Source organism: Rana temporaria, chromosome 2 (genome assembly GCF_905171775.1).
Source record: "Rana temporaria chromosome 2, aRanTem1.1, whole genome shotgun sequence".
Taxonomy (NCBI): Eukaryota; Metazoa; Chordata; class Amphibia; order Anura; family Ranidae; genus Rana; species Rana temporaria.
In genome coordinates this window covers 57,023,017-57,095,105 of record NC_053490.1, presented here as the reverse complement: position 1 = coordinate 57,095,105, position 72,089 = coordinate 57,023,017, and the positions used below count along the sequence as shown (strand labels likewise).

Sequence of the window (72,089 nt, the reverse complement as noted above, 5' to 3'; positions counted from 1 at the left end):
TCAGCTTTAATGTATACATTAGACATTGGGAGACAATGAGTGAGACACTTCTTCAGCATACAGTATATAAGTATTATGTGTATTTCTCACAGCCAACCCGTTACTCAGTGTTTTGCTTACTCAACAAATATTATGCCCCTATCACTCCTTCCTTACACATTTGATAATAATGAGATAATCTGCCCACTCTGAGCTATATATAGAAGTAATCACTACAAGTCTCTAATATTCGGATGAATCATTCTGAGCTGCGAGCAGACAATGCGTTTATATGAAATAAATACAGACATCAATACCCGCTGAATATATGACGATTGTTGTTGAAAGCCCCGGGAAAGGAGCGTGGGATTGAAAAATACATACATAGTTCTGTTACCTGTCTATACAACGGTTGTTATCATACACAGACATACATTAATCATTAATAATAAGGGGAATCCAGGAGACACATAACTCATCTTATTATTGGAGATGTAAATACTAAGTGAATAACATTAATGGCATGTTGACATGCCTGGGCATCTGATTCTACCAGGGGCAGCGCATTACCACCCTATAACAGCAGCCAGAAACTGCATTGGGACAATGTGCTCAACACTGAACTGTATTAGAATTAAAGGGCTTGTAAAGGTACATTTTTTCCCTAAATAGCTTCCTTTACCTTAGTGCAGTCCTCCTTCACTTACCTCATCCTTCCATTTTGCTTTTAAATGTCCTTATTTCTTCAGAGAAATCCTCACTTCCTGTTCTTCTGTCTGTAACTACACACAGTAATGCGAGGCTTTCTCCCTGGTGTGGAGTGTCGTGCTCGCCCCCTTCCTTGGACTACAGGAGAGTCAGGACGCCCAACAACACACAGCTCCTTTCTCTATCTGCAACGTAGAGAGTGTCCTGACTCTCCTGTAATCCAAGGGAGGGAGCGAGCACGACACTCCACACCAGGGAGAAAGCCTTGCATTACGGTGTTGAGTTACAGACAGAACAGGAAGCTATTTAGGAAAAAAAATGTGTACCTTTACAACCCCATTCAATTCTAATACAGTACAGTGTTGAGCAAATTGTCCCAATGCAGTTTCTGGCTGCTGTTATAGGGTGGTAATGCTCTGCCCCTGGTAGAATCAGATGCCCAGGCATGTCAACATGCCATTAATGTTTGTATTAACGGTGTACGGCTCATTCATGTTTGCTCAGTTCACACCCCTATACTATTGAGTAATCTTTGTACTGTTCATGCAGTGATTGTACGCCACACAACTCAGAGGAGAACAAGCTTTAAGACCCCTTTCACACTGAGCCGCCGATAGCATCAGCGGTAAAATGGCCCTATTTTTACCGCCGACGCTATGGGCAGATTTGCGGCGCATTTAGGCCGATATCGGGCGCATTTAACCCCCGCTAGCGGCCGAGAAAGGGTTAAAACTGAAGCAGCGCATTGCGGGCTTTATAGCCGTGCTGTCCCACTGATTTCAATGGGCAGCGGTGGAGGACAGGTATACACACCGCTCCTTCACCGCTCCAAAGATGCGGCTAGCAGGACTTTTTTTACCGTCCTGCTAGCGCACCGCTCCATTGTGAAAGGCCTCGGGCTTTCAAACTGGAGACAATGGAGCAGCTTTTTAAGGGTGGATTGCAGGCGCTATTTTTAACGATATAGCGCCTGCAATACGCCCTCAGTGTGAAAGGGGTCTTTAGTAGAACTATAGGCAAAACTTGTATTTTTCAGTTTGGTTAGCGTAAGGGAGGGTTATAACCCCTGTCAATTTTTTTCCCCCCCATCTGTGTCCCATTGCGGAGATTTCCCTTCACTTCCTGTCCCATAGCCACACAGGAAGTTAGAGGAAATTCCTGCAAATTAAGGGAATTCCTTGGGCACCCCTAGGTCGCTAGAACTAGTGTCTCCTTTGGAAGATTTCCCCTCTATTATTTTTCTGGAGAAAACCCACTTTGATTTTCAATGATAATGGTATTATCCCGATATTGATATTGTCCCGAGGCACGGCTGCAGATTGGGAAATGTCTTACTGCCTGTGATTAGCGCAGCGCAATGCCGACTTCCTGCCCGGCTCTGCATGTGGGCTGTGCGAACATGCCGGAGCTCCTCCTTACGGCTCGATTCACACCTATGCATGTTGCTTTTGAGTGTTTTTGCAGTGCTTTTTGCGGTGCTTGCTGCATTTTTCGACACGTTTTTACCGTGATTTCGTCGCGATTTTACCGCGATTTGCGTTTTGCGTTTTTTTTTTATACATTTTTATTTTTTTAGCCAGCAATTTTTATTTTTTTACATTTCCTTTAACAACCAGCTATAAACAGGTTAAAAAAAAAAAAAAACGCAAGTACCGCAAATCGTGGCAAAATCGCGGTACTTGCGTTTTGGATACGGGTCCATTGAATTCTATTACATGCAAAACGCTGCTTTTTGCAGGAAAAAAAGTCCCCACCCTTTCCAAAAACGCAGAGGCACACACAAAAAAGCATTGATGTGAACATGTTCCATAGGAAACCATGTTAAAAAATGTCCCTGCATTTATGCGCATTGGTGTGAATGGAGCCTTATTGCCTGCTCAGATTTATTTACACACACAAACCCCCCGTGCTGCTGCTCGTGCACGAGATCGCGTGTGGCCGGCAGGCAAAACATTTTTTTTTTTTTTAGATTTGCAGAGGGATTAGAACACCTGAAATTACCCAATGGGTTGTCCCCAGAAAAGTAATAGAGGCGCAATCTTCCAATGGGGACTCTAGTTCTGGTGACCTGGGAGTTCCCAAGGAATTCCCTTACTTTGCAGGGATTTCCTATTTAGCTATGGGACAGGAAGTGAAGGGAAATCTCTACAATTGGACACAGATTGCGAAAAAAAATCTGACATGTGATATAAACCTCCCCTGCTCTATTCAAAATAAAAAAGTTTTGCCTATAGTTCTACTTTAACCACTTAAGGACCGACTAACGCCGATAAACGTCGGCAGAGCGGCACGGCTGGGCATAAGCACGTACAGGTACGTCGCCTTTAATAGCCCGGCTGTGGTTCCTGAGCTCCGTGACCGTGAGATCCGTGGACCCAATCGCCGCCGGTGTCCCGCGATCGGGTCACAGAGCTGAAGAACGGGGAGAGGTGTGCGTAAACAAGCCTCTCCCCGTTCTTCCTAGTGAGAGTGTCACTGATCGTCTTTTCCCTATCATAGGGAACGACGATCAGTGACGTCACACGCCAAGCCACGCCCCCACACAGTAAGAATCACTCCCTTAGGGCACACTTAACCCCTTCAGCGCCCCTACAGGTTAACCCCTTCACTGCCAATGTCATTTTCACAGTAAACAGTGCATTTTTATAGCACTGATCGCTGTAAAATGACAATGGTCCCAAAATGGTGTCAAACGTGTCCGATGTGTCTTCCATAATGTCGCAGTCACGATAAAAATCGCTGATCGCCGCCATTACTAGTAAAAAAAAAAATATTAATAAAAATGCCATAAAACGATCCCCTATTTTGTAGACGCTATGACTTTTGCGCAAACCAATCAATAACCGTTTATTGAGATTTTTTTTTACCAAAGATATGTAGAAGAATACGTATCGGCCTAAACTGAGGGATAACATTTTTTTTTTATAAAATTTTTGGGGGTTATTTATTATAGCAAAAAGTAAAAAAATTTAAATTTTTTCAAAATTGTCGCTCTATTTTTGTTTATAGCGCAAAAAATAAAAACCGCAGAGGTGATCAAATACCATAAAAAGAAAGCTCTATTTGTGGGAAAAAAGGGACATCAATTTTGTTTGGGAGCCACATCGCACGACCGCGCAATTGTCAGTTAAAGTGAGTTAACCACTTGCTTACTGGGCACATAAACCCCCTTCGTTCCCAGGCGAAATCTCAGCGTCCGGCACTGCGTCGCTTTAACTGACAATTGCGCGGTCGTGCGACGTGGCTCCCAAACAAAATTGGCGTCCTTTTTTCCCCACAAATAGAGCTTTCTTTTGGTGGTATTTGATCACCTCTGCGGTTTTTATTTTTTGCGCTATAAACAAAAAAAGAGCAACAATTTAAAAAAAATATATATTTTTTTTACTTGTTGCTATAATAAATATCCCAATTTTTTTTTAAAAAACTATTTTTTTTCTCAGTTAAGGCCGATACGTATTTTTCGACGTATTTTTGTAAAAAAAAAAAAAAAATCGCAATAAGCGACTGGTTTGCGCAAAAGTTATAGCGCCTACAAAATGGGGAACAGAATTATGATTTTTTTTATTATTTTTTTGTTTTACTAGTAATGGCGGCGATCTGCGATTTTTATTGGGACTGGGATATTGCGGCGGACGCATCGGACACTTTTGACACAAATTTGGCGCCATTCACATTTATACGGCGATCGGTGCTATAAAAATGCACGAATTACTGTATAAATGTGACTGGCAGTGAAGGGGTTAACACTAGGGGGTGAGGAAGGGGTTAAATGTGTAGCCTGGGTGTGTTCTAACTGTGTGGGGGGAGGGGGGGTGACTGGGGGAGGGGACCGATGCTGTGTCTCTATGTACAAGAGACACAGATCGGTCTCCTCTCCTCTGACAGCACGTGGAGCTCTGTGTTTACACGCAGAGCTCCACGTCCCTGCTGTCACCTGCCGTGTCACCGACGATCGCGTGTACCCGGCGGACATCGCGGCCGCCAGGTACACGCATCGGGTCTTCGGCGATGCGTCGGGACAGTTTTTACCCGCCGCGCGCCACCCAGTGGCGCGCGCGGGTAATGCACATAAAGGCCGTTTTTAAACGGCCACTTGGCACTTGAGAGCCGCGCTGCGGACGTATTTCGTCTATAGCACGGATCTCAAGTGGTTAAAGTCGAGTTAAGCTCACAATCCTTGTGACACCATGGATAGGGTGACCAGACATCCCCAGTTTCAGAGGACAGTCCCCGGATTGAAGACACTGTCCCCGGACCAAGTCTGTCCCGGATTGGATTTGAACAGGGGCTAGGGCAAGTTCAAAGACATTCAGTGCAGAATTAAAAAAAAATCTGAATTACACACCTCCACTCCACCACTCCTACTAGCTTAGGGGGGGTGTATTTTTTCCCATTATCTGTGCCCCTTTCTGATGATCATGTGCTGGTCGGAGCGGAGGGAATATTTCTTCAGTTTCGGGCGCATGCCCATTCAGCTCCACTTCTGTTCTTCTGCCTTGGCTCAAGTCCCGGCCAGCTGCCTGCCTGCCTATCTCCTTTCCTTGCCTGGCGGAGTGATGTTCCTCTGCACCCCACCCAGTAGGAGCCGGGGCCCGGAGAGTGAGACTTGACAGGCTGTGGGACGGGCAGAGAAACGCTGATTGTCGCCATTACTAGTAAAAAAAAAATATGTCCACGGATTTCATTTAAAAAATCTGGTCACCTTAACCATAGAGGAACTTTGCCTGGAGGTGCCTGAGAAGCTGAAGGATAGTTGGGACCTTGAGGTATGGTGTCTTGCTTAGGAGTTTACTGGACCCCATTTACTTTACTACTCTACAGCCAGAAGTTAAAAGTGTAAGTTCAGCTTTATCAAAAAAGCACATTATGCTATCTCATATGGGCATAGCAGTATAGTGTGCTAAACCTAAATACCAGTAGCTAGATTCATATAGAGCGCCGCAACTTTAAGGCGGCGTGGCGTATCGTATTTACGCTACGCCGCCTTAAGTCAGAGAGGCAAGTACTGTATTCACAAAGTACTTGCCTCCTAACTTACGGCGGCGTAGCGTAAATAGGGCCGGCGTAAGCGCACCTAATTCAAATTAGGATGAGGGGGCGTGTTTTATGTCAATGTAGTGTGACCTGACGTAATTGACGTTTTTTTACGAACGGCGCATGCGCCGTCCGTGTACATATCCCAGTGTGCATTGCACCAAAGTACGCCGCAAGGACGTATTGGTTTCGACGTGAACGTAAATTACGTCCAGCCCCATTCACGGACGACTTACGCAAACGACGTAAAATTTTCAAATTTTGACGCGGGAACGACGGCCATACTTAACATTGACTACGCCTCCTAGGGGCAGCTTTATCTTTACGCGGCGTATCTCTTACGGAAACGGCGTATCTTTACTGCGATGGGCAAGCGTACGTTCGTGAATTGGCGTATCTAGTCATTTACATATTCTACGCCGAACTCAACGGAAGCGCCACCTAGTGGCCAGCCTGAAAATTACACTTTAAGATACGACGGCGTAGGAGACTTACGCCGCTCGTATCTTAGCCTAATTTAAGCGTATCTGGTTTCCAGAATACGCTTAAATTAACGCAGGCGTAGATTCAGAGTTACGACGGCGTATCTACTGATACGCCGGCGTAACTCACTCTGAATCTGCCTACAGGACTGTTTCTGTTTAAACAATGACATCCACAACCTCCTTTAGAAGTAGCTTCTATAAATCCTCTGCAGCCAGAGATGGCTCTCTCCCAAGTTATTGTAGGGACATAGTAGTCGTTGGGAACAGCGCCCCCTAGTGCTGTGGGAGGGAGCACTGACCTGTTCTTTTGGGATGCGAGTGCACATCGTGTACATCTCCTGGTACACACTACACATGTGTGCAGGGCTGGTGCAAGGATTTTTGACACCCTAAGCAAAACGTTTCTCTAACAGAATCCCAGATAGCAGCAAAAACTTGAGAGAGGTTCTATTTCAAAGTTAAAAAAGTTTTGGTTGGATTTACACTTTGAGAAGAATGTTACTGGTGGTATACCTCAGCTCTGGACCTCACTTATGTTTCCGTTTTTATTAATGTTTGCCAGCAGGTCTTAGCAAGGACAGTAATGTACAGAGAGAAAGAACATTTGCACAAACCTGTAGTAAACACTTTTAAACATGAAAAGAAAAGTGTTCAGCAGAATCAGCACAATTTCCGCTATAATCTCACATTCTTTACAACAGTCACGTAGAAACTATTTAAATGGTTCACTTTATACCAGATCAGCAAATTACAAAAGTCAGATAAGATTATCTGTCTGGTATGATCGAAGGCTAATGAAATGCCAAATATTTTAATTGGATTGCCCTAATTTAATGTCAGTGGATGCGTTTGTGTTCAGCTAAAAATAATATATATTTTCTGTACCAGGAATATTCCTTTCATGGAAATGACATAGCAGCTATAAATACTGGGACATCACAGTCTATGGGCTCTGGGGTCAATGTTTGCCCCTATTAGGGGCTCATTTACACATGCGGGCCCTCTGAAGAGCAAGCCATGGTGTTGACAGGCGGTGGAGATTTTAATCCTTGTGGTGCAGCCCCATTTGGTTGAACTCGATGGGGGAGGGATCATTTTTGCAATACTGCGATGCAGCATGTGTATACTCCTGTCCATTGCCTTTGCAGCTTAACCACTTCAGCCCCGGAGGATTTGGCTGCCAAATGACCAGACCACTTTTTGCGATTCGGCACTGCGTTGATTTAACTGACAATTGCGCGGTCGTGGGACGTGGCTCCCAAACAAAATTGACGTCCTTTTTTCCCCACAAATAGAGATTTCTTTTGGTGGTATTTGATAACCTCTGCGATTTTTATTTTTTGCGCTATAAACAAAAAAGAGCGCCAATTTAAAAAAAATATATATATATTTTTTACTTTTTGCAGGGGAAAAAATTCCTTCCTCATCCCCCCGAAAGGCAATCAGATATTCCCTAGATCAACTTTACCTGTAAATGTCAGTACCCAGTTATATTATGTACATTTAGGAAAGAATCCAGGACTTTTTTTTAAAGCAATCAGCTGAGCTTGCCAGAACCACCTCTGGAGGGTGTCTATGTAAAGGTGTATACGTAAAGAGCGCCCCCTTGTCCTCAGTGATGACCGTAAAGTGAATAACTCAACACCAAGTTCACTATATGGACCTCATATATTTGTACATGTTGATCATATCCCCCCTTATTTTCCTCTTCTCAACAGAGAATAAATTCAGTTCCTCTAATCTTTCCTCATAGCTGAGCTCCTCCATGCCTCTTATCAGTTTGGTTGCCCTTCTCTGCACTTTCTCCAGTTCCCCGATATCCTTTTTGAGAACTGGGGCCCAAAACTGAACTGCATATTCCAGATGACGTCTTACTAATGATTTGTACAGGGGCAAAATAAAATGACTAACACATGTCAAAATTGGGCGTATGCCCTGTACACACGATCAGTTCGTCTGATGAAAACGGACCGATGGACCGCTTTCATCGGACGAACCGATCGTGTGTGGGCGCCATCGTTTTTTTTTTCCCATCGGTGAAAAAAAATAGAACCTGTTTTAAAATTTTCGTATGGTTAAAAAACCGATAGAAAAAAAACGATCGTCTGTGGGTAAGTCCATCGGTTAAAAATCAACGCATGCTCAGACTGAATTAGGAGACGGGAACACTCATTCTGGTAAAACTAGCATTCGTAATGGAGATAGCACATTCGACATTTAGCAAATGATTGCATCGTTTAATGCAGTGCATTGTTTTCTTTGTTCTAATGCTAGAATAAAGAAGTTGTCTTGCTGATGGTATTTATACAGAGTTCTCACATACTGACTTATTTAAATTTTTGTAGAAAATGGTAAAAAGAAACTGCGCTAGGATAACTACAAATTAATGATGGCCTGAAGCTCTGCAGAGGTAAGCAGCAACTAACCTGAAAACATAACAGTGGAAAAAAGTGAGAAAAATATATATAGTTGCGCTAATATCAAAGGAAAACTTTACGGAGAAGGTGACAATAAATGTGAAGGTTACATGAATGAACATGAATCATGAACTAAATTAAAATGCCTGTCTGCATAAACAGTACACAAATTCTCAAACGTGAAATTGACAAATCATGAAATAGGCCATGGTATAGACCTGTGTGCAAAAACCAAATACAGATCATAGATTGTTATGAATAAAACATGAACTATGAGCCCTGCAATGGGCTATAACACAGTGAATTAAAAAGGAAAAAAGAAAGTCCATGTGGTTGCAATTTTAAGAAAAACACCCAGTGATGATCAAAATGACAGCTGCTCTTTCTTCTCAAGATCCACAACTTTAAGTGAATTCCACCACCAGTGTAAGTGAAACTGCTTACCAGAGCCAAAGGTCCCTTGTGATGTAGGACCAAAACCAGCATCAGTGTTAAACCCAGCAGACACGACAGAACACTGCATCCATAGCGATGATACGATGTGATGGTACGACAAACTCCTCAGCATAAACGTCAATTGGTATGGTATCATGCAAAGTAAGCAGATGCCTCGATAGTGTAAAACCAATGGCTTTTATTAAAATATAAAACGAACAGTAAAAAACTCACATTTCGTAAGTGTAAGAACAGCCTTAAACCTGTTGCGCCGGCCAGACACAAACAGGAAAACCCGTCCGTATAGGAAACCGAACAGATGAGGGTGATGAGATCAGCAAGCCGCTCGTTCCACCCGATGCATTTCGTGATAGGTTACAGCGTGATGGAGAGCAAAATTGCATGGGGGGCCCCAAGATTTATTTGGTCAAGGGTCCAATCAACATTAAAATGACGGCCCTGCCTTGATATCATGACTCAAGTATATAGGCCACTGATGGCCCCAGTTTCATTTTTACCTTTATTTCAGTCGGTCGGCACTTCCGTTCGTCCTTACTCTGCGCACCCAACGTCATCACGTCGTTCTCATTATATATTCTACGCATGCGTGAAATGCTGCCCTCGTCGCCCGCCCATGACGGTCTTTTTCCTCTATTCCATGCCCCTTCTCAGTGGGAGATGACAATATGGCGGTGTCACATGTGCGTGGTATCGACGAGGAAAGCCCGGAGGCGGGAATGTCCCGATCCAGGCCCAGACGATACAAGGCCACGAATATGTCACTTAAAGAGATGGTGGAGATAGTGGACATACTGCAGAGGAAAGATTACAATGGCGATCATGGGCCATACAACACCCCTAATCTGAGGAAGGCACAAATAATAGAAAAAGTGGTGAAGAGACTTTACCATAAATTTCGGGTCAGGAGATCCAAGGAGCAGCTCCATAAAAGGTGGTCTGACCTTAAATTGAGGGAGCCGGAGCAGTATAGGAAGATCAAGAAAATTCTGGACAAAAGTACGTATTTTTCATGTGTTTATTGCAAATTTGTTTATTAGATTCTTGCATGTTTTTCTCCATGTGCTTGGTTTGTCTGGTTGTACTTTTGAAAATGGCAACTTTCAGGTTAGAGGCCAAAGTTTATTTTTTTATCGTTTGTAGTAAACATCGTTCGTCAAAAATCTGATGTTTTCCGCAGATCCAGGTAAACCACACGTGGTCATGCCTATTTGTCTTAAAACAACGTTTATAAACATTGTTGTCTGTGTGTTTGTTTGAACTTACTAGAATGTGAAATGCAAACCTGATTCATTCAGTGTAAAGGAGAGGATACTCAGCAGCTGGTTACACATCTGTACTCAGGAGCACCTGTGTGGCCCACCAGAACAACATTTTTAGGGTGTCACACAAAGGATAATTTGGGGTGCCTCCATGTGTGTCACTTTGACAAAAAGCGTCAGTATTCCAGCTTTGTGAAGATCCAAAAAATCTTGTGTTGATTTTTGGACTGTGCCAAAACAGACAATTGTACCCCACTTCCAAGCAATGTTTTCAATTTCTGCCCTCCAATATCTGTGTGCTGAGTATACCTTTTGTTTCATTTTCTTAGGGGATTTGTTTCATTTTCTTAGGGGATAGAAGACTGGGAGGACACCATTCGGAGGAGGCAAGGAAGCACAGACATGCAAAACACCAACCTTAGCATGTGGAGGAAGTAGATGTGGAAGAAGGAGATGTAGAAGAAGGAGAGGTGGAAGAAGGAGATGTGGAAGAAGAAGAGGTGGAAGAAGGAGAGGTGGAAGAAGGAGAGGTGGAAGAAGGAGAGGTGGAAGAAGGAGAGGTGGAAGAAGGAGAGGTGGAAGAAGGAGAGGTGGAAGAAGGAGATGTGGAAGAAGGAGAGGTGGAAGAAGGAGAGGTGGAAGAAGGAGAGGTGGAAGAAGGAGAGGTGGAGATTATCACCACAACAGGTCAGTGTCTGTCACCACAGCATCAGGTAAAGAGATGTAGGCCTGCATATTTCTAATACCCTTTTTATTTATTTTTAGGGGATGAACATGGAGGGCGCAAACTCAGCTAGGTGGTGCCACAGCAACTACTACTACTCCTTTCTCAAGTGCTAGTGCACAAATAATAATTCAAGAAATAATGGAATGTAGTAGTGAAATGGACATTATGAGGAATAGGATGAATGTCATTGAACAAAAATTTAAAAACATCATTGACATGTTGGGGCGAATAGTAGACTGAGACCCCCCCCCCACCATTTTTATGTTTTTTGTTTTGCGCCCACATTTGCATTGGATATTCCACACACCAAAATTTGAATATGCACACAGTGTGTCAACATGTGCTATCTGCCATCACAGGATATCTATGTCTGTGTTTTGTGGGTGCAACCCCTTCCTTGCTACTCAAGTAGGTGAGAGGAAGGGTTTGCACCCCCAAAACACGTCCATTGATCCCCCATGATGGCAGATAGCACATGTTGACATTTGGCATGGGATCAGAATATAAATCCCCATTTTGCCACACAAAAACTGTGTGCATCTTCAAATTTTGGCTGGTTCAGGGGTGACATCACCCCATCACATGTGTTTCTAATAAGGTTGAACTTTGTAAGTTCCATTGTTTTTAGATATTTGCTTGTTTAAACCGTGCCTTGCCTAGTTAGGCAAACAAAATAAAAATAAAAAGTTTATATTTTTGAATATGTTTTAAAATTTTGAAAACGCACACGTTGTGCACAGAATAAAAAAAAAATCCTACTCAACAATGTGTGGCTTCTTCTTTCTATGCTCAATACCAGTTTGTACATTTAAAAGTGATTGTTTACTGTGACAATTGTGGTTATTTACTAAAACAGAGAAATCCACTTGGCACTACAAGTGCACTAGGAGAACCAGGGAGAAAGAAACACAAGCAATAATGACAAAAACGTTTTTTCAAAGAGCAATTTTTTGGTTTATTTTTTTGTTGTTAAAAATTAAAGATTGTCTGGCATAGCGATGGCCCCCCTACCCGTGAAGTACTCCACGAATTTATCTGGTACTTCACGGGCACTTTGGGGGGCCAAGCCAGTACGGCTAGTGTCCAGGCCAGTCAATGTTTTTGATAGTCCAGCCTCAGGCCCAAGATTTGTTAAATAAGAAGAAGAATGTCTGCGCAGAAAGTTGTGCAGTATGCAGCAGCAGAAAACAATGTTATTGAGTTTATATTCCGCCATGTGGATGCCTGTCAGGAACAGGCGAAACCGGCTGGCCATTATCCCGAAGGCATTCTCTTCAACCCTCCGGGCTCTGGCCAGCCGGTAAATAAAAAACCTCCTCTCTGTGCGAATACTCCGCCATCGTACATCAGGCCATTCTTCCCCACGTCCACATACATAAACTAGTACTGTGCCTACACCACCGCCATTAACAAAATACTATTAAAACCTTTATAGTTATAATAGTATAGTGGTGGCACTATGTGGACGTGTTTCCCATCAATTGCCCCTCCGCAGTTCAAAAAGTCCCACCGCTGGGCAACATGGGATGCCACAGTCTGTCATTCCTGTGGCGTTGAAGGAAACTGTGGAGTCAAACAAATTTTTTTTTTTACAAAAATTACATTCTTGTCCAACATCAGTATAACATTTATTTGAATGAGTATTTTAACCACTTACCCCCCGGACCATATTGCTGCCCAAAGACCAGAGTACTTTTTGCGATTCGGGACTGCGTCGCTTTAACAGACAATTGCGCGGTCGTGCGACGTGGCTCCCAAACAAAATTGGCGTCCTTTTTTTCCCACAAATAGAGCTTACTTTTGGTGGTATTTGATCACCTCTGCGGTTTTTAGTTTTTGCGCTATAAACAAAAATAGAGAGCCAATTTTGAAAAAAATGAATATTTTTTACATTTTGCTATAATAAATATCCCCCAAAAATATATAAAAAAACATTTTTTTTCCTCAGTTTAGGCCGATACGTTTTCTTCTACATATTTTTCGTAAAAAAAATCGCAATAAGCGTTTATTGATTGGTTTGCGCAAAAGTTATAGCGTTTACAAAATAGGGGGTATTTTTATGTCATTTTTATTATATATTTTTTTACTAGTAATGGCGGCGATCAGCGATTTTTTTTTCGGTATTGCGACATTATGGCGGACACTTCGGACACTTTTGACACATTTTTGGGACCATTGGCATTTTTATAGCGATCAGTGCTATAAAAATGCATTGGATTACTATAAAAATGCCACTGGCAGTGAAGGGGTTAACACTAGGGGGCGGGGAAGGGTTAAGTATGCCTGGGTGTGTTCTTACTGTGGGGGGGGGGGGTGGCCTCACTAGGGGAAACACTGATCCTCGGTTCATACATTGTATCAACCGAAGATCAGCATTTCCCCTGCTGACAGGACCGGGAGCTGTGTGTTTACACACACAGCTCCCGGTCCCCGCTCTGTAACGAGCGATCGCGTGTGCCCGGCGGCGATCGCGCCCGCCGGGCACACGCACGGGAGTCGGGGGTGAGCGGGGGCGCGCGCGCCCCTAGTGGCGGCTGGGAGAGAGGACGTCATATTACGTGCTCTCGCCCAGCAGAGCCACCTTGTGGACGTATAACGACGGTGCGCGGTCGGCAAGTGGTTAAGCCAAAACTATAAAAGGCCCACTTATCAGATTCCTCACCCCTCTGATGGCCCATTGTAAAAATTTAAGGGAGGGGGGGGATCCTAGCTGAGTTTGTGCCCTCCAAAAAAAAAGCCTCTAGCACTCTGCCTAAATTGAATGAGAAACAATACATTGGGACACATTTTAGGGGTTGGGGGCAGAACTACAATGGAGCAGACAAAATACATTTTTAAAACAGACTAGGCTAGGTGTGTTTGGGCCAAGGATAGCATGCTGGAGAGGTTAGTGAAGGGAAATATGCATGTAGGCCAAAAAAGGAGCATTAAAAGCTTACAGCATGCATGGGGACAAAGGGGACATGCACAGCATATTACAATCATGAAAATTAGAGATAAGGATGAAAGAAATACAATACATTAGCATACATTAAAGACATATAATGTGATGTTAAAGGAGAAAACTTACCCTAATATAGTCCTTCTGCATAACTTGGATGATGGCAGAACACGTCTTGGGGATGATGATCCCAAGAGCATGGGGGGAAATGCCTGTCGAGAATTTGAGGTCCTGCAGGCTTCTCCCAGTCACCAGGTACCTCTGCTCGGCAGTGATGGCTTGGCGCATCACAGTGTTCTGCCTCGTGATATAGGGGGCCAGCAAATCCAACAGACGGTGAAAAACGGGGTCCGTCCTACGGAGAAAATTCCTGAAGTCATCAGGGTTATTCTCCTGGATTTCCCGCAGCAGAGGCATATGAGAGAATTGGCCTCGCTGGAGTAACCAATTCTTGGCCCATGAACTCCTTCTCGCCCCGTTCACGGCCTGAGCTCAGTTTACAGTATGAACTGCAGAAACAAGTCCATACGGAGCACAAACTCGACAATGAGAACGTACTTCCAACATCTCTTAAAACCGGTCGGCTGGTCAGAACGAACTTTAAACAGAACGCACCGAGGAACAGCAAGGCCTATAAAGAACGACCTGAAACCCAGAAAACAAGTGGACAGGAACGCACTGCAAAACAGATACGACCTGACTGCACGCACTGAAAGACAGATACGAACCCACAAGCACAAACTGAACACCAGAAAACGATCTGAAAAGCGCGAATCGGCTCTCACCAAACTTTTACTAACACGCGGTAACACGAAATCAGCAAAAGCAGCCCAAAGGGTGGCGCCATTGGATTTGACCTTCCCCTTTATAGTGCCGTCGTACGAGGTGTACGTCACCGCGTTCTGACACGAACAGAATTTTAACTAATGGTGTGTAGGCAAGACTGATGAAAGTCAGCTTCATCGGATATCTGATGAAAAAATCCATCGGTCCGTTTTCTTCGGATGAACTGATTGTGTGTACAGGGCATAAGGCATTTAGATTTGTTTTACCCTTAGGCGCAAAGGGGTTAATGTTGATTAAGATAGTTTGATGTGCTATGAAATGCATTATAGCATTGCAACCCGGAGATGAACCAGACTGGGTATTTTCAGGAAAACAATTTACTTGGAAATTGTTCAGCACTTCAAAGGCATTACCGACCACCACTTCATCCTTACATTTCAAGTATATAAACTAGGTGTCAGGTGACTCAGAATCGTTATAGGTATTTTTTTGTGTGAATCCCAAATTTCACAGCATCCCACATCACTCGGGTATTTCTTCTGTACAAATGACTAACTGACCCCATACTCAAAGGGACTTTCCTTTGAAGAATAAAGCACTCCACTCCTGTTTGTTGACCTATTGTTGGTGTCCGGTCAGCAAGAAGCCAGTCATCTGTAATAAAACTGATTGAATGATGTTGCAATACAACGTGGGAGGGTTTTTAGGAGGTTGTGTCACCTTTATAGACAATGCAGTGATTGGGAAGGGGGGTTTCCACCTGATAACATATTTCATTTATAATACACAGGCAGTCAGTAAGCAGGTGATGCTCTGTACGGCCAAGGTGCAGACATCATTTATTGTGTCAGGTGAAGTCTGCGGTTATTCAATTACATGACCCAATCTGTATGCCCTCAGGGAAGTTTATCAAATTCTTACTGACAGTCATCTCAATATGTCTGTGTTTACCTGTCTATTTACAGCTTACGTGCAGCAATTCAAAGTGAGAGACATCTTAAGGAGGAGAAATGAAGAGAGTGTGACAATTGTTACAGCTTAAAGACTACGATCATCTTTTACATAAGCTGTCCAATGCAGACAGGGGGCCCCAGAAGTCTAAATGCACTGTGCCATTTGTAAAAATATTGTATACTAAAATTTCCATAAACGTAGGACTTTCTGTCACCTGTGAACCCTAGTTGAAATACACCCAATGGTAACATTCCTACGTCTAAGTAATCAAAGTGTTAATCAGTGAACATTGATAATAAACTAAAATTGAAACAAAGTGCTAAAAAATATTAAAAACATCAATAATGAATAAAAACGTTCAGCCAGCAAGTGGCCAGTGAAAAAAAAAAAAAAAAAAAAAAAAAAGTGTGCACAAAAATAGCTGCAAAAGTCAGCAGGCAAACATAAATATGAAGCCTAAATCAGTCCTGGAATAATAGGCTAACAATACAGCCTTTATACGTGCATAAAAGTGTAAGAAGTTCCATAAAGACAAAAATAAATATAAACTTCTCCAATAGTGATAAACAAATGTTTAAAATCTTCTCATGTGGGTCTTCAAATAATGTGGGCTCACAATGCGCTTACCTTCCCAAGGTAGTAATCAAGCCTTGATTAAATGGATATCCACAAGGGGTGTTGTTGAATCTGCAACTAGCTGTGGATGTTCAGGGCGTCCTGTATAATCCAATGTTTGTAGGCTCCAGATTTCTATTTGGCAGCGGTGGTGCTCAGCATGGGGAAATAAAAAAGGTAGCTTCCCATAGTGTAGTAAACCAAGGCTAATTTATTGGTAAAAACGCTAACAAGTGCATTTTAAAAGATCAAAGAAAACGAAACTAAGAAACAGCTGATGACAGCTTACTGATGTATTGCTTCAAAAATCAGTCCGTCCCTTACATGTTACACCACGTCACGTGGCTTCATCAGAGGTGCACCTCTGATGAAGCCACGTGACGTGGTGTAACATGTAAGGGACGGACTGATTTTTGAAGCAATACATCAGTAAGCTGTCATCAGCTGTTTCTTAGTTTCGTTTTCTTTGATCTTTTAAAATGCACTTGTTAGCGTTTTTACCAATAAATTAGCCTTGGTTTACTACACTATGGGAAGCTACCTTTTTTATTTCCCCATGCTGAGCACCACCGCTGCCAAATAGAAATCTGGAGCCTACAAACATTGGATTATACAGGACGCCCTGAACATCCACAGCTAGTTGCAGATTCAACAACACCCCTTGTGGATATCCATTTAATCAAGGCTTGATTACTACCTTGGGAAGGTAAGCGCATTGTGAGCCCACATTATTTGAAGACCCACATGAGAAGATTTTAAACATTTGTTTATCACTATTGGAGAAGTTTATATTTATTTTTGTCTTTATGGAACTTCCTACACTTTTATGCACGTATAAAGGCTGTATTGTTAGCCTATTATTCCAGGACTGATTTAGGCTTCATATTTATGTTTGCCTGCTGACTTTTGCAGCTATTTTTGTGCACACTTTTTTTTTTTTTTTTTTTTTTTCACTGGCCACTTGCTGGCTGAACGTTTTTATTCATTATTGATGTTTTTAATATTTTTTAGCACTTTGTTTCAATTTTAGTTTATTATCAATGTTCACTGATTAACACTTTGATTACTTAGTCATATTCATTGCGCTCGTCACTTTACCTTTCACTATTTTATTGTATTTCTATTTGATATTTATACATTATTAGATTGAGCAGCATCATCACTTTTAGTTCATTACTATTATTTTACTTCACATCTTAAGCTTTACTAGGTAGGCGCAAGAGCACCCTCACTTTATAACATTCCTACGTCCTAGCTAGGGATGAGATCAGGCATGTTTAGAAAAAAGTCCGAACCAGTATGATGAACTATAGCGTTAAGAAGTTGTCAAATCCAACAGCCAATCATAGTTGGTGGAGCCATTCCCACCCCACAGCCACATGTACACAAGGGGAGTATAAATATGTGGCTCTAGGGGCAAAGAATGCCTCTGCCGCCTATCATTGACTGTGGGCTTTGACAGATTCCTGGCAGGATAGTTTAGGTGGGTTCAGACTCAGGTCTAAACCCGCCTGAGCTCACCCCTAGTCCTGACTTATGTCTAGTATGTGGGCTACAACAAAATGGCCACTGGGCTTTCGACTTTGAGGACAGTGATAGTCTTTTTAGCTGTACTTAAAGAATCAGCCTTGGTGGCCATTTGTTGTAGTCCATGTCCTGGAAACAAGCCAGGACATATGAGTGTAAAAATTGGGAGTGTTTCAACAAGGCTTCATGGGTGACAGGAAAAGCCTTCAGGTATGGCATTTCCATTAAACAATATTTTTACTACTTTTTACTACTGGGACCCCTTGTCTGCATTGGCCAATTTATGTAAAATGTGAACTTAGCCTTTAAAGATAAGGAATTTGCATGGGCTCCTGCTTCCCCCATGTCTCTTGCTCTCCCTCTGGAGGCAAGTATGTTATGCTGTTTTTGTTTTTTTACAAACATTTCCTGTCTTCGGGCCAGTCACCTGACACTGCATTGTCCTGCATTACCCACTATGCTTAGATGCAGGAAATAAAGGGATCTATATTCACCTTTTTTCCAATTGTTCGTTTCCCTTGACGGCTGTGTGCTGGTTTTTGGTTGTCTTCATTGGCTGGCACGGCATGACCTCACGCCTGCGCATATGCAAGAGTCAGTCATCCCAACACATGATTGGTCTGGTGCTGTAAGCTGAACTGCGCATGCTCAGCTCAGTTTACATCACTGGAGAAGACTGGGGGCTGGCAGGTAAGTGTTTTTTGAAGAAGAAGAAGAGACATTGGGGTTGATTTACTAAAGGCAAATCCACTTTGCAGTGCACTTGGAAGTGTAGTCGCTGTAAATCTGAGGGGGACATGCAAGGAAAATAAAAAACAGCATTTTTGCTTGTACATGATTGGATGATAAAATAAGCAGAGCTTTATAGATCTTCCCCTCAGCTATAAAGCGACTTGCAGTGCACTTGTAGTGCAAAGTGGATTTGCTTTGAGTAGTATTCCATTGCTGGTGTCAGTGGGAGGAGTATTGTCCCATTGCTGGTGTCAGTGGGAGGAGTATTGTCCCATTGCTGGTGTCAGTGGGAGGAGTAGTGTCCCATTGCTGGTGTCGGTGGAGAAGTAGTGTCCCATTGCTGGCATCAGTGGGAGGAGTAGTGTCCCATTGCTGGTGTCAGTGGGAGGAGTAGTGTCCCACTGCTGGTGTCAGTGGGGGGGAATAGTGTCCCATTGCTGGTGTCGGTGAGAGAAATGGCTCCTTACTGTTGGTATCACTGGAAGGAATGGTGCCCCCTTGTTGGTGTCAGTGAGAGAAATACAGTAGTTCCCCTGAGGGAAGGATAAAGGAAAGCAAAGGGCCGCATTCGGCCTGTAGGTCACAGTTTGGAGACCACTACTCTAGACAGACAGGGTAAAGAAAGAATCTCTGCCCGGTTTTCATTTTGTGGCCCTTTTTTTTCAGTAAAATAGTGAAGGATTATAAATACCTTCTGCATTTAATTAATAAAAGGCCTAGGCTTTAAAACTTTCCTAAAAACCTGGAAAAGTATATTTTTCGATTTTTTACTATGCTATCATCCTTGATACTGCCAACAAGAAAGTTCCCCCCCCCCCCCTGCCTTCCCTGGTAAAAAGTTATAGCCAAAACTCACAAGGCTGAAATGTTTTGGTCTATTAGGGCTAAACAGCCATAAGTACTAAGTTATTATAACAGAATTTTTATTTTTATTTTAGAAAGTTTCATGCTGTTTTGAAATAGGGGTCATCTTTTTTGTTGCATGCATGCAGATTTTTTTTAAGGAAGTCATTTGCTCATACGCCAAGAATGTCATCCAGTCTGATAAGAGATTGATGTCACTCTGACTCCAACTATAAATAATATTATGCTGATTGCCTTCATGCCAAACGAGGGTCCTTATGAAAATAGGAACATGTTCCAAATCAAAGTCTACTTCATACTTTGGGGTGTAAGAAGCATCGCTAATAGCTTGCCGATTGCAGCCAACCAAAATCTGGATGACTGTCCGAAGTCTACAATGGTGAGTCTATCTATCTATCTATCTATCTATCTATCTATCTATCTATCTATCTATTTTATTTTCACCTGATTATCTTGTCAGTAACACACTTCCTGTCTTACGGTGTCTCCATTTCGGAGACACCGAACACCAAACAAACACACCAAAACAAACACACATCCGTGTATCGCGATCTGAGTAATGACATCACCTAACAGCTACTACAACCAACCCAGACGCGTTTGATCGGTCATCGACATCATCTGTGGGCGGACATCGTAAAGCCCCATATAAACATGACAGTGAACGCTACTAAACCATGCCCACAGATGATGTCGATGACCGACGAAACGCATCTGGGTTGGTTGTAGTAGCTGTTAGGTGACGTCATTACGCAGATCGCGATACACGGAAGTGTGTTTGTTTGGTGGCTTGGCTGGACTATGGAGGTATGGAAACATCGCCCTGATATGCTCCCGCTGCACCAACGTGATGTGATGTATTGCCTTTGAATTTTGTTTATATTGTAAGTGCAATTTTAAAGGGTTGAGGTTTTAAATAAAAAGTTTATACGGTATCACACTATTGTGGCTTTTTTTACCTCTATATTTGAGCACCAGTCGCTGAATGCGTTTATGTACAATTTTGAATCTGGAGAAGTGGAGAGGCATTTTTTAGGTCATTCAACGCTGTATATACGTACCTTTTGGTAAGAGCAATTACAACAGGGGTGTATTTAGACCCCGAATTATCTTCACGAGTGGTGGTTCTGGTGGAAGAGGATGAGCATTTCAAGCCGTTGAGATCTCTTTTGCTTTTCTTTGAACACGGACTCTTGTCTCTACTGTTTCTTACCTGCTAATGACCTTCACCTTCACTTTTTCAGATATAGTGTTTATTTATTAGAAAAATATATATATATATATATATATATGTTTTTAGGTAGCGCCGCCTGGATATGTAATGCGTTGTTAATGCATTGCATGTTGTATTGCTATAAATGAATCATTGTAAGGTGGTAAATGGTTTGTGTAAACCTTCCACCTGACACTGTTGGTGGACAGCTGTCAGGATCAGCAGGTGAAAAAAGGAAAAAAAAACTTAAAAAAGGAAAAGGGATGCAGCCATCACATCTTTAAAATGGTAAGCCGCAATATATTACATTTTTGTATTGGTTTTAATACCGCTTTTAGTTTCATAACTTGTATCAAATTGAAGGCAAGAGACCCTTTTAAAAGTACCAAGCTGTCTGCCTGATATGTAAAAAAAAAGGGGGTGACTAAAGCGCTGGCCAATACTAACCAAATAAGGGTGAGAAATGTGCTGACAATCTAAAATAAAAACCAATGCAGCTCAAATCTAAATTGTGCTAACAACAAAACCAGTGAATAAATAAAGTGAATGATGAGCGCAAAGGTAAATGGAATAAACACATAAACAAATTAATTAAGTGAACAATAGAGAGAATAATTCTTAGGATCCTCTAATGGAGGAAATGACTCAAAACCACAATTAACACTGGTGGCTTGAGTATGTGCAAACAAGGATGATCAATGCAATGAAGTGTCCCAAATGCAATAAATAAATGAATAAATGAAGTGTCCCAAATGGCAACAATAAATAATCAAGTAATCCGTGTATAAGCGCTGGCAGCGATGAAATGATCCAATTACATGTGTTGTAAATAATCACACGACGACTGGGCTCACAGAGCGCTTACCTCCCTCACAGGGGAAAACAGCATAGGAATCCTCAGCTGGACTGTACACAAACTTTTCCCTTCTCAGATGGGCGACCGCCGTCCTGTAAATTATTCTCCAGAAGCGTGTCCTTCTCTCTGTATGAAGATCCAGGCTTCCCAAAAATGGCGGCTCCGTATCCCAACAAGCACAGGGTGGTTGAAAAGAAAAAAGGCTCCAATAGTGAAGTAATTCCCAACGAACGTTTAATAGATTACCAAAAATTAGATTACCAAATGTCTGCCTGATATGATTCATGTAATGTAAACCCTAATCAAACACCATTTAATTTGCTAAAACAATGTGTTTCATAAATGTTACCCTTTTTTCTAATAAAATCACTTTACTGGTGCCAACATGGCAGCATACATGTGGTAGTAAGCTGACATGGATTGGCACCAGGAAAAGAACATTACGGTAAGTATGTGATACAATTTTCCATTTTCCCAGCACCAACCTGGCAGCATACTACCATATGTATGCTGCAAAAGATTGGCACCAGGAAAGGAAAATTACAGTAGATATTTGTTACACTTTTCTTGTTTTTACATTTTTTGTCGCATTTCAGTGCTTCTGACCTCCTCCAGCTTTTTTTTGCAACCACTTCCTGTCATGCTGGATTTCTTGATGGGGACAACAGTGGACTTGTGCTTCCTATTGGGAGCCCATATGACAGATTGACAATGCAGGAGGACAAGTAGCAGACAGGGACAAAGTGATGTCACTCTATGGCACAGACAATTGCTTATTGCTTATCTGGATCGCAGTAGGATTGGAATCTAACAGGTCCAAACTGAGAGTAGTCAGCCAGCAGGCATAGGACATCACCTATTGTGCCAGAAAACATCACAATGTACCCTTCTGAACATGTCTGATAGTGCTTGCATTTTTGTTGGTCAATAAATAATGTCACTTCAATTACTTCTGTACAGGCACTTAGAACACAAGCTGCCACTATCTTACCCATGGACCGGGATTTTATCTTAAAGAAATCTAACAAGAAGGATGTGGCAAGATGTGGAGTTCCTGATGTTGCAGGCTATAAAATAATTCAAACAAATTTAAAGTGGTCCTCCACAATCATAAGTTACCAGTAAGTATATATATATATATATATATATATATATATATATATATATATATATATATATATATATATATGTGGAGGGAATGCTATGTATAGTGGCCCATTTGTATAATTTTGTTTTGTAGTTACCCTATAAATATCACTTGCACCATGTTAAGAATGTTTATTGTCATTACGCTAACCCTATATCTGATTAAACCCAATAAGGCACCTTTAACAGATGTAGAATGTAGAAAAAAATGAATAGACAAACATAACTTCCCTTACTATATGTGAAATCCGCACAGCACTTCAGTGAATATACTGTATGACATGATTAGACGTAGTATTGAAAAGTGTCCATAAACATAATGCAATGAAACACAGTCCATTAACGAATAGCAAGCCAAGAGTCCATTTAAATCAACAATGCACGTGTAAAATTACGATAATCAGTAGAATCGGTAGAAAAATGTGAAGTGTATAAAAAAAGGGTAAGCCAAGTGCAATTAAACCTCAATTCTTAAAGTGTTGTGGTCACACTCCCTTTCACCATCCAGAGTCCACCCCAGTGTGTTCTAGCAGATCACCTCAAGTAGAGACCACAAGGGTCTAACCGTGCTTTTGGTATACCAAGATCTAGCGACAGGTCACCAATCTAATTTCCTCTCCTCAGATCACAGACCCGGAATAGGATGAGTGAGGCAGTCTTTGGATGGCTAATATCTCTCTCAATATGCAGTCATTTTCCTCCTCTCCTCCATACAGTGAGGGCCATATGAGATAAAGGAAATCTCTATTGTGAAGTATTTAGTATAAAAAAGATTTATTCAACAATAATAACTTACATTTCGATAAAAGACAATCAGCATTGATGTATATCGGAACTTCCGATCTCGGCTGTGACCGAAAGTGACGTCACCTGGCTCCTTCCGACGTGTTGCGTCACAGATAACATTACTTTCTCAAGGGCCCTGTAGGAATGTAGGTGGAACAAAAGAGTCAATGATTTCAAGGAAAACAACTGCTAACGAATCATTATTTCTGCCCAGAGAGACAGACAGTAATTTCTCGCATTTCTGACTGGATTTTGATTCAAGTGAAAGACGTCATATATTGACATTTTTGTCCTGCACTTTACAGGATTTTTAATTACACTCCAGATTTACCTCCAGCTGAAGTAGATAAAGCTATACAAAAAGCCTTCAGAGTGTGGAGTGAGGTGACTCCGCTTCAATTCATCCGGCTTCAGAACGGAACGGCAGACATTAAGATAGTCTTTGGTGTGAGAGGTATATGCAATTTATATAATTTACAATAGACATGGATATTTGTACTTTGTTATTAAATATTTTATATGTGGTGTCATCTAGAACATGGAGATTTCTTTCCTTTTGATGGCCCTTCAGGTGTGCTAGCTCACGCCTTTCCTCCTGGTGACCACATTGGTGGAGACATCCATTTTGATGAGGAGGAGACATGGACTGTAAATGTTTCTGGTAGGTGGCATTAATAATTTTTAGGTTCTTTTCTTATTAGAGCTATGAGGCATTCTTATTGTATGTACGCGCTTTAAAATGTATGGTTAAGGCATTAGCTTTTTCTAAATAGTTTCTTAGAATTATCAATATGAAACGAGTGGCCAACCTAAATTAGAAATGGACCTTCAACCTCTCTTTTATTAATAGATGAGCATATTATATTTTTTTGATGTTGCACATTATTGGACAGGCACAATCAATAAGCAATATTTTATTCATTTTGAATTGTGGGAACACAATATTTGTTTGCAGTGGTCACACTGTTTATTTTTAGGTTTGAAGTGACTGCGCAGGATTACACATTGTTTCATTGTATCCTTCACCCTCTCCTATCATGTGCAGGGCCATCTTTAAAGGAGGGTAAAGGGGAAACTGCCCCGAGCCCGGTCATTGTTGTGGGATCCAAAGCAGCTGCCCCTTAAGCCCATGTTGCCTGCAAATAGTTGATAAGTGAGTTTGGATGGGCCCAAAAAAATGTTTGCCCAGGGTCCAATTAGTATTAAAGACTGCCCTGATCGTGTGGCCTAATTCTCCCCCTCCACCAATTACACAATAGGGCATAAAACATTTTTTATGGGGTTAAGTGCTTCTTCTGCAGGAGCTGGACCCATACTTTTTGGCCTAAGCAAGGATAACAAATCGCCCAGACTTCGAGCCGCGGGTGGCCCTGCAAGCACCACCTGGCTCTCCAAAAGTTGATTCAAAGGGAGTTGGCCAATTATTGCCCAAAAAGGGACTGCATCCTATCCTATGGAGGAGTTGATTGATCGTCTCTCGTTCAGCCTGGACCTAAACTTCCGGGTACTCCGCTCTTCTGTACATTCTTCATATATTTCTATAGAGAGTTCATTGGGGAGGGGCCTAGGATTTCATAAACAGCAATCATCTTAAAACATACTGGGGCAGATCAACGTACAGCGGCGCATCTGTACGCCGGGCGCAGCGTATCTAAGATACACTACGCCACCGTAACTTATTTTTTTTATTTCGAATACTCAAAGAATTTGTGCCGTAAGTTACGGCGACGTAGTGTATCTTTGGCGGCGTAAGGGCGCGGGATTCAAATGGTTGTAATGGGGGCGTGTTTTATGTAAATACGTTGTGACCCGACGTAAACAACGTTTTTTTAACTGCGCATGCTCGAAATTTAACCGGAACAAGCCAATGCTTACGACAGTGACGTCATTCTACGCAAATTCCTATTCGCGAACGACTTACTCAAACAACGTAAAAAATTCAAAATGCGAGGCGGGAACGACAGCCATACTTAACATTGAGTACGCCTCATAACAGTAGCTTTAACTATACGCCGGAAAAAGCCAAACGCAAATGACGTAAAAACAATGCGCCGGCCGGATGTACGTTCGTGGATCACGGTAACTAGCTAATTTGCATACTCGATGTGGAATTCGACGGAAACGCCACCTGGCGGCCGCCGAAAAATTGCAGCTTAGATCGGACGGCGTACTAAGACGTACTCCTGTCGGATCTAGCCAAGATGCCGTCGTATCTTGTTTTGAAGATACAAAACAAAGATACGACGCGCAAAATTTGAAATTACGTGGAGTATCAAGAGATACGCCGGTGTAATACCTTTGTGGATCTGCCCCACTGTATCTACATTAAGCAAACATTCCAATCAACATAATCAAAGTTTAAATATTAAACTATGTATATTACAGTATTTAAGTATTAGTGTCCCCTTAAAACATGTCTTTTCCTTCTAGACTACAATTTGTTTTCTGTGGCTGTACATGAGATTGGTCACTCATTGGGATTGGATCACTCTGGAAATCCTCGGGCTCTTATGTTTCCCTTCTACACACACTTTAGTTCAGAGGTCTTTACCCTTCCGACTGATGACATCCTGGGAATACAGGAACTGTATGGTAAAGTTTCCATATATTTCTTTAACTTGTGTGTCATAAATATGAGTAAAATTTTGCAAAATTGGTCAATAATTATCTAATATGGAAAATTACATGCTTTATATTTTTTTTGGCAAGATTGTTTATAATGAATGCTAACATAGAGAATATGTATATATTTCTGTCCCTAACAAACACTTAAGTACATCATAATTATAATTGTGGTAGTGCAATTCATCAGCTTAAAGTGGAGGTTCCCCTAAAAATAAACTTTTAACATTGCATTTCCCACATTAATGACAATTAGAATCGGCTGGTTTTATTAAAAAAAAACGTCCGTACGTACCGTTTGCTATATGCGTTCTCACCGCCACTTCTGGGTACGATGATGGGGATGGGCGTTCCTAATTGATGGACAGGCATCCGACCGACGCATACATCGCGTCACGAGATGCCGAAAAAAGCCGAACGTCGGTGCGGCTCTATACGACACATGCGCACAGACGTTCGGCTTCTTTCGGCATCTCGTGACGCGATGTATGTGTCGGTCGGATGCCTGTCCATCAATTAGGAACGCCCATCCCCACCATCGTACCCGGAAGTGGCGGTGAGAACGCATATAGCAAACGGTACGTACGGACGTTTTTTTTTTAAATAAAACCAGCCGATTCTAATTGTCATTAATGTGGGAAATGCAATGTCAAAAGTTTATTTTTAGGGGAACCTCCACTTTAAAGGGGTTGTAATGGTTCCTTTTTTTAAATAACAAACATGTCATACTTACCTCCACTGTGCAGTTTGTTTTACACAGAGTGGCCCCCATCCTCGTCTTCTGGAGTCCTTCGGCTCCTCCCCGCAAGAGCTAACCCCCGTTCTGGGAAGTGCTCTCCCAAGGGGGTTAACTTGCGGGCGCGCTCCAGTGTGATACAGTGGCGTCATTGATTAGATTGACAGCAGCGGGAGCCAATGGCTGTGCTGATATCAATCTCCTATGAAGAGCCGCCTCAAGCTGGGGGGAAGCATCGCGGGATCGCGCCCACGGAGTTTCATGGCTCAGATAAGTAAAACAAGGGGGCTGGGGGGCCCGAGAGTGCAAGGTGCTTTTTCACCTTAATGCATAGGATGCATTAAGGTGAAAAAACATGAACCTTTACAACCCCTTTAAGGCTGGGTTCACACTTGTGAACTGGGTGTGGATTTCCTCACATCCAATTCGCATGTCAGGAGATTGTGACCAGCTCTCTATGGAGCTGGTTCACACATCTCTGGAGTGGCTTCGGTGCGAATTACACAGAAGTCATGTGCGTTTTCTGGTCCGTTTCAGGTCAGAATTCAGCCCACAATTTGGGCTGAAATCAGACAGTTTGTTTTCTTTCGAAAGCAGCCACAGTCGAAGTAGAAAAACCTGTCCCCTGCCAGTAACTGCAGAGTTGGATGTTCATTCCTAGTGTGGAGGCAGTGGTCTCCCTGTGGAGGTCCAACACACCCCCTACTGAGTCTTTCCTATAGCTCTGCCATCAGCAAAGCTCATCTGATTATTGAGCAATGGTTATGACTCAGCGGTGGCTGTGTTGGACCTCTACAGAGAGACCAATGTTTCCACACAGAGAGTAAGGGTCCTTTGTTAGCGAAACGCGTCAGCTGTTCCCCTGTTCCTTTGCTGTGACCTTGTGAAGTGATGCATTTGCTGTTCGTTTGAATAAAAAGACAACCTTTTTGGTTATTGGAGTGCGGCTATCCATTTCCTCTCTTCGTATCTCATGCAAGGGTCCTTTGTTGTACCATGCTGGCAGACGACAGGCTTCTCTACTCAGGCTGAGGCTGCTGTTTAAAGAAAACATATCGTAAGACTTTTAAAAATTAAAAATTAAGGATTTGAATTATTTTTGGAAACCACTGAGCTTTAAATGTACTGTCCATGGTAAAATATTATTGTACCCATACCTGTGCTCACCAGTTTCACTGTCTGCTCAGGTCTGGGGGGAAAACTTTGGCGCTTTATAAATCATGTATAATAATAATAATAATGAATCAGTTGATTATCATCTAACATCTATAGGTAAACTTTAACCAAACATCATAAATGTTATAATAGTGAATTTAATATGTTATTTATTTCTATACGTATGTTTCAGGCTCCAAACCATCAAGGATTATAAACCCAACAATCTGTAGTCAGGAGCTTCCTATGGATGCCACAGCTCGCTGGGAAGAAAGTGTGATTACCTTTAAAGACAGGTATGGTATAAGCCTTTAGTAGTAGACAGGATTTTTTTTAAACAAATGGATAACAGAAGCTGGCTACCATAAGTTGAGTAAATTGGTTTGCAAATCTGGTTGACCAACAAACCATTAACCAGTTCCCTACCGAGCCATAATAATGACGTCCTGTGCATCGTGGACGCTAGGGGGCGCGCTCGGCAAAGTTTGCGACTTGGTGCGTGTGCCCGGCGGGCACCCGCGTTTTTTTTTTTTTTACCAAAAATATGTAGAATAATTCGTATCTGTCTAAACTGAGGAAATGTTTTCTTTTTTTTAATGTTGATATTTATTAACCACTTAAGACCCGGACCAATATGCAGGTAAAGGACCAGGCCCCTTTTTGCGATTCGGCACTGCGTTGCTTTAACTGACAATTGCGCGGTCGTGCGATGTTGCTCCCAAACAAAATTGGCGTCCTTTTTTTCCCACAAATAGAGCTTTCTTTTGGTGGTATTTGATCACCTCTGCGGTTTTTTTTTTTTTTGCGCTATAAACAAAAATAGAGAAAAATTTTGTTATAATAAATATCCCCAAAAATATATATAAAAACTTTTCCCCTCAGTTTAGGCCGATACGTATTCTTCTACCTATTTTTGGTAAAAAAATCGCAATAAGCGTTTATCGATTGGTTTGCGCAATAGGGAATAGTTTTATTGCATTTTTATTAATATTTTTTTTTTTACTACTAATGGCGCGATCAGTGATTTTTTTCATGACTGCGATATTATGGCGGACACATCGGACAATTTTGACACATTTTTGGGACCATTGTCATTTTCACAGCAAAAAAGTGCTATAAAAATGCATTGTTTACTGTGAAAATGACAATTGCAGTTTGGGAGTTAACCACTAGGGGGCGCTGAAGGGATTAAGTGTGACCTCATATGCTTTTCTAACTGTAGGGGGTGGGGCTGGACGTGTGACGTCATTGATCGCCTTTCCCTATATCAGGGAACAGACGATCAATGACAGCGCCACACACCTCTCCCTGTTCTTCAGCTCCGCGGTCACGGAGCTTCAGACCTGGTCGTGTGCGCGCGTCGCGGGCGCTCGCGCGCGACCCACGGCTCGGCATTTAACAATCACGTACATGTACGTGATTGTGTCCAGCCGTGCCATTCTGCCGACGTATATCGGCGTTAGGCGGTCCTTAAGTGGTTAAATCAAAAAGTAAAAAATATGGTGTTTTTTCAAAATTGTTGCTCTTCTTTTGTTAATAGCGCAAAAAAATAAAACTGCAGAGATTATCAAATACCACCAAACGAAAGCTCTAGGGAGACGTCCAAGGCATGGGTAGATATGGGTTACAGTCCACTTCAAATGTTAATTATGCTAGACTCAGAGGCTAAACACACTTTGAGCTTAAGACATTATGGGCCAGATTCACTTAGCCCGGGCGCAACGTAACTTAACCGATTTAGGTTACACCGCCGCAAATTTTCTGGCTAAGTGCCCGATCCACAAAGCACTTACCTGGAAATTTGCGGCGTTGTATCCTAAATCCGTCCGGCGCAAGGCGGGCCAATTCAAATGGGGCGGGTACCATTTAAATTAGGCGCGCTCCCGCGCCGGACGTACTGCGCATGCTCCCGACGCAAATTTCCCGACGTGCTTTGCGCGAAATTACTACGCGCCAACGTTTTGTGAATCACGACGTGAAAAAAAGACTTGCGCCGGGAAATGTTTTTTTTTAAAAAAAATTCAAAAGCGACGCGGGAAAGACGGGTATACTTTTACATGGTGGAGTAATTTTACACTTTGTAAAAAGTACCCTATCTTTGCGACGGCAAACTAACACTTGTGGCGACGTAACGGCGGGAAAAAGTTTCGTGGATCGCCCTAACTGCTAATTTGCATACCCGACGCTGGTTTACGACGCAAACTCCCCCCAGCGGCGGCCGCGGTACTGCATCCTAAGATCCGACAGTGTAAAACTATTACACCTGTCGGATCTTAGGGATATCTATGCGTAACTGATTCTATGAATCAGTCGCATAGATAGAAACAGAGATACGACGGCGTATCAGTAGATACGCCTGCGTATCCCTTTTGTGAATCTGGCCCTATATCACTAGATGACATACAGTATGGTAAGGCAACTGTAAACAATCAAATATATAGCATAAAAATGTATAAAAATAACAGAGCTGTATTTTGTTTTTATCATTTCCAGAAAAGTAAGGTATCATCACCCAAATGCTCCTGTATCTAAATCATTCTCAACTAATTCACTTTGGAAAAATGTTCCAAATACCATAGATGCAGCTTATAACTCTCCAGGAAAGGAAACTCTTTATTTATTCAGTGGTAAGAAAAGACAATATTAATAGCAGCAAAACTCATTGCCAATGGAACTTCAAAAATGAGAAAGAATGCCTTGGTTGCTGTTATTCCTGAAAAACAGGCACTTTGCCTTGGAATGTGTTCTTTTGGTGTAGACTGAAATCTATAAGTGTACAGTGCCTTGAAAAAGTATTCATACCCCTTAACATTTTCCACATTTTGTCATGTTACATAAATGTATTTTATTGGGATTTTATGTGATCCACCAACACAAAGTGGCACATAATTATGACGTGGAAGTAAAATGATAAATGGTATTCAAGATTTATTACAAATAAATATGTGAAAAGTGTGGGGTGCATTTGTATTTAGCCCCCCTGAGTCAATACTTTGTAGAACCTCCTTTCACTGCAATTACAGCTGCAAGTCTTTTTGGGGAAGTCTCTACCAGCTTTGCACATCTAGAGAGTTCAATTTTTGCCCATTCTTCTTTGCAAAATCGCTCTGTCAGATTGGAAGGAGAACATTTGTGAGAGAGCAATTTTCAAGTCTTGCCACAGATTCTCAATTGGATTTAGGTCCGGACTTTGACTGGGCCATTCTAACACATGAATATGCTTTGATCTAAACCATTCCATTGTAGCTCTGGTTGTATGTTTAGGGTTGTTGCCCTGCTGGACGGTGAACCTCCGCCCCAGTCTCAAGTCTTTTGCAGACTCTAACAGGTTTTCTTCTAATATTGCCCTGTATTTGGCTCCATCCATCTCCCCATCAACTCTGACCAGCTTCCCTGTTCCTGCATCCCCACAACATGATGCTTCCACCACCATGTTTCACGATGGGGATGGTGTGTTCTGGGTGATGTACAGTGATAGTTTTCTGCTGCACAGCGTTTTGCTTTTAGGCCAAAAAGTTTAATTTTGGTCTTATCTGACCAGAGCACCTTCTTCCATGTTTGCTGTGTCCCCACATGGCTTCTCAAAAACTGCAAACAGGACTTCTTATGGCTTTCTTTCAACAATGGCTTTCTTCTTGCCACTCTTCCATAAAGGCCATATTTTTGGAATGCATGACTAATCCTGTGGACAGATTCTCCCACCTACCTGAGCTGTGGATCTCTGCAGCTCCTCCAGAGTTACCATGGGCCTCTTGGCTGCTTCTCTGATTAATGATCTCCTTGCCCGGCCTGTCAGTTTAGGTGCATTGCTATGTCTTTGTAGGTTTGCAGTTGTGTCATACTCTTTCCATTTTCAGATGATGGATTGAACAGAGCTCCGTGAGATGTTCAAAGCTTGGGGTATTTTTTTTATAACCCAACCCTGCTTTAAACTTCTCCACAACTTTATCCCTGACCTGTCTGGTGTGTTCCTTGGCCTTCATGATGCTGTTTGTTTACCATGGTTCTCTAACAAACCTCTGAGGGCTTCAAAGAACAGCTGTATTTATACTGAGATTTAAATTATACACAGGTGAACTCTATTTATTAATTAGGTGACGTATGAAGGCAATTGGTTCCACTAGATATTAGTTAGGGGTAGCAAAGTAAAGGGGGCTGAATACAAATTCCTTCCACACGTTTCACATATTTATTTGTAAACATTTTTGAAAACCATTTATAATTTTCCTTCTATTTCACAATTATGTGCCTCTTTGTGTTGGTCTATCACATAGGTCTTCAAACTATGGCCCTCCATTTGTTCAGGAACTACAATTCCCATCATGCCTAGTCATGTGTGTGAGTTTTACAATGCCACATGGGATGTGTAGTTCCGCAACAGCTGGGGGGCCGTAGTTTGAGGATCCCTGGTCTATCACATAAAATCCCAATAAAATACATTTGTTTTTTGGTTGTAACATGACAAAATGTGGAAAATGTCATGGGGTGTGAATACTTTATCGAGGCATTGTAGACTGGTCTGATTATTCAAGTGATAATGTCTCCCCTGAGCTCCATATCTGTTAAATGAATAAGTTATAAAACTACGAGAAATTTTCTGGTTCTCATATACTGTATGCCCTTATACTGGTCTTGTCATTGGTTTCTTCATGTATAAAGTTGCCGTATGGCCTTACTGCAGCCATATCAAAGTCATGTGGTTGGCCTCTCCTCCAATAGTGGAGTTCTTTCTGCAGTATTAAGAGATAGCGGTATCCACGCTTTGCCATAAATATGCCTGTCTGATCAGCCCCTAAGGAAGTGAGACTCTCTAATCAGATGGATACTCTGGGCCAGATCCACGAAGAAGTTACGACGGCGTATCTATTGATACGCCGCGTAACTTCTATTTTGCTCCGGCGTGTCTTTGTTTTGTATCCACAAAACAAGATACGCCTGAAGCTGGGCTAGATCTGACTGGCGTACGTCTTAGTATGCCGTTGGATCTAAGGTGCATATTTACGCTGGCCGCTAGGTGGCGTTTCCGTCGATTTCCACGTTGAGTATGCAAATTAGCTAGATACGGCGATCCACGAACGTACGTCCGGCCGGCGCATTTTTTTACGTTGTTTCTGTAAGGCTTTTTTCGGCGTATAGTTACCCCTGCTATATGAGGCGTATCCTATGTTAAGTATGGACGTCGTTCCCGCGTCAAATTTTGAACATTTTACGTTGTTTGCGTAAGTTGTTCGCGAATAGGGCTTTGCGTAGAATAACGTTCACGTCGTAAGCATTGGCTTGTTGCGGGTTAATTTCGAGCATGCGCACTGGGATACCTCCACGGACGGCGCATGCGCAGTTCAGAAAAAAATTAATTTACGTCGGATCAAGTAAAATTAACATAAAACACGCCCACATCTTTAACATTTAAATTCCGCGCCCATACGCCGGCAGATTTACGCTACGCCGCCGTAACTTTAGAGGCAAGTGCTTTGTGAATACAGCACTTGCCTCTCAAAGTTGCGGCGGCGTAGCGTTAATACGATACGCTACGCCTGCCGAAAATTACGATACGCTACGTGGATCTGGCCCTCTGTGAGGTTTCAATCTGTTAATTCATTTACTAAACTGACTTTTACTTTTTTTTCTTTACTTTTGTGGTTTGTGGGCAATGATATTGTGTAATCTGCTATCCTGGATAAGAACCAATCAGATTTCAGTTTACTCAAGTGATCTTTAGGCCTAAAAGTCAGCATTTCTAATTAATATATTATCCCATTTATTATTAGTTCTTGAATATCCTCTAATTGTGAACACTTGCACCTAGGAAGGAAGTTCTGGGCTGTCAATGGATCTACCTTGTTGAATGAAGGACCCAGAGAGATTGATGAATTTGGCATCCCAAAATATGTGCAGAAAATAGATGCTGCTTTTCATGATACAAAGAAAGGAAGAACATTTCTATTTGCTGGAGATCTATGCTGGAGGTATGTTGGCAGTAATCGTAAGGCAAATAATATTTCTCTATTATAATTATAGCCAGGGCCACCAAGTTTAGAAGCGGGGGGGGTGCCACGAATTCAGAATGGGGGGTGCCGCCGCGAAACGAGAGGATGGGGGGGGGGGGGGGCTGCCACCGCAAATTGGGGTCGGGGGGGCTTTGGGTGCTGATGAACAAAAAAATATATAAAAAAAAGGGGGATGCCATCCGGGGCCCTGGGGACCACCGGGCCCCTTAAAGGTTGGGGGGGGGGGCTTTGGGTGCTGACGAAAAAAAAGAAAAAAAAAAGGGGGATGCTATCTGGGCGCCTTAGAGGTCGGGGGGCTTTGGGTGCTGACGAACAAAAAAAGGGGGTGCCATCCGGGCCCCTGGGGAACACCGGGCCCCTTACAGGTTGGGGGGGGAGGCTTTGGGTGTTGACGAAAAAAAAATAAAAAAAAATAAAGGGGGATGCCATCTGGGCCCCTTAGAGTTCAGTGGGCTTTGGGTGCTGACGAACAAAAAAGGGGAGGTGCCATCTGGGCCCCTGGGGAACACCGGGCCCCTTACAGGTGTACTGCCCGTACCCCCCTGATGGCGGCCCTGATTAAAGCACATCATATATGGTCTTAACAGTGATTGTCATTCTTGGAATGATATACACTGTTAAAGACCCAATATGCCATGTGGACAGCTAAAAAGCTCATTTGTGTCATGCAGCTGGCTCTGCCAAGTTGTGTTGACCCTAGAACTATTCAAGTAAAAACAAACATTGACCCGTGGGACTTCAGGTTTTCATGATGATCAAAGGGTAAATAAGATGTATAAATGTATAAAGTATCAACATTTATTGGAGTAGTATAGACATCATCCAATACAAGACATGAGCATGGGTGACAGATTCATATAAACAGCAACATAGTATAAATGTCCTATAAACATAGCCACAATGGTATACAGTCATAAAGTAATAATAGTACAAATATACATAATTCATCTATAAACCGACGCGTTTTGCGAGCTTCTTCAGGGACTGATGTGTAGATTTGATCTTTGTCAGATGATTGGCTTCAGAGACTGACCCCTAGTGAGGGTCAGCGGAGGACCTTCCAACCAGGAGCTGAATGGACAGAGACCGCGGCAGCGAAGAATGAGGCCAGACAGGCGAGAGGCTCCACCACACTGTGGGTACGCCTTGCATGAGTCATGGGGGAAACTCGGGGACGCACTTCCTAATCTATTTCTTTGCCATGCCTGCCCTACATCTGGCCTCGGTCTTCACTGCTGAGGTCTCTGTCCCTTTAGCTCCTGGTTGGAATGTCCTCCGCTGACCCTCACTAGGGGTCAGTCTCTGAAGCCAATCATCTGACAAACATCAGATATACACATCAGCCCCTGAAGAAGCGAGTAGAGCCTGCGAAACGCGTTGGGTTATAGATGTATTATGTATATCTGTACTATTATTACTTGACTGTATGACTATGACTGTATACCATTATGGCTATGTTAAGAGGACATTTAAACTATGTTGCTGTTTTTATGAATCTGTCATCCATGCTCATGTCTTGTATTGGATGATGTCTATACTACTATTAATTTTGATACTTTATACATCTTATTTACCCTTTGATTATCATAAACACCTCATTTAAAGTCCCACGAGCCATTGTTTGTTTTTACTTTATGTAATATGAGGATGGAGGTGTTTCATGTCGGGGGCAGCTTTCAGACCTTCTCTAATTTTACCTAGAACTATGCAGGCACCATCAGATGGGAGGTCAATCAGCCACAGCTCAAGGAAACCCTAGTATCCTCTGAAGGGTTCCACATAACCACGATTAAAGCGGGAGTTCACCCGAATTTTTTTTTTTTAACATTAGATTGAGGCTCATTTTGGGAAGCAGAATCGGGTGTTTTTTTTTAAATCGAAGCAGTACTTACCGTTTTAGAGATAGATCTTCTCTGCCGCTTCCGGGTATGGTCTTCGGGACTGGGCGTTCCTATTTGATTGACAGTCTTCCGACAGGCTTCCGACGGTCGCATACATCGCGTCACGAGTAGCCGAAAGAAGCCGAACGTCGGTGCGGCTATATACGGCGCCTGTGCACCGACGTTCAGCTACTTTCAGAAAATCGTGACGCTCTGTATGCGACCGTCGGAAGCCTGTCGGAAGCCTGTCAATCAAAAAGGAACGCCAAGTCCCGCAGCCCATACCCGGAAGCGGCGGAGAACATCTCTCTCTAAAACGGTAAGTACTGCTTCGATTTAAAAAAAAAACACCCGATTCTGCTTCCCAAAATGAGCCTCAATCTAATGTTAAAAATTTAGTTTTTGGGTGAACCTCCACGTTAAGAAGGGCCAGTTTATGGATTTATTTGAAATAAAGCAGAATAACTACAGTGCTGCTCATCTTTTATCCTTGTTCTTAGACACAAAGCAGTGAGCCAACCTTTAAATGTCAAAACCCAACTGCAACCACAGCTTATTTTTTCAGTTTTGAATAAAGTCACCTCCAGAAGTAAAGAAAACACTTGGGCTGGAGCTCTACTTTAAAACGCAGAACAGATTTTTTTCGTATTTAAATATTTTGCTCATGTTTGTTTAGTTATGATGAAGACGGAAAACAGCTGGACAGTGGATTCCCCGTACATCTGGAGGCACAATTTCCTGGCATTGGGAGAAAAATAGATGCAGCTGATATGCATAATAATGGTAAGCTAGCCAATAATTAAGGGTTTTTACCTATACTTTATGCCCAAAGGTTTATGAACACTTGACTATAAACGTTGCATGGGCTTGTTGGACACGCCATTCTAAAGCCTAGTACATACTACAATTTTTTTCGGGCAACCCAGCTGGCTGAACGAAAAAAAAAACCCTGACAGCTTGGTTGGAGGCGCTGTACTAACCATGCATCGGTAATACAGCGATCTCTCCTGCCTAGCTATTGTGTACTGACAGGGGGACAACCCCCCGCTGGAACACTCTGGTCAGCGCTCTCGGCCATCAGGTGATCGAATGCCAATCGGCAGACCTTTTTCAGTCATGCCCCATCTTTGGGCCATAGTGTTCATGTACTGGATGTTAATGGACTTGCAATAAGCATTTTAACCCCTTCCCACCCAGCCCCAGCATCCTTTTAAATTGGTCTTTATGCTCGGGGATGCAGGACAGACCTCTGGATCCTGTAGCCTCTGTGATTGGTGGTCACCGATGTCATATGATTGGGAGCTTGTCCCGCTGGCGAGATCTGTCTATGCAAGCAAAATTTTACAACAGTAAACCTCGGCCATCCATGGACTCGTTCATATGTGCATTATGAGGCTCAGGAGCTGAGAGAAGTCAATTCATTTTTCACAAGAAACAATTAAGTTTGACTGTAAGTTCAGTTGCCTCTATCTTGGTTTTTGCTATATGTGGTTTGCAGGATGTGGAAGAAAGCCTACATGTGGGGGGGGGGGGGGGTTGCTTTAAGGCAAAATAATGTATTACAACAGTGCCTTGAAAAAGTATTCATACCCCTTGAAATTTTCCACATTATGCCATGTTACAGCCAAAAATGTACATGTATTTTATTGGGATTTTATATGATGGATCAACACAAAGTGACACATAATTGTGAAGTGGAAGGAAAATGAAAAATGGTTTCAAATTCCTTTACAAATAAATATGTGAAAAGTGTGGCGTGCATTTGTATTCATCCCCCTTTACTCTGATACCCCTAACCAGGCCCGGATTGGCCATAGGGCAAACCGGGCATTTGCCCGGTGGGCCGCGGCCGCCGGGCCACTGTTCTGACTTGCGGGGCCAAGGCAGGCTGCTCTTTAAGCCCGCGCCGGTCCTCTGACCTTTCCGCGGCCGCCCGGCTGCCAGTTCAGCCTCAGGCTCAGCCTTCGGCGTCGGCATCAGCAGCTCCTGAAGGGGGAGGGACTAGAGGAGACACCGCTCCACGGCCGCCAATGAAGTTCAGCCGTTGGTGCCGGGGGGCGTGACCAGGAAGGGAGAGGAGCCTGCTACAGCATGTGTTCTGCCAATGGGATCTCTCAGCAAAAACGTAAGTGCAGCCCCTGTAACCTGAATAGGAGGAGCGGTGGCTGCATATAGAAGAATAATTCTCTCCATCGTCCCCCCGCGGTCTCTGAATGCCTGCATCTGCTCCTCTCCCTCTCGCAGGCATTCAGGTACTGCGGGAAGAAGATGGAGAGAATGATTCTTCTATATGCAGCCACCCCACCGCTCCTCCTATCCTGCTTATCTCTGCTGCCCCCCCCCAGTGCTCTCTAGTCTCTACCCCCCCCCCCACAGTGCTCTCTAGTCTCTACCCCCCCATGCTCTCCACCTCCCTACTGTGTTCTTCACCTCCCCCCTGTGCCCTCTGCCTCTCCCTATGCTCTACACTTCCCCCTGTGCTCTTCACCTCCCCCCAATGCTCTCCAACACCCCCAGTGCTCTCTAGCCCCCCCCCCAGTGCTCTCCAGCCTCACCTTCTCTCCACCTCCGTCCTGTGTTCTCCACCTCCCCCCATGCTCTATGCTGCCCCCCTGTGCCCTCCATCTCTCTCCCTGTGCCCTTTATCTCTCCCCCTGTGCCCTCCATCTCCCCCCTGTGCCCTCCATCTCTCCCCCTGTGCCCTCCATCTCTTCCCCTGTGCCCTCCGTCTCTTCCCCTGTGCCCTCCGTCTCTCCCCCTGTGCCCTCCTTCTCTCCCCCTGTGCTCTCCACCTCCCCCCATGCTCTACGCTGCCCCCTGTGCCCTCCGTCTCTCCCCCTGTGCTCTCCACCTCCCCCCATGCTCTACGCTGCCCCCTGTGCCCTCCGCCTCTCCCCCTGTGCTCTCCACCTCCCCCCATGCTCTACGCTGCCCCCTGTGCTCTCCGTCTCTCCCCCTGTGCTCTCCACCTCCCCCCATGCTCTACGCTGCCCCCTGTGCCCTCCGCCTCTCCCCCTGTGCTCTCCACCTCCCCCCATGCTCTACGCTGCCCCCTGTGCCCTCTGCCTCTCCCCCTGTGCTCTCCACCTCCCCCCATGCTCTATGCTGCCCCCCTGTGCCCCCCATCTCTCTCCCTGTGCCCTTTATCTCTCCCCCTGTGCTCTCCACCTCCCCCCATGCTCTACGCTGCCCCCTGTGCCCTCCGTCTCTCCCCCTGTGCTCTCCACCTCCCCCATGCTCTACGCTGCCCCCTGTGCCCTCCGCCTCTCCCCCTGTGCTCTCCACCTCCCCCCATGCTCTACGCTGCCCCCTGTGCCCTCCGCCTCTCCCCCTGTGCTCTCCACCCCCCCCCATGCTCTACGCTGCCCCCTGTGCTCTCCACCTCCCCCTGTGCTCTTTTCAATTCCCCCTAATTCTCTACAGAATCCCCCCTCCTCCATCTCTCTCCCTGTGCTCTCCACCTTCCCAATGCTCTACGCTGCCCCCCCCTGTGCCCTCCGCCTCTCGCCCTGTGCTTTTCACTGCCCCCTGTGCTCTCTACCTCCCCCATGCTCTACACTGCCCCCTGTACCCTCTGCCTCTCCCCCTGTGCTCTCCACCTCCCCCTGTGCTCTTTTCAATTCCCCCTAATTCTCTCCACCCCCCCCCCCAGTGCTCTCCAGCCCCCCCAGTGCTCTCTATCCCCCCCAGTGCTCTCCAGCCCCCCTCTTCTCTCCACCTCCCTCCTGTGCTCTCCACCTCCCCCCATGCTCTACGCTGCCCCCTGTGCCCTCTGCCTCTCCCCCTGTGCTCTCCACCTCCCCCTGTGCTCTCTTTAATTCCCCCTAATTCTCTCCAGCCCCCCCAGTGCTCTCTATCCCCCCCAGTGCTCTCCAGCCCCCCTCTTCTCTCCACCTCCCTCCTGTGCTCTCCACCTCCCCCCATGCTCTGCGCTGCCCCCTGTGCCCTCCGCCTCTCCCCCTGTGCTCTCCACCTCCCCCTGTGCTCTTTTCAATTCCCCCTAATTCTCTACAGCCCCCCCCAGTGCTCTTTATCCCCCCAGTGCTCTCCAGCCCCCCTCTTCTCTCCACCTCCCTCCTGTGCTCTCCACCTCCCCCCATGCCCTAGGCTGCCCCCTATGACCTCCATCTTTCCCCCTGTGCTCTCCACCTTCCCAATGCTCTACGCTGCCCCCCCCTGTGCCCTCTGCCTCTCCCCCAGTGCTTTCTAGCCCCCCAGTGCCCTCTAGCCTCCCCTGTGCTCTCTAGCCTCCCCTGTGCTCTCCAGTGCTCTTTAACACCCCAGCCCAGTGCTTTCCACCTCCCACATGCTCTACGCTGCCCCCCTGTGCCCTCCGTCTCTCCCCCTGTGCTCTCCACCTTCCCAATGCTCTACGCTGCCCCCCCCTGTGCCCTCCGCCTCTCCCCCTGTGCTTTTCACTGCCCCCTGTGCTCTCCACCTCCCCCATGCTCTACACTGCCCCCTGTGCCCTCTGCCTCTCCCCCTGTGCTCTCCACCTCCCCCTGTGCTCTTTTCAATTCCCCCTAATTCTCTCCAACCCCCCCCGTGCTTTTCAGCCACCCCAGTGCTCTCCACCTCCCCCCATGTTCTACGCTGCCCCCTGTGCCCTCTGCCTCTCCCCCAGTGCTTTTTAGCCCCCCCCTGTGCTCTCAAGCCCCCCGCTGCCCCCTGTACCCTCTGCCTCTCCCCCAGTGCTCTCTAGCCCCCCAGTGCTCTCCACCTCCTCCCATGCTCTACGTTGCCCCCCTGTGCCCTACGCCTCTCCCCCAGTACTCTCCAGCCCCCCATTGATCTTCACCTACCCCCTGTGCTCTCCACCTCCTCCCGTGCTCTCTGCTGCCCCCCCTGTGCCCTTCGCCTCCCCGCAGTGATCTTCGCTTCCCCCAGTGATCTTCGCCTCCCCCAATGATCTCCGCCTCCCCCATGTGCTCTTCGCCCCCGTGCTCTCCTGCCCTCCCTGTATTCTCTGCCCCACCCTGTGTTTTGCTTCCCCCTGTGCTCTCCAACCCCCCAGTCCCTGTGCTCTCCAGGCCCCCATGCTCTCCAGCCCCCTTGTGCTCTCCTCTTCCTCCCTGTGTTCTCTGCCTCTCCCCCGTGCTCTCACCCCACCCCATGTTCTCAAGGTTCTTCCCGGTGCTCTCTGCCCCCCCTGCTCTTTCCCTGTCCCCTTGACCCCTGCACCTTTGCAGGGTTTCCCCCTCCCCTCTCCCGGGGGATCCCTCAGGATGAAAAGTGGAGAAGGAGCCGGTTAAGATGTCATGGGCTGCTTATTCCAAAATGCCCGGGCCTATTTTTTGTGCCAGTCCGGGCCTGCCCCTAACTAAAATCTAGTGGAACCAATTACCTTCAGAAGTCACCTAATTAGTAAATAGAGTTCACCTGTGTGTAATTTAATCTCGGTGTAAATACAGCTGTTCTGTGAAGTCCTCAGAGGTTTGTTAGAGAACCTTAGTGAACAAACCGCATCATGAAGGCCAAGGAATACTCCAGACAGGTCAGGGATAAAGTTGTGGAAAAGTTTAAAGCAGGGTTAGGTTATAAAAAAATATCCCAAGCTTAGAACATGGAGCACTGCTCAATCCATCATCCGAAAATGGAAAGAGTATGGCACAACTAAAAACCTATCAAGACATGGCCGTCCACCTAAACTGACAGGCCAGACAAGAAGAGCATTAATCAGAGAAGCAGCCATGGTAACTCTGGAGGAGCTGCAGAGATCCACAGCTCAGGTGGGAGAATCTGTCCACAGGACAACTATTAATTGTGCACTCCGCAAACATGTGGAAGAAGGTGCTCTGGCCAGATGAGACCAAAATGTAACTTTTTTGGCCTAAAAACACATAGGCCCATATTCTCTCTAAAAATCCGCTGCTGCGCTTAAGGCACTTACACTCCGCTGTCCCAACTTACAGGAGCAAGTGTTGTATTCCCCAAACACTTGCTCCATAAGTTGGGACGGCGGAGTGTAAATGCCCCGGCGTAGCCTGGCGGATCTCCAAGGGGGCGGCTTGTATTCAAATTAAGCGCGCCCCCGATTCTAATGAACTGCGCATGCGCCGGGCTTCAAAAAGCCCAGTGCGCATGCTCCAGTTCTCGGCGGAAAACGTCAATGACGCCGACGTGTGCGTCATTGACGTAAAGTCGTATTCAAGAACGACTTACGGAAACGACGTACCCGACGAAAAAACACGGCACGGACCCGACGCCATCCGTAACATGGCCTACGTGGGACTTGCGGAAATTTACTCCTCATAATAGCAGGACTAAATTTCCGCTTACGCAAACGACGTTAGCGACGGTTACGCGACACGAACTCGGAATCGGCGTAGAAGGATCATTTGCAAACGACGTTAGCGACGGTTACGCGACACGAACTCGGAATCGGCGTAGAAGGATCATTTGCATACGCAAATGAGTCCTTCACGTAAATGCCATCTAGCGGCGGCCGGCGTCATTACATTTAAGATCCGCCAGTGTAAGTGACTTACAGATGGCAGATCTTAAGTGTATCTATGCGAAAATGATTCTAAGAATCAGTCGCATAGATACACGGGCCAAAAAAGGGAGATACGATGGAGTATCCTGAGATACTCCATCGTAACTTCTATGAGAATATGGCCCTATATGTGGCAGAAAACTAACACTGCACATCACCCTGAACACATCATCCCCACCGTGAAACATGGTTTATTAAATGTATTTATTAAAATGCTTGTAAAACAACAGCGCAGTCTTACACACGTGCCTCGATGCGCCGGTGGCATAAAAACAGAACAGAAAAGGGGCAGAAACTACATCGATTAAACAAGTAACAATAGAGCAATAACAATCAGCGAACAAGAAGATATATAAAACATACAAAGTAAAAAATTTGGAGCTATTAGAATGTTTAATATTTAAGTCACCCCGAAAGCCTGGATATATAGCCATGTTTTTAACAATCTCCTAAACTTTAGGAGATCATTCTCAAGTCTTATGTGAAAGGGCAAGGAGTGGTGGTGGCAGCATCATGTTGTGGGGATGCTTTTTTTGAGCAGCTGGTCAGAGTTGATGGAAAGATGGATGGAGCCAAATACAGGGCAATCTAAAAAAAAAACCTGTTCAAGTCTGCAAAAGGCTTGAGACTGGGGCGGAGGGTCACCTTCCAGCAGGACAACGACCTTAAACATACAGCCAGAGCTACAATGGAATGGTTTACATCAAAGCATATTAATGTGTTAGAATGGCCCAGTCAAAGTCCAGACCTAAATCCAATTGAGAATCTGTGGCAAGACTTGCAAATTGCTGTTCACAGATGCTCTCCATCCAATCTGACAGAGCTTGAGCGATTTTACACAGAAGAATGGGCAAATATTTCACTCTTTAGATGTGCAAAGCTGGTAGAGACAGACCTAAAAAGAAATGCAGAGAAAGGTGGTTCTACAAAGTATTGAATCAGGGGGGCTGAATACAAATGCACGCCACACTTTTCAGATATTTATTTGTAAAAAATGTTGAAAACCATTTATCATTTTCCTTCCACTTAACAATTATGTGCCACTTTGTGTTGGTCTATCACATAAAATCACAATAAAATGCATTTACTTTTTTGGTTGTACCATCACAACATGTGGAAAATGTCAAAGGGTATTCAAGGCACCATGGCAAGGTTTTTGTGTCTGCAGTTGTCTCTTTTTCATAGCTTGTTCCGTTCCTCGCAGGACAAAGTACATATAGTACTTTGTCTCATTTTTCTATGTGCTTCAATAAGGTCCCCTGTCCCGCAACGAACAGAACACATTAATAAAAATGGGAGAGAGACCTCTTTAAGCCTTATTTCTTTATTGGAATTTAAAGCTAAGGCTGGGTTCACACTATTGCAAATTGGATGCGATTTTCCTTGCATTCAATTCGCATGTCAGGAGATTGTAACTGGAAATAAATGGGGCAGGTTTACACATCCTTGGAGCGGCTCCAGGGTGAATTGCACAGGAGTCCTGTGCGCCTTCTGATCTGTTTCAGGTCTAAATTCAGCCACAAATTTGGATCGAAAGCCAAACCAAGACCACCCCCCCTCTGCGGGAGATGAGGACGGCCCCCCCCCCCCCCCCCCCCGAGGCAGACATGAATGCGGGGAATGTGGGGAACACCGAGAACACCCCTTGCCATGGGAGACGGGTGGCCTCCTTACCTTAGGAGGCAGATGTCCTGCCCGGGATGACTCCGATCTCCCCTTTTCCTCCCTCCCCTGTCTGAGTCGGGGAGTGCTGGATGGCTGAGCCGGGTGCTGGATGTTAAGCCATCCCTGGAGGCTGCTGTGGTGGCTGGAGTGTCGGTCGATCTTTTCTTGCTTCTCCTCCAGCCATGCGTCTCCTCCCTCCTCCCCCTTGGCCAATAAAATCGCTTCTCCTTTTGGCCAATCAGGAAGCGGGTCTCACAACCCGCTTCCTGACTGGCTGGGAGGAGAATCAGTATGAGAATAGCAAATATTCATTTGCTATTCTCACACAACTGGGGGGACTCGGAGCGCAGTGCTCTGCGCCCCAAGCCCACCCTTTTTTGAAGCCTATTAGAGCCCCTGGCTCTAATTATGTGTTTAAAAAACAAACCCCCCCCTCCCATTGGAATTCATGCATCTGGTGCCCTGTATGTAGATTAGGGGGCCGGACGCATGGATAGGACGGGCCGCACGGGACCCATGCTGTGAGCCGCCCCGTATGGCAGTGTGAACCCAGCCTGAGCCTTTAGTGGCTTCATGGTGACCTTAGTGCATTCACATTATTTCAAATAAACATACATTACTGACTTTATCCTCAGAATTACAACCTACACTCTCCTATTCTTCTCCCATACAGGGTTCATCTATTTTTACCATCAAACAACACAGATTGAATATGACTCTAGAAGAAATGTTGTCACAAATATCTCAGAAATATACCCATGTTAATGACACTTTTATTTTTTTACATATACAGTATTTATATATATTTAAACATATGTCTGTGTAATAAAATTCTATAGGATTTTTAAAGCCTGTATTAAAACCACTCTCACGTCTTGTGCATACCTGTTATGTAATGCCTGTTTTGTATTGTGCATTATCTTTATTGATTATACAAAAAAAAAGAGTTTGTGGAACATACTGTATAATCATTTTTTCATAAAAGGTGTTAGTTGGACATGTGGAGTACTGTATAGTATAATGTTATTACTATAATGGATTATAATACACTATAATACACTAAAGTAGGTACACAGTTACACATTTGAAATACGGTATCATTTAAAGCTGTGAGCGTGACATTCACTAAACATTCACTGCTGGTAAATAATCATTCTAAATGTGTTTTAATATATTGTATAGTGACGGAGTTACCATTAATGAATGTTTGGCCTGAGACAGCAGTAAAATGACAAAGGTTCTAACAATTGTCCTCACTATCCAAAACTTAAAAAAAATGGCTAGGTTCTTAACTGGTTTCTTAACTGTTTTCTAAGACTAAATCTGGGCATTCGGAAGAATCAGGTGAAATTTAAGCTGTGGGTTGCTCTACAGGCTGCAGGCAAAAAGTTGGCATGTGATCAGCTCCTACAGCCAGTCAGCTGTACACACGATCATTTTTCAGCATGAAAAAAAAATAACGTTTTTAAAAACGTCATTTAAAATGATTATGTGTGGGCTACACATCATTTTTCGGCTTCTGAAAAACGAGCAAAAAAAAATTCGAACATGCTGCATTTTTTAACGACGTTTAAAAAATTTCGTTTTTCGGGTGAAACTACCGTTCATAATGGAGTAAGCACATTCATCGCTCTGTAACAGACAGAAAAGCGCAAATCGTCTTTTACTAACACGGAATCAGCTAAAGCAGCCCAAAGGCGAATAGAAATTCCCCTTTAGAGTGCCGTCGTACGTGTTGTACATCACCGCGCTTTGTTCATAATTTTTTTAAAACGATGGTGTGTGGGCAACGTTGTTTTTAATGATGAAGTTGGAAAAACTTCGTTTTTTGGACATGCTGAAAAACGATTTTTTTTTAATGCCGAAAAACGATCGTGTGTACGCGGCATCAGTGTAATGCTTAACACAAAAGTAGCTGCTGTTGTTTGGATCCCCTGACTCTGGATATCAACTACCTTCCCAGTAATGCCATACCCTCAGACACACAAAAGATGAAGGGAAAATATGTATTTGTGCAACACACAGTAAAACAATAAGATGGAAACGCAGTATTAAACACTTTAACAAGTATATATAGTTAGTCTGGTTGAAAAAAAACAGTGTGTTCTGCACTCCTGTGAACTGTTTTCAGCAGACAGAGGGCTGAAACCTGCTATCGGCTGACGTCACAGAGCCGGGCCAGGCTCAGGTAAGATAGCGACACTGAATTCAGGATCCACCCACATGCCTGGTACGGCACCTGGCTCAGCCTCTCAACAAGCCGCTGAGAACCCGAGCCGGCCTCTCCCGCCCCCTCCACAGCCCAGTGCTCCAGTGAGCTCAGGGAGGCAGTGTTCGATTGGTGTGGTATGAATTACTGCGCTGCTAAGTGTAAATGTATCAAGCTGCTGAACACGGCTACTGAAAAGTGAGAAGCATAAAACAAAATGTGGACAAAAAAGTGTAGCGCTCTCATACAATAAATGATGACATTGAAGTCAAAACAATACGTGAATAGTAGATAATGATGGTAGAAAAATGCACATATAATGAGGACAAATGAATTCTGTCATAGATGCATAAAGTCCAAAGTAAACCAAGTAGTGAATAAATAACCCAAAGTTCAAAATTGTAAAGTCAATGAAAGTGAGATGATATCTTCCAAAGAAAAAAATAAGTGGATTGAGATGAATTTCAAGTGAAAGAGATATCCCGTCACCAGTGTGAGTGCAGGCTTACCGGAACGTGTGGACTTTGAGAAATATATATTTCCAGAGTCGATCAGGCTTGGTATATGCTGGAAACCACGATATGGAGTTACTTCCGAAAGAGAAAAGCGAATGGCCGTAATACAATAACCTGGGGATAGACTGGAAGATCTCTCACTCAGGAAATGCAGGGGATGGTCATCCTTATTTAAAAGTCACATAAGAAGGTAAAAAAAGAGAAGAGGGGACGCCATAGTGTAAAACCGTAAAAAAACAATAAATGTTTAATTAAAGGTTGCACTTACATATCTGATGAAAATATAGCGCATATCAATATAATGATGGCAACAATGGAGTCATCCCTGACGCGTTTCGTGTAACCACACGTTGTCAAAAGGGTATCGATCTCATGTGGCCAACAAACAAATTTATAATGAGCCCCCAAAACATTCCACTCACCATCTGGGAGGAGTCACTCAGAATTGAAGCACTTCCAGGTGGAGACCGAGTGTGGCATGAGCATGCGCTCCAAATGGCGTTCTGAGCCTGCAATAAACACCCTAATAGCCAAAAAATGTAATAAAACAAAGTGTCTGAACATTACAGACGAGGAAGCGCTTCAAACAAGCGCTTCCTGGTTGTGGCAAGATGGCGACGGGGCGTGCGCTCCAAGCCTCATCTTGGTATGGTGTTCAGATAGGGTGACTGGAATGAGGAAGCGTTCCAAACGGACACTTCCGGGTTGAGGCACAATGGCACCGGAGCGTGCACTCCAAGCCTCATTCTGGCTCCGTATTCCAAATAGAAAGCCCCGCTGCACTTAACAGCAGGCGAGAGGCTGCATAGGACGTCAGAGAAGGGGCGATCAGAATGTAAATGTGTGTGGTTCACCTCTCACTCTGGTGAACACTATGCGTTCCACATGGGCATAAATAAAAACAAATGTAATCGCATCAACATGATGCGAAAAAATAAGTAAAAAATACAGTGACAGGAGCTTCAACGGGATGATTAATTAGCCGCTTAAAGCCCCAGGCAGCTAATAGAAATATAAATCTAAAAGATGGCATAATGTTAAACTGCATGTATGGACCATAGGGACAGTAATGAACCACTATGGATAATAAAATGAGAAGTTATGAACTTTTAATCATAATAGCTAAAAACAAGAAAGATGAGTTTAAAAAGTCATATAAATGACTTACAAAAACATAACATATGATTGTTAAAAATGACAATGACAGGAGTTAAAATCATCTGTCAAGGATGTTCCGGAGTGTGGAATCAATGGGTCATTAAAACCCAAAAAGAAGACAAAAACTCCGCAAAATACAAAAGCAATGAATTTGGATTATGACTGGAAACCGATGCTGAGTGAGTCATCCAGATGGTGAATTGGATTGCAAACAGAACATACGTTAACAGATATAATGACCAAGCGTACTGACTATACACAAAAAAATGTAAATAAATGAATATAAAAAATAAACAATGATGTTTAAAAGTGTATAGTATCAGGAAAATAATTAATATTGTGAATAACAAAAAAATAAATAAATAATAATTTAAATATTATGTAACGAAAGTTCCTCCGTAATATGAACCCATCACTTCATGCCTTATCAATGAATGAATTAATATCCCATTCGACATTCAAGCCGAAGGGATGGTGGCATTGGAGTTCGTAAATCCAAAATGTTTCTAATTGAGAAACGCCTCTTGTCTTAGCCCCTCCCCTCCACGGGGGTATGTAACGGTCTATGATCGTAAATTGCGTGCCAGAGGGGTTTCTATCGTGGCATTGTCTAAAGTGGCGAGGAACCGTATGGTTCGTGTCCCCACCTTTGATGAAAGCAATATGTTCGCCCACGCGTATCGAAAATGTACGGATCGTGCGGCCGACATATTGCTTGCCACATGTACAAGTGATGAGATAAACAATGTAATTTGTTTTGCAGGTACAAAAATGCTTAATCTCATACTGTTTATTGGTCACGGTGGATGTAAAATGTGTGATTTTACGTCCCCTCACTGAATTGTGTTGACACACCTTACATTTCCTGCACGGGAAGAAACCAATTAGGTCTTGAAAAAAGGAGCTCTTTGATGGAGGGTTGATAATGTTGGGTTCAATTCCACTCTGTAAAGAGGGTGCACCTCTAAAGACCAATTTGGCCCGCTCTGGGAGTAAAGGTCTAAGGACATTATCATTCCTGAGGATGTCCCAATGCCTATCAATGATGTTCTTCACCTGTCTGTGTTGGGTGGAATAAGATGTGATCATGGCATATTTGAAACTGTCATCAGGTACTCGTTTGGGTTTAACCGAAACGAGAGATGCTTTGTCAAGTGAAAGAACTCGCTGCATCTCAAGATCGAGTTCATCACTTAAATAGCCTTTGTCAACAAACCTATGTTTGAGCATAGTAGCCTGCCGTGGATAAGACTCAGGATCGGTACAGTTCCTACGCAGCCTTAGGAACTGGCTACGGGGGACCGACCGAAGCCATGAACTGTGATGGCAACTGCCAATAGGAATGAAGCCGTTCCTGTCAGTTGGTTTGAAGTAAGTCTGGAAACTGAACTTGCGATCAACAAGCCCAATCTCCGGATCTAAAAAGTTAATTTTAGTGAAACTATACTCAAAAGATAGTGACTTATGTGACTTTTAAATACGGATGACCATCCCCTGCATTTCCTGAGTGAGAGATCTTCCAGTCTATCCCCAGGTTATTGTATTACGGCCATTCGCTTTTCTCTTTCGGAAGTAACTCCATATCGTGGTTTCCAGCATATACCAAGCCTGATCGACTCTGGAAATATATATTTCTCAGAGTCCACACGTTCCGGTAAGCCTGCACTCACACTGGTGACGGGATATCTCTTTCACTTGAAATTCATCTCAATCCACTTATTTTTTTCTTTGGAAGATATCATCTCACTTTCATTGACTTTCCAATTTTGAACTTTGGGCTATTTATTCACTACTTGGTTTACTTTGGACTTTATGCATCTATGACAGAATTCATTTGTCCTCATTATATGTGCATTTTTCTACCATCATTATCTACTATTCACGTATTGTTTTGACTTCAATGTCATCATTTATTGTATCAGAGCGCTACACTTTTTTGTCCACAGGCAGTGTTCGATTGCTCGGTTCTTAGAGCCGGTGGGAAAAGATGCCGCATCGGACCGATGCTGCATCCACCTAGCTAAGTATAATTAACCACCTCCTGCCCACCGTATAGACAAATGACGGCGGAGCGGGACAGCTCTCATTCTGGGATGACAACATATGATGGCACCAAGTCTCGCCGCAATTGCATGTCCGTGGGCACACCGTGTCCCTGTAAAAACAATCGTTTTTTTCAGGAACAGTGATTTTAATTATGCTTAAAGTGCAACAAGGAAAATGAAATGAGCATTTTATCACAATACGGCAACAGCTTCCCCTCTACCTCCGACCATGACAGGTTCTCTGGTTGGACTGCAACCAACCAACCCTATGCTGCTCTCCTGCATTTAGATAGGCCCCTCAGACAGCCTAGCAGCCAGATGACCCGGGATAGGCCCCAGACTCCGGCCTAGCAGCACGGGGGAATACAACACACGTCCACCCAGACAACCGTCCAGGTGGCACAGAACCCTGATCACCTGACTCCAACCAAATAAATAGGCACTCCCAGCTGGCCAAGGGACTCAAGAAAAATCCCTGCCCATTGGCTGAGATACCCCATATACTCCTAATCTGTCCTTGCAATGCCCTTGTTTTATCTAATGCCATCAGGTACCCAGCCACCTAGTGACAGAAGAGAGAGAGCAATTCCAGAATTAGGGCGAAGTAAGTTGACCTCCTAGCAATTGGCCAAGACAACTATTACTTGGCAAATACATTTAAGAGCAACCCTGCCTAAACATCAGGGTGCTACATACTGAAAAGTGGTATAATATAATGAATGTGGTATAATATTCTATTATTAACATTATTGTATTATGAGTGTATTATGGGGCAATATGTACAGAGAACATGGAATGTAGTGTGTACTAAGTTTCAGAAAAAAAAAAACGTATTCATGTATGCGAGAATATATAAAAAAAATATTAAAGGAGTTGTAAAGGAAATTACTTTTTTACCTTAATGCAATCTATGCATTAAGGTGAAAAAACATCTGATGATGCCAGCCCCCCCCCCCCTAGCCCCCGTTTTACTTACCTGACCCCTCGAAAGTCCCGCGCTCGGTCCCGAGATCCTCTTCGCCGCTCAGCCTGGCCGCTGATTGGCTAGAGCGGATGGATTGAGAGCAGCGCAGCCATTGACTGGCGCTGCTGTCAATCACATCCAGTGAGGTGGCGCGCTGAGGGCGGGACCGAGTGATACAGTGAGCCGCTATGGCCGCTCGCTGTATCACAGGAGCGTGCCCGCAAGGACTCATCACCATGCGAGCTCTCTCGCATGAATGTGGTGAGTTCTTGCGGGGAGGACCAGAGACAGCCTCCAAGGGACCCCAGAAGACGTGGATCGGGGCCACTCTGTGCAAAACGAGGTAAGTATGACATGTTTGTTATTTTAAAGATTTTTTTTTCCCTTTATTAACCCTTTAATCTCATGTGTAAACAGCTTTCTAACAGGACACACATACAGTGATCACCCACTGCTTACTTATTTGGGAAAATTGAATGTTTTCCTCCCTCTACCATCAATATTCAATGTTACAGACGTAGGAAGACCAGACTGAGAGCTGCTGTTTTTTTTTTTTATTGCTGGTGTGCTAACCTGAGAAATTACCCAACACTTTAGTATGCAATCATTGCTGCAAAACAACATTTTCACCGATCAGGCCACATCCGATACTAAATAATCTGCACACATTTCCTTGGCTTTACAGAGGTCACACACGCTTGTCACAAATAACACATTATCCTCCAGAGGTAATATGGCCCTTCATGATACACATGTGAGTCATTTTATTATAGACAGCTGCCAGAGCAACTTTATACACGTTATAAAAGACTTTGTAGTTGAGTTTATATAAAAGAACCATTAGTGACACAAACCATAATGTATAATACGGTTTATCCGTAATGAATATGTTTAAAGGGAATTTGGTCCTAACAAAGGAGAAATTCCACATGCAGAACAAACAGCATTGTCTCTCTGTTAAAGGAAGTGGAAAATCAACTGATCTCCTGGCAGGGTCAACGGGTAATAATACAATGTTCTGGGGGGGATTTAGAAAAAAAAAAAAATGCTGTGTTAAAGTCCAGTTGAAGCCTCGCTGCTTAATACTTTAATGCAGACAGGCTTCATATACAGTAATAAAAATGCTCTTGTTTTGGTTTATTTTTGCGTACTAAGTGCAGCAGCAAAGTTTATGGCCAGCTTCAGGGCTTGTTCACTAGAGATGTGCACGATGGAAAATGGTATTTTGTTTCTGATTCATTGGTTAAACACTACAGCTCCAAAAGGTTTACACCCCATTCATGAGCAGGTCATTTTTCGCTATACGCCACTTTAAGAGACAATTGCGCAATTGTGCGACACTGTACCCAAATAACATTGATGTCCTTTTTTCCCCACAAGCTTTCTTTTGGTGGTATTTGATCACCTCTGCTGTTTTAATTGTTTGCACTATCAACAATAAAAGACCGACAATTTTGAAAAAAAATAAATTAATATTTTTTACTTTCTGCTATAGAACATACCCAATAATAATAATAATAATAATAATAATAATAATAATAATAATAAAAAAAAATCCAATTTTTTTCATCAATTTAGCCAATATCTATTCTGCTACATTTATTTTGTAAAAAAAATCCAATAAGTGTATACTGATTGGTTTGCGCAAATGTTACAGCGTCTACAAACTATGGGATATTTTTATGGATATTTTTTTTTACTAATAATGGCAGAAATCAGTGATTTTTAGCGGGACTGCGACATTGCGGGGGACAAATGAGACACCTAACTGACACTTTTGACACCAATACAGTGATCAGTGATAAAAAAATGCACTGTAACTGTTCTAATGACACTGGTAGGGAAGGGGTTAGCATGAGGGACAAACAAAGTGTTAAGTGTGTCCCTATGGGGTGCTTTCTAACTGTGTGGGGATGTGCTTTGATTGGGGGAAGACAGAGATCCATGTTTCTACTCAGCAGGAACAAGATCTCCATCTTCCCCTCTGGCAGAACGGCGGTCTGCCTTGTTTACATAAGCAGATCGCCTTTCTGCCTCTCCTCAGAACGATTGGCAGGTCTCGGCGAACATTGCGCCAGCCTGACCCGATGATTGGCACTCGCTGTGTCCAATCTCAGTGGGAGCGGTCCACCAGCCCTGAGCTGGAAATCATGTACAGGTATGTGATTTCACGCAGGAGGGCCACCCTGCCACAGTATATCTGCATGGAGCGGTCCAGAAGCGGTTAAGTCAATCAAATTCAGGAGAGAGAGGGGGTGGGGATGAGCCTCAGCTCTGTGTCTGATTGGACACAGGGAGCTGTGGCTCGGCTTGGGTGCCCCCACAGCAAGCTGCGTGCTGTGGGGGCACTCAACAGGGGCCAGTAGCAGAGAAGAGGAAGATCTAGGATGCTCTGTGCAAAACAACTGCACAGAGCAGGTAAGTACAGTATAACAGGTTTATTATTTTTAACAAAGAAAAAGGAGACTTTACAATCACTTGTGATGGGGTGGGCAGTACCACTCCTGAACGAAACACATTCAAGTAAATGGGGCTGATCCACAACTGCCCTGTTATGGCGCAGTGGTTTGGCCTTTTCAGGGTTAAAACAGGCACTGAGATCGTGACATTCTGCCTCCCTGCCGCCTACCAACTTCTCTCCGAAAAGCAATCCACCACAAATTTTCAGAGGGGTGCTTAAAACAAGGCATTTGATCTTTGTGACCTACAGGTTTCATTGAAGGTGAGCTCACGCTTTGTATTTTCTCATCGCATGCTTGGTTTGAATTGGCCAGGTGTAATGCCGCGTACACACGACCGTTTTTCGGGTTGTAAAAAAATGTTTTTCAGGCTCTAGAAAAAACAAAGTTTTTTTCAAAACGATCATTAAAACGGCCTTGCCATTCTAGCAAAGCGCGGTGACGTACAACACATACGACGGCACTATAAAGGGTAAGTTCCATTCGGATGACGCCACCCTTTGGGCTGCTTTAGCTGATTTTGTGTTAGTAAAAGACGATTTACGCTTTTCTATCTGTTACAGCGTGATGAATGTGCTTACTCCATTACGAACGGTAGTTTTACCTGAACGAGCGCTCCCGTCTCATAACTTGCTTCTGAGCATGCGCAGATTTTTCACGTCGTTAAAGCCCACACACGACCATTTTTTACAACCCGAAAAACAACAATGTTAAAAACGTTGTTAACCACTTAAGGACCGCCTCCTGCACATATACGTCGGCAGAATGGCACGGCTGGGCACATCCACGTACAGGTACGTCCTGTACTAGTACCCAGCCGTGAGTCGCGGGCGGTCCGAAGCTCCGTGACCGGGACCGCGGGACTCGCGGACCCGATCGCCCCCGGAGCTGAAGAACGGGGAGAGCCGTGTGTAAACACGGCTTCCCCGTTCTTCACTGTGGCGGCTTCATTGATCGTGTCATCCCTTTTATAGGGGGACACAATCAATGACGTCAAACCTACAGCCACACCCCCTACAGTTGCAAACACACTTCAGGTCACACATTTCCCCATCAGCGCCCCCTGTGGTTAACTCCCAAACTGCAATTGTCATTTTCACAATAAACAATACATTTTAAATGCATTTTTTGCTGTGAAAATGACAATGGTCCCAAAAATGTGTCAAAATTGTCTGAAGTGTCCGCCATAATGTTGCAGTCATGAAAAAAATTGCTGATCGCCGCCATTAGTAGTAAAAAAAAAAAAAAATTAATAAAAATGCAATAAAACTATCCCCTATTTTGTAAACGCTATAAATTTTGCGCAAACCAACCGATAAACGCTTATTGCGATTTTCTTTACCAAAAATAGGTAGAAGAATACGTATCGGCCTAAACTGAGGAAAAAAAATGTTTTTTTATATATTTTTGGGGGATATTTATTATGGCAAAAAATATTGAATTTTTTTCAAAATTGTCGCTCTATTTTTGTTTATAGCGCAAAAAATTAAAACTGCAGGGGTGATCAAATACCACCAAAAGAAAGCTCTATTTGTGGGAAAAAAAGGACGCCAATTTTGTTTGGGAGCCACGTCGCACGACGGCGCAATTGTCAGTTAAAGCGACGCAGTGCAGAATCGGGGCAAGGTCCTTTAGCTGCATTTTGGTCCGGGTCTTAAAGCGGGGGTTCGCCCTGTTAAAAAAAAAAAAAAAAGTTTTTTTTTATTAGACAATTAAATTCGGCATCGTAGCGCGAGCTACGGTATGCCGGTCTTACATTTTTTATGCCCGTACTCACCGTGCTATCGTTGATTGAAGAATCCGGGGAATGGGCGTTCCTATGGTGAGAGAAGGTGATTGACGGCCGGCCCTGGCACGTCACGCTTCTCCGGAAATAGCCGAAATAGGCTTGGCTATTCACGGCGCCTGCGCATAGCCTGTGCGCAGGCGCTGTGAATAGCCGAGACCTACTCCGGCTGTCTTCGGGGAGCGTGACGTGCCAGAGCCGGCCGTCAATCATCCTCCCTCTCCATAGGCACGCCCATTCCCCGCGGGAGTCGGATTCTTCAATCAACAATAGCACAGTGAGTACGGGGATTAAAAATTTAAGACCGGCATACCGTAGCTCGCGCTACGATGCCGAAAGTAATGGAATAATGGGGTGAAGGAGGGTGAACTACCGCTTTAAGTGGTTAAAAAATAGAGCATGTTTGAATTTTCTTTTAGACGTTTTTCAGAACCTGAAAAATGCTCTGAAGCCCACACACGATCGTTTTTAATGACATTAAAAAAAAAAACGTAATTTTTTACAACCCGATAAACGGTCGTGTTCACGCGGCATAAGACATGTTTGCTATCTCTCTCTATCTCTAGGTTGATCTCCATGTCTATCTACACCGTGTAGGAAACGTTCTGCCTGTCATGGCGCGTACAGACGGTCGTTTTTTGTGATGAAAAAAACCGACGTTTTAAATCATGAAATAAAACGACGTTTTTGAAACTTCATTTTCAAAAACGACGTTGCCTACACACCATCGTTTTTTCAAAATGCTCTAGCAAAGCGCGGTTACGTTCAGCACTCTTTTCCATTGAAGATAGCTTCATAACTTGCTTCTGAGCATGCGCGGGTTTAAAAACGTCGTTTTAAACGTTTTAATTGACACAAAAAACGACGTTTTGAAAAACAACACAAAAAATTCAAGCATGTTCGAATTTTTTTTTTGTTGTTTTTCAGAAGACATAAAACAACGTTTTCCCCACACACGGTCATTTTAAATGGCGTTTTCAAAAACAACGTTTTTCTTCATCACAAAAAACGACCGTCTGTACGCGGCATCAGACTCATTCTCAGCACTTTCTTTCTCCCCTTTCAGCCTTTGAGTAGGAAGTTATTTTTCTGCACACTAATGAATAAAGACCAAGCCTTGCGTGGTACTTTATGCAACTCCGTACTTCCCACACATGAATCTGCTGAGGGCATATTTACTTTAAGATATCCTTTCAAAAAGAAAGAAAAAAAAAGGGACGGATGTATAGTTTTTTCTGTCTCACACCACAAACCAGGACTATTGGGAGGATTCAGGAGTAATCATATTTACACTGCTCTGGTCAGGGGCTGCTGCATGTTGAGTGGAGTGACTCATGGCCCTGGTACTATTTAAGGAGCCTTGTTTGTAGCAGAACAGCCACAGAAGACTCTCAGATGAAGAAAGCAAACATGACCAGTGCAATGCTGAGAGTTGTAGTTCTGCTGGTCGGATTGGGCTGTTGTCTCTCAGTCCCTATTCCTCAGGAAGACAGTGCAGAGTTCACCAACAACGACCTTCGCTTGGCACAGGTATGTCATGGCTTCCTACTTATAACTTAGATGTCAATCAATCTTTTGAAAAATGTTTTACTCACTATACAATATCCTTCTTATTTAAAAAATAATCAATATACATCCATTACTTAACCACTTGCTTACTGGGCACTTAAACCCCCCTCCTGCCCAGACCAATTTTCAGCTTTCAGCGCTGTCACTCTTTGAATGACAATTGCACGGTCATACAACACTGTACCCATACGATTTTTTTATAATTTGTTTTCCCCACAAACAGAGTTTTCTTTTGGTGGTATTTGATCACATCCAGGTTTTTTATTTTATTAAAAAAAAAAATACCGAAAATGTAGAAAAAATAATACAAAACAGTTTTATATTTTGTTATTAAATTTTGCAAACAGGTAATTTTTCTCCTCCTACACTGATGAGGCTGCACTGATAGGCTGCATTGATGGGCACTGATAGGTGGCACTGATAAGGTGGCACTGGTGGGCACTGAGAGATGGCACTGAAGGGCATTGATAGGTGGCACTGAAGGGCACTAATAGGTGACACTGATAGGTGGCAGTGATGGGCACTGGTTGGTGACACTGATAGGCAGCACTGCTGGGTGGTACTGATGAGGCATTTATTGGCACCACTGGTGGGCATTGATAAGTGGCACTCGTGGGCATTGATAGGTGACACTGTTTGGTGGCACTGATATATACTAGTAGGCACAGATTGGTGGCACTGATATGTACTGTGGGCACTGGCAGGTGGCACTGATGGGCACAAATAAAGTGTCTGTGCCTCTTCCACTTCGGGACCTGTGTCCCTTACACAGAAGCCGGCTTTTTTTTTCTCCTTACGCTGTCAGCGTGAGGAGAATAAAAGGATTACCGATCTTCTGTTTACATCACATGATCAGCTGCCATTGGCTGACAGCTGATCATGTGGTAAGGGGCCGGGAGTCTCATTGACTTGTGATCACCGTGCGTGGGGAGGGGGCACGGGGGGAGCATGCAAAGGGGAGGACACCTATAGATGGCCTCCCAGCAATGTAGGTCCGTGCTGTAGCCGTCATTCGGCTATAACATGGACAGGAAGCTGTTAAAGTGATATTAAAGCCTCGTTTTCTCTCCTGCCCGGTGCTACACAGCAAGCAGCTTGCTCGGGGGGGGGCATCCAAGCAGGCGCGCTCCTGAGCCACGGCTCTGTGTGTCCATCTCTGCCCCCTCCATCCCCTGATTGGCTCACTGGCTGTGATTGACAGCAGCAATAGCCAATGGTTCCCACTGTGCTATCAAAAGCCAATCAGAGGTGTGAGTCCACGGAGAGTCAAGGCTCTTGTGGGCATCGCTGGATTGAGAGGGGGCTCAGGTAAGTATTAGGGGGTGGGGGCTGCTGCACACAGGTTTTTTAAACAACCTTGTGCCTTTACAACCACTTGAATGACCCTGTAATCTGTTTTTCATGACATTGTTTCTTAGGTTATATGTACATATACACTCTCCATCCCTAAACATAACTCTCCAGGCAGCAGAAAAACACTGTACGCGGTACTGCTTTTTTGGCACAATTTTGCCACGTTTGCGTTCTTTGCCAAAACGTTCCTCTCTTGAATGCGCTTCTTATGCTTTCAGGAGAGGGACATTTAAATTCCCCTAAACTCTGCTGCTCCTAAAACATAGACACATAGGCTATTATTGAGTTGAGTTCAGGGGCCTTTGACAAGAAAACGCCAAACACTCCTAAACTCAAGTTTCAGCAGTATACATGAGGCCTTGCTATGTTTTTCTGCCTCCTTCCGTGTGCTCCAAAACTTCTCTTTCCCCCTTCACTTCTCTTTGGAAATGAGCAGTGCCCATTAGTTGCAGTAAAATACACTGCTCTACACACATTACACAACCCATAGTCCATCTCAGTAGCGACCATAAAGGGTGGCTACAACCCTACATACAGCAGGACCATGGACAATGAAAATAGCCACCCTCTGCCAGGATGTCGGATTAGCAGCAAAAAAAATAAAAATCTAGATTTTGAGGAGGATAAGAGCAACGGAAGGGGCTTTTTTGAGTGAGGCCCCGTACACACGTCCGAGGAACTCGACGGGCAAAACACATCGTTTTGCTTGTCGAGTTCATTGTGAACCCGCCGAGTGTCTCGGCGAGCCAAGTTTCCTCATTGACTAACGAGGAAATAGAGAACATGTTCTCTATTTGGCCCGACGAGTTCCTCGTCGGCTTCCTTGGCCAAAAGTGTACACACGACCGGGTTTCTCGGCAGAATACGTCTCCGATTGAGTTTCTGGCTGAATTCTGCTGAGAAACTCGGTCGTGTGTATGGGGCCTTAGAAATACAAATTGTTCTCTTTGTTTCTCCCAAGACTTCCTGCTTTCTAATTCTCTTGCCACCTCCTCTCATGCACGCCTTCCTGACTTCTCCCGAGCTTCTCCCATCCTATGGAATGCCCTACCCCAATCTGTCCAACTATCTCCTACCTTGTCCACTTTTAGGGGAACCCTGAAAACTTTTCTCTTCAAAGAAGCCTATACAGCCTCCATCTAACAACTGTACTTTTATTTTCTCCATCAGCTCCTCCCCCACAGTTATTACCCTTTGTATCACTTGACCCTCCCCTTTTAGATTCTAAGCTCTAATGAGCAAGGCTCTCTGATTCCTCTTGTATGGAATTGTATTGTAAGTGTACTGTTTGCCCTCTCTTTGTAAAGTGCCGCGCAAACTGTTGGCACTATATAAATCCTGTATAATAAGTACTTATATAGAATTTTTTTAAAGGGGAGGTTCACCCTAAAAACGACTTTCTCTTATTACACTGGCCCCCCACATTACAATACGATTATGCCTATTAGTTTTTTTTTGATGCTGTACATACCTTGATACAGCTTATTCACCCGTGGCTTCCGGGTTGCGAGTCCCGTGGGAGTGGGCGTTCCTAACATGCTGGTGATTGACGTTTTGACAAAAAACGAGCTCCCCCTGTCGCGTAAGCTGCGTCACGATTGGCGAAAGGAGCCGAACGGCGAGTCAGCGCTATACTGCGCCTGCGCATCGCCGTTCGGCTCCTTTCGGCAATCGTGACGCAGCTTACGCGACGGGGGGAGCTCATTTTTTGTCAAAACGTCAATCACCAGCATGTTAGGAACGCCCACTCCCGCGGGACTCGCAACCCGGAAGCCACGGGTGAATAAGCTGTATCAAGGTATGTACAGCATAAAAAAAAAAACTAATAGGCATAATCGTATTGTAATGTGTAATAAGAGAAAGTCGTTTTTAGGGTGAACCTCCCCTTTAAGTTTAGTGTAACTTCAAAGTATGCAGTATGTAAACCCTCACCTTGTAAGACAACTCGTTCAGTTTAAAATAGAAAGGAAAGGCGAAACATTGGTGTAGAGATATAAAAACATTATAAATTGCTTTTATCCCCCTTTTTTAAGTAATCTCAGTTGCATAAGGAGCTCAGAGAGCGGGGGGGGGGGGGGGGAAGGGACAGCAGAACACTGGTCTTCCCATCCAATGGTTGCGCAGAGGGGGTGTGTCAGCAAAGGTCTGATCATTGGAGGAGAGCAGGTTCAGTTCTCAACACAGACCACGCTGTGCTCTTATGCCTAGTATGGACAGTTATTAATAGGAAAGCAGGGGGGCTGACAGGGACACCAGGGATTTCACACAAAGGAAACAATACAGAGAGAACAGGATACTTTCTCATACAAGTACATGGCACAGCAGGCACATATCAGGAAAAAGAAGTGTTGCGTTGACCTCAGTAGAAATGATAACTCTGGCGTAAATGTAACAATGCTACTGGTGTTCAATTACAATTGTATACCGGAATAAACAAGTGTATGCTTTGCTCAGTAGTACAACACTTTTATTATGTTTTATTAATCTTAGGGTAAAGCTGGCCATAGATGGATAGAAATTTGTCCGGCACAGCAGGGACCAGCCTAATTTGGAGCAATGTCTAGCCATTCCCGCTCCACAGAAGTTGATCGTTTGATCGGCTGTGTCAAAAGAGAAAGTTTGAAAACATTTCTCAATCAGTGGCTGCAGCCAATCAGCCGAAGCTGGTGATCAGTACATAGTCTTGGCAGGGAGAATTCCTCCATTCATTTAATCTGAAGAAACAAAAAGATAAAATATAACTGTCCAAGGCAAGCTTAGGTCTATAGGAAAAACTCTTTCAAAATCTCTCCAGTTTAGACTGTACACCATCTGTAAAATGCTAAAATCTCTAACCACCACATTAAGTAAAGAGTTCCTGTTTGAAAGTTCTATTTCCCAAGTAGAGCAACCCATAACACCCAATCAGAATGCACTCTACTGAAGTCAGCCAAGCACAAGGTGGATTGTAATTGGCTATATACTGTATGAGTTAGGCAGCCCATACATTGAACTTTTTTTTTTTTTTATTCAAGCAGCAGTTTGAATGATTTTTTTTGCCCTAGCCACACATTTGAGGTGGATCCTTCCCACTGTGGTATTGTATTCTGACAGCAGGGAGCCTTCCCCGCTTTGAGAATACAATGATCAGTGTTTCCAGTTGTAGCCAGCGGATCTGACAGGCTGGTTGTACACAAGGCAATCAATTGATTGACTTGTGTACAACCAACCTGCCCATACATGGACCAAAGTTTGTCCGGTCCCTGCTGCCAAATTTTGATTCATGTATGGTGAGCTTTAGTGCACCTCAGATTTAGACCTGTTTATAGAATAATGTTGTAGATTACCTTTTCTATAAATTATTTTGATAATATGCAGATTACCACTAGACCTGTCGTCTCCAAGCAACGACCCCTGCACCAGAAGTGACCATTGGCTTGCCTTTATCTGCTCTTGGGGCACTGTTCCTCCCACTGATAAAAAAGACTATTCCTCCCACTGACACAAATACCGAGGCATAATTCCTCCAACTGACACCAGTGATTAGACACTATTCCTTTTACTGACAAAAACGATAGGGCATGATTCCTTCCGCTGATACTAATGATGGGGAAGAATTCCTCTCACTGATATAAATAATTGGGCGCCATTCCTCTTTCTAACACCAACGATAGTAATTTTAATACCAATGATGGTGCACTATTCTTCCTCCTAGTGACCAGGGCTCAAGTCCTGCGGGAACGGAGTTTCTGCACTTTTTTCACAGCAGGAACTCAGTTCCCTTTGCAGGACTAGAGCAGCCGAGCCGCCCGAGCCAATCCTTCACTAAGCGGCGATGCCCAGCTCGAGTCACTGTCAGGGGCAGGCGAACCTTTAGTAATCCTTTATGTTACTGGTCGCTTTCTATATATGGATTCATCGGGTAGTGTGCGGGTATTCCGTCACTCCCTCGATGCCGCGATGTCTCCTGGGAGCTTTTGTCATTGTTCCCAGGAGACATTGCGGAGGTCTGCCACAAGTTATTGCGGGATTTAGAAAAAACTTGGATCGAAAAAAAAAAACATGCAGTTAATAATTTCTTTTTAACTTCTTTTCCCAGGACTTGACCCCTGCTAGTGACCACAGAACCTATGTAATACTTTCTACTTCCACTTTCTACTGACCACTAAGCCTGAGTCATTGTCTACTCCCACTGAGGGTGGGCATTCTCTACTCCCACTGGCCACAGTCCAGCCCTCCTAAATTCTGAAGGACAGTAAACTGGCCCTTTGTTTAGAAAGTTTGGAGACCCATGTACTAGAGAGACCATCTTGAAATCTATAAAGATATTATTTTCATAATTAATATATTATAAAACAACAAATACAATTATAGAGCATGGAAAATTACATTCAGAAAAACGTACAATAACTAAAATATTTACTAAAATAAGTACTTAAGCTGGCCATGCACTGTGCAAATTTTTGCCAGATCCTGACGAACCAGACAAAATTCGATCAGTGAATGGCCCAGTTGCTCACCTCCTGCCTGACATTCTCTAATTAAAAAAAATTAGCGGGGGGGGGGGGGGGGGTTGATGGAATTGTTGGCTGAACAGTGGCTACATTAGATGGTGGAAGTCGTGATGTCATCAACCATTTCTTCACTTTGGCCAATTCATTGATAACATGCTCCTGAATGGCAGAGAAGCGGTCAGCCCGGCTCTCTTTGGTCCCACCAGCAGATGGGAAATTGCTCATACTGCTGCCGAAACACAACTAACTAATGCTACTACAGTATATTATAGGACACAGCGATTGCATTGTTTAGTAATGGAAATAGTGTTTGGGCCAGCTTGGCCCAATTGAACTATTTAAAGTGCACTAAAACCTAGCATTCTCTTTAAAGAATTGTCAAGTTTTCTTTGTTTTCAGTGAGGAATGTCGAATTTGATTGTTGTTGTTGAGGTGTCCAAAGCCAACTATGGTTACTTATACATTGCAATGTAATATTTCCTTAGGCACAGCATTCAAATAGTTACTCTGTCTAATAGGCAAAACGTGACATCTTCAGCAGATATAATGCCAATGTTGTGTATTTGTATGCATTACAAATAATTACAAACCATTTTGCACCTCCTATAGAAATATCTCAGCACTTTGTATAGTTCTTCTGCTAACCCAGCTGGAATTCTGAGGCGTAGCGGTGGTAAAACTGTCCAAGCTCAGCTGAAAGACATGCAGTCATTCTTCGGCCTGGAAGTGACAGGAAAACTGGATGAGGAGACCTTAGACATCATGAAACAGCCAAGATGTGGAGTTCCTGATATCGGCGAATACAACTTCTTCCCACGGAAGCTCAAATGGCCCAGACTGGATCTCACATACAGGTATTTTTAGTATTTATAGCTAGAGCATTATTTCCCCATAGCAGATTACATGGTATACAAGTTTGCAGATGGACAACCCTTTAATGGTCAACTTTACATATGATTAACAGCCTGGGGCAAATAACCGACCGTTAAGAGAAAAGAAGACAACACAGGGGCTCCTTTAAATTCATATAGAAATAAGAATACATCCACCACGTCTTTATTTTCTTTTTCTCAAAAAGCTTTATCGTAGCTTTGAGGAGTTCAATAAATGATGTCTAAGTACCTTGCCTTTCACCAGTTCCTGCTCTTTCTCAACAGGAGCTTAGGTTTTGTACACACGGATGGACAGTCCGCTGAAAACGGTCCGCCTGACCGTTTTCAGCGGACATGTCCGCCACGAGATTTCTGTCTGATGGTTGTACACACCCTCAGACAGAAATCCGCGCATAAACAATACGCAGGGACGTGGCCGCGCCGTCGCCGCGACGATGGCGCTGCGACGTGGGCGGCCCTGGAAGTTCAAAGCTTCCACACATGCGTTGAATCAGTACGACGCATGCGAGGGATGGCGGTCGGTCGGACGTGTCCGGTGAGTCTGTACAGACGACCGAACACGTCCGACGGACAGGTTTCCAGCGGACAGATTTCTTAGCAGGCTAAGAAATTTTTGTCCGCTGGAGACTGTCCGATCCACCGGACAATTGTGCGGTCGGACCTACACACGACCGGATCCGGTCGTGTGTACGGAGCCTTAAACATAGACATGCATGGACTTTATGTTGTGAATTCAGTCATGTAACAATAAAGGGCCAGATTCAGGTAGGAGATACGACGGCGTATCTCCAGATACGCCGTCGTATCTCTGAGTGTGCGGCGTCGTATCTATGCGCCTGATTCTTAGAATCAGTTACGCATAGATTTGACTAAGATCCGACCGGCGTAAGTCTCTTACGCCGTCGTATCTTAGTTGCAATTTTACGCTGGCCGCTAGGTGACGCTTCCGTATATTTACACGTCAAATATGCAAATTAGGTAGATACGCCAATTCAGAAACGTACGTTTGCCCGGGCGCATTTTTTTACGTCATTTACGTTAGCATTTTTCCTGCATATAGTCACCCCAGCTATAGGAGGCGCAGCCAATGTTAAGTATGGACGTCGGGACCGCGTCAAATTTTTCACGTTTTACGTTGTTTGCGTAAGTCGTCCGTGAATGGGGCTGGGCATAAGTTACGTTCACGTCAAAACCAATAAGTCTTTGCGGCGTCATTTGGAGCATGCGCACTGGCATACTTTCATGGACGGCGCATGCGCCGTTCGGAAAAAGCGTCATTGACGTGGGGTCACAATAAATTTACATAAAACACGCCCACATCTTCCACATTTGAATTAGGCGGGCTTACGCCGGCCTATTTATGCTACGCCGCCGCAACTTATGGAGCAAGTGCTTTGTAAATACTGCACTTGCCTGTCAAAGTTGCAGAGGAGTAGCGTAAATAGGATACGCTACGCCTGCACACAAATACGCGCTCCCTACCTGAATCTGGTCCAAAGTTTTTGACAAACAAAAATGAATATTAATATTTATTGCCTAGTCCTAAAATACCTTTCCTTTGTTTTGACAGAATCAATAACTACACCCCCGATTTACCCCGTGCAGATGTGGATAGAGCTATCAAAAAGGCTTTTAAAGTATGGAGTGATGTCACCCCTTTAAATTTCACCAGACTGCGCTCTGGCACTGCCGATATCATGATATCCTTTGGAAGGAATGGTAGGACAAATCTAAGGAAAATATAATAATATACTTTTATTATGTATAATTGAAGAAAAAAAATACAAAATAAGTTCATGAAGCTCAGTGGTTTGGCTCCTATTTTCACTGAGTCGTCCAGCTAATAAAAAGAAGACTCTGAGGCCTCGTACACACGACCGAGTTTCTCGGCAAAAACCAGCAAGAAACTTGCTGGGAGATATTTTTTTGCCGAGGAAACCGGTCGTGTGTACATTTCCGTCGAGGAAACTGTCGAGAAACTCGACGAGCCAAAAAGAGAGCATGTTCTCTATTTCCTTGACGGGAAAGGGGAAAATTGGCTTGTCGAGTTTCTCGACGGCTTCACAAGGAACTAGACAAGGAACTCGATGTGTTTCACCCGTCGAGTTTCTCGGTCGTGTGTACGATGCTTTAGACTGGGTTCACACTTGCGGATTTCTCTGCATCCAATTCGCATGACAGGAGACTGTGACTGGCTTTTAATGGAGCCGGTTCACACAGCTCCGGGGTGGACGCTGTCCGCACTGGAAAAGGGTCCTGTGCGCCTTTGGCTCCTTTTCAGGCCTCAATTCAGGTTAACCACTTAAGGACCGCCTCCTGCTCATTTACGTCGGCAGAATGGCACGGCTGGGCACAGGCATGTACAGGTATGTCCTGTGCTAGTACCCAGCCATGGGTCGCGGGCCCGTGACCCAGTCCAAAGCTCCGTGACCAGGCCCGCGGGACCCGCGGACCCGATCGCCGCTGGAGTCGTGTGATCCCTTTTATAGGGATTCACAATCGATGACGTCACACCTACAGCCACACCCCCCTACAGTTAGAAACACATATTAGGTCATACATAACCCCTTCAGCGCCCCCTTGTGGTTAACTCCCAAACTGCAACTGTCATTTTCACAGTAAACAATGCATTTTAAATGCATTTTTTGCTGTGAAAATGACAATGGTCCCAAAAATGTGACAAAATTGTCCGAAGTGTCCGCCATAATGTCGCAGTCATGAACAAGATCACTGCCATTAGTAGTAAATAAAAAAAAAGTAATAAAAATGCAATAAAACTATCCCCTATTTTGTAAACACTATAAATTTGGCGTAAACCAACCGATAAACGCTTATTGCGATTTTTTTTTACCAAAAATAGGTAGAAGAATACGTATCGGCCTAAACTGAGGAAAATTTTTTTTTTTTTATATATTTTTGGGGGATATTTATTATAGCAAAAAGTAAAAAATATTGCTTTTTTTTCAAAATTGTCGCTCTATTTTTGTTTATAGCGCAAAAAATAAAAATCGCAGAGGTGATCAAATACCACCAAAAGAAAGCTCTATTTGTGGGGGAAAAAAAAGACGCCAATTTTGTTTGGGAGCCACGTCGCACGACCGCGCAATTGTCTGTTAAAGCGACGCAGTGCCGAATCGCAAAACCTGGCCGGGTCCTTTAGCTGCATTTTGGTCCGGGTCTTAAGTGGTTAAAACGGAGATTGTAATTGTCACATAACATAGTCCCCATAAGATGGCAAAAGCCTCCCAGCCCTTAAAGTAATATTGGTCCACACTTGCCTTATTTTCTTCTTCTCCTAATCTGGCCGAATCCATTATGTGTGTGGGCATTTGAAGCCCAGTTTGTTTCCCTTCCTGGATTGCCTGCGGTGCATGCTGGGTAACCTACATCTCGCGCGTGCGCTGTCGAACGGCGCTCGCAGCGCAGTTTGTTTATTCTTTTGTCATGGCGACGGAGGAACGTCCTGCCCCGTTGCAACAGTGATAACACAATCTACGCTCGAATAAAACTCTGAATGACTCTGAAAGAAATAAGGGCTTTGTGCCCTTTTTGAACATGGCACTGTAAACATTGGCACAGACAAGCGCACAGTCCTGGGAAATGATGACACTCATAGCCCAGGAGTCTGTGTGGCTTAGGTAGGATAGGAGAACTACCGCGGTGCAGGAAGAAGGCAGATTAGGAATTCTGCCTAGCAACAGGGTGTTCCAGGCAAGTAAAACATTTTTTTCTCATGGAAATTTTTTAACACTATTAAAAGGAAGCTACTGAAGCAAAGTATGATTTTAGGGTGGAGCTCCGCTTTAAAATTCGGACTTGATTCGCACCTGAAACAGAGAACAAGGACGCACCAGGCCACCTGCTGTGAACCCAGCCATAGGGCTCCGTTTATAACAGAGGGTGGATGTCACTCAATGTAAAAACACTGCTGTGTTTTTTAAATGTGAAGTTTTGTTTTTTAGAGCAACTGTATGGCAATGGTAAGGCTATACTGCAGCTTTACAAAGATGTCCCTTTATAACTTCTGAAATTGGGTGGCATGGTCCATTAAGTGTTCTTGGGAAAGTTGAATTCAATTTTATGGTTATAGAGGCAACATATTCATTCAATCACTTTTAAACCTCAGCATGAAAATTTTGTCTGGGATAAAGGTATTGTACCTTCTAATAGAGTGTAATGCTGGCCATACACTATACGAAAAATTGGCCAAACCCTTTTTCGAAAAACAAACATTAGACCGTGAGCACAAACGATGGTGCCATCATGTAATGACCGATAAATCTTTCAGAGGACATAAATAAAAAAATGTGGTTATTTTTTTTTACATATACCTAGTGTAGACAGTTCAGATGGGAAATACATGAACCTTTCAATTTATCGTTCGTTCGGCAGTAAATTTACAAACTTTTCCTTGTCCTTTTGTGCCCATTAACTGTCCAAAAAGGAAAGAACTGTCTAAATGACCAATTTTCGGACGATTTTTCGTATAGTGTATGGCCAGCATAACTCTAATAATCATGTATACTAATACATGACACTGTTCCAAATCATCTGAGCTACACACACACTCTTTTTGGATACATTATATAGATTTGAATTATATAGCCTAAAGTGACATGCTTTTATCTTTCTTTTCTCTAGAACATGGCGATTTCTATCCCTTTGATGGCCCCAATGGCTTGTTGGCTCATGCTTTCCCCCCTGGTGAAAAACTTGGAGGGGACACCCATTTTGATGATGATGAATATTTCACCAATGACTATAAAGGTAAATATTGTGGGTGGGCTCCCAACATTAAACATGATAAGTCTCATCAGGTGTCAATCTTTCTGTCTGTATGGTGGCTTTGTCATGACCTTGCAGTAATACTTTCATGACCTGTCTGTCTCTTACCTTGTCTGTGTATCAGCCTTAGGCCCCTTTCACACATGCGGACCGTATGTAAAAAAAAATGTGCATATGCTATGAATTCTGCCCATAAGCTTAGATTAAAATCATCAGCATTGTAAATGGGAACTCACTTTATTGAAATAAACACATATGTTCTATTATCTTGCAGGATACAATCTGTTTATCGTGGCAGCTCACGAATTTGGCCATGCCCTCGGTCTGGACCACTCCAGGGATCCAGGATCGCTTATGTATCCAGTTTATTCATATGCTGAAAGTAGTAGCTTCATCCTTCCTGACGATGATGTACAAGGGATCCAGGAACTATATGGTGAGTAGAGCCTTGCATAGCATTACAATGAATGACAACATAACCCATACCTCCCAACATTTTTAGATGGGAATGAGGGACACCTACTGACAAATGTATGTAGGCATAGGACACGCCCCCCTGCCGCACCCCCTTAAAGTAGAATTAACAAAAAAAAGGTTAATTGAATCCACAAGGACTTTTTTTTACCTCTACTATTCCTTTATATTGGCTTTTAAAATGTACAAATGCAGCAATTTAGAAATTGGATGAAAGGTTTAGCACTGAGAAACACTTTTTGAAAGATAAAAAGTATATTTTATATACAACTATAAAGATCAGACCAAAATGAGGGACAAATAAGGGGGACAGAGGGACATTTCTCCAAATCAGGGACAGTCCCTCGAAATCAGGGACAGTTGGGAGCTATGATAACCACATGATAGGTATGGAATTGCAGTCCATTCTGTAAGGGAACTTTGCCATGACTTTATTTGTCATGACCCATTAGAAGAAATTTATCTTACTTCCTCTTTGATCACTTCTCCTCAACAGCCTCTCATCCAAAGCTCACTTCCTAAGATTCAACTGTTACTGATTTAGTGGAGAAGGACACAAAAAGGTATAGGAAAAAATATTGTGAATTCCAGTTTAGATCTACAAATACTGTAGCTGCTGACTTTTAATATTAAGGCACTTACCTGTCCAGGAATCCAGTGGTGTCCTCACCCAAGCCGATTTTTCAATCGGGGCCTGCCGCCACCGTATTGACTGGCGGCAGGCAAGGGAAACTGGCAGCAAAGCTGGTTTCCTACTGCTCTTTGTGAATGGGCTGGCTGTGGGGAAAAGAAGGAGGGGCCGAACTTCCGGCTCAGTTCGCCAGAAGTGGGAGCAGGTACCTGTCAAAACGAGGTATCTGCTCCCCCCTCCCCCCAAAAGGTGCCAAATGTGGGGGAAGGAGGCAGACAAGCGGAGCTTCCCCTTTTGGGTGGAGCTCCACTTTAAGTGTGTTCTGAGGCCCCGTACACACTACAGAATTCAGCCAGAAACTCGGTCGGAGCCGTATTCTGCCGAGAAACCCGGCCGTGTCTACACTTTCGGCCGAGGAAGCCGACGAGGATCTCGGCGAGGAAATAGAGAACATGTCTATTTCCTCGTTGTTCAATGGGAAATTTCGGCTCGCCGAGATCCTCGGCGGCTTCACAAGAAACTCGAGGAGCAAAACGTTGTGTTTTGCCCGTCGAGTTCCTCGGACGTGTGTACGGGGCCTCACTCTCTTTGTTGCAGCCTGGAAAACTGGAACTATCACTCAGCACTTGACTGTAAATCCAATTTTGTGCCCCATGATGCAATGTGGGTTCATTTCTTTTGCTCCCTAAAGCCTGCATTGTATTGAAATATTCTAGGGTGAGGATTGTGTCATAGCTAAGATGAGTCAAGGCCTGTAAAAGTCAGACAATACATAACAGGTTCAGATGAAGATTTTATTAACACACCTTTTAAATGTCTTTATATTGCTGAGTAAGGTCAAATACATTTTAGAGCCCTGATTGGCTAAACTAGTGGCTCCCAAACTGCTCACATATTCCCCCCACTGACACAATAAATCACTATTCCTTCTACTGACACAAATGATGGAGCTATATTTCTCCCACTGATAATGAGGGAAATTCCTTCCACTGACACCAACAATAGGGCAGAATTTCTCCCATTGCACCAATAATGGGGCACTTTTCCTCCCATTGCACCAATAATGGGGCACTATTCCTCCGATTTATACTAATGATTGTGCATAATGGGCCTAATCCTCAAAAAAATGGCGCAACGTAAGTTACATTTAAGTTACACCGCTGCAAAATCTCTAACTAAGTGCCCGATCCACAAAGCACTTACCTAGAAATTTTGAGCGGTGTAACTTAAATCGGGCCGGCGCAAGGCGTTCCTCTTCTCCAGGGGGCGATTACCATTAAAATGAGGTGCGCTCCCGCGCCGGCCGTACTGCGCATGCTCGTGACGTCATTTTCCCGACGTGCATATCGCGAAATTACGTTACATCGGGCTTTGTGGATTGCGACGGGACAATAAAGTTGCGTCGGGTAAAAAAAAAGATACGGCGCCAAAAAAAAAAAAATTTATGTAAAAAAAATCGCGTCGCGAGCAAGAAAGGTCTGTTTTTACAAGGTTTAAACAGTTTACACCTTGTAAAAGCAGCCCTAATTTTGCGTTAGCAAAATAAAACTTATGGAGAAAAAACGAAGCTGAAAAGCTTTGTGGATCTCCGTAAGTCCTAATTTGCATACCCGAGGTGGCATTTCGACGCGAAATGCCCCCAGCGGTGGATGCGGTACTGCATCCTAAGATCCGACAGTGTAATTCAATTACACATGTCGGATCTTCGTCCTAACTATGGGAAACTGATTCTGTGGATCAGTTCCATAGTTAGGACCAGGGATACGACGGAGTAACAGCAGTTACTCCGTCGTATCTCTTTTGAGGATTTGGCCCAATATTCCCCGCTGACACCAACAATGGGGCAATTATTCTTCCCACTGACCCCAGCGAAGGGCACAGTTCCTTCTACTGAGACCAACGATACAGCACAATTCCATTTACTGACACCAACAATTCGGCATTAATCCCCCCACTGACACCAATAATGAGGAAATGATTCCTCCCACTGACACCAATAATGAGGAATTATTCCTCCCACTGACACCAATAATGAGGAGTTATTCCTCCCATTGCACCAATAATGGGGCACTATTCCTCTGATTTATACTAATGATTGTACATAATGGGCCTAATCCTCAAAAAAATGGCGCAACGTAAGTTACATTTAAGTTACACCGCTGCAAAATCTCTAACTAAGTGCCCGATCCACAAAGCACTTACCTAGAAATTTTGAGCGGTGTAACTTAAATCGGGCCGGCGCAAGGCGTTCCTCTTCTCCAGGGGGCGATTACCATTAAAATGAGGCGCGCTCCCGCGCCGGCCGTACTGCGCATGCTCGTGACGTCATTTTCCCGACGTGCATATCGCGAAATTACGTTACATCGGGCTTTGTGGATTGCGACGGGACAATAAAGTTGCGTCGGGTAAAAAAAAAGATACGGCGCCAAAAAAAAAAAATTTAATGTAAAAAAAATCGCGTCGCGAGCAAGAAAGGTCTGTTTTTACAAGGTTTAAACAGTTTACACCTTGTAAAAGCAGCCCTAATTTTGCGTTAGCAAAATAAAACTTACGGAGAAAAAACGAAGCTGAAAAGCTTTGTGGATCTCCGTAAGTCCTAATTTGCATACCCGAGGCGGCATTTCGACGCGAAATGCCCCCAGCGGTGGATGCGGTACTGCATCCTAAGATCCGACAGTGTAATTCAATTACACATGTCGGATCTTCGT

At 43.9% G+C, this 72,089-nt stretch overlaps 2 protein-coding genes and 1 long non-coding RNA gene across 3 annotated transcripts in view; all 3 read left to right on the top strand.

Moving 5' to 3' along the window:
* Positions 1-19,722: 19,722 nt before the first annotated feature.
* Positions 19,723-36,400, top strand: LOC120928205 (collagenase 3-like). The gene is made up of 9 exons (XM_040339315.1): positions 19,723-19,863; positions 22,514-22,674; positions 23,791-23,939; positions 24,021-24,146; positions 25,916-26,077; positions 28,192-28,294; positions 30,492-30,625; positions 33,805-33,981; positions 36,387-36,400. Exons 1-9 carry the CDS (start codon positions 19,723-19,725, stop codon positions 36,398-36,400), a joined length of 1,167 nt encoding a protein of 388 aa, XP_040195249.1.
* Positions 36,401-36,492: 92 nt separating this feature from the next.
* On the top strand, positions 36,493-44,912 carry LOC120929041. The gene is made up of 2 exons (XR_005747333.1): positions 36,493-36,669; positions 44,721-44,912. It is a non-coding gene; the product is annotated as an uncharacterized LOC120929041 (long non-coding RNA).
* Positions 44,913-56,519: 11,607 nt separating this feature from the next.
* LOC120929040 (collagenase 3-like) overlaps positions 56,520-72,089 on the top strand; it is a 26,073-nt gene continuing 10,503 nt past the window's right edge. The window contains exons 1-5 of the mRNA XM_040340226.1: positions 56,520-56,713; positions 63,208-63,452; positions 65,062-65,210; positions 68,133-68,258; positions 68,551-68,712. Coding sequence (XP_040196160.1) covers positions 56,579-56,713; positions 63,208-63,452; positions 65,062-65,210; positions 68,133-68,258; positions 68,551-68,712 — 817 coding nt within the window. The 5' untranslated portion in view covers positions 56,520-56,578. The remainder of the gene's footprint in view (positions 56,714-63,207; positions 63,453-65,061; positions 65,211-68,132; positions 68,259-68,550; positions 68,713-72,089) is intronic.

Bases quoted from the DNA above. Each gene is read 5' to 3' on its own strand.
- LOC120928205 (XM_040339315.1), top strand. From the start codon at position 19,723: ATGCCAAACGAGGGTCCTTATGAAAATAGGAACATGTTCCAAATCAAA. The intron at 23,940-24,020 runs GTATATGCAATT...GGTGTCATCTAG, and splicing joins GATAGTCTTTGGTGTGAGAG to AACATGGAGATTTCTTTCCT. The intron at 24,147-25,915 runs GTAGGTGGCATT...TTTTCCTTCTAG, and splicing joins ATGGACTGTAAATGTTTCTG to ACTACAATTTGTTTTCTGTG.